The sequence below is a fragment of the Schistocerca piceifrons genome, chromosome 5 (assembly GCF_021461385.2).
Source record: "Schistocerca piceifrons isolate TAMUIC-IGC-003096 chromosome 5, iqSchPice1.1, whole genome shotgun sequence".
Classification (NCBI taxonomy): Eukaryota; Metazoa; Arthropoda; class Insecta; order Orthoptera; family Acrididae; genus Schistocerca; species Schistocerca piceifrons.
In genome coordinates, this window is record NC_060142.1 from 536,701,292 (window position 1) to 536,773,380 (window position 72,089).

Sequence of the window (72,089 nt, forward strand, 5' to 3'; positions counted from 1 at the left end):
ATATTATTGAACCTTTCTGGTCTAGTTTGGAGAGAAGGTTGCGTGATCGGGATTCACCTCCATGATCGTTACCTGAACTTGCCGTTATTTTGCAGGAAGAATTGTATAATATTCGCTTTAAAACCATACAAAGCCTCTGTTTACCCAGTCCCATACTACATGAAGTTGGTTTGAGCGCCAAAGTGTTTTCCAGATCGTATTAGTTACGGCAATGTGTTGTTAGCATATTTTTGTCCACCTCCGGTACATAACATTAGATGTACCTGGCCATCAATAAATCTTTTTGGCTTGTCTTAAACTGAAATTTATTACTTGTTAAACTGTTTATGGCTGATGGTTAGTTATAGAAATGTGTGTTCCTGGCTAATGGACATCTCTCTGGGCCAAAGAAAGCGATTTTCAATCTTTGTGAAGAATATTCTTGTTTCTAATATCGATGCCATGAAAGGAGCTGTTATTCTGAAAAAAAGATACATTTTTAATGAAACATTCCGTTAAGGAATAAATATAGTTTCAACAGTATTTAATGCTTCCAGTAATAATTCATATTATACCTATCAGGACTCTGAAAAATTAAGTTTGGCATGATTAGTTGTAAGACATTGTGGTCTCCTGACCTTCATTGCTTACATATTCCGCCCTCATAATCATATTCCGCACATCAAGACGCTTTATTCGAACCCAAACTCGATAAGATAAAGTCAATGTTGTATGAATTCACGTAAACGATATGCAAATAACTAGTAAATCGCAAATGCGCACCGAGATTGAAATACTCGAGGCTGGCGTACACACACACATTCCAGACACGACGGTCACAGGAGCATTTAGTTCGGGAGAGGCAGACCGCACACTGGGAGGCTGGTCCCTTCAGAGGACGAGTCAACCTCGACTGCCCGCAGAGCAAACAGCGTTTGCCCGAGTGAAAGGCAGAACGAGCCTGTGTTTTGGTTAAAAGCAAATTGCACTACATTGTGTGGGAGCGCCCAGCCTATGCATTCTTTACAAACATAGCACGCAGTTTCAGAGGTTTTCACAGGGAGACAGCAAACGCCAAACGCTGATCCTACAGATTGGTCGCCTTAAACGAAACGTCATTCTCCCGTTTTAGAAGAGCAATGCTGATGCAGACGATATTCCTGACGCCTTGCGCTGAAGGAGTAATGGAAGAGACCGAAAGAACACCCCTTCTCGTCTGGCATGGAGAGTGGCCATTCCGTTGTCGCTCTTGGAGCGAGAACACGTAACGAGAGCGTGTGCGCTCGTGCGTGTACTCAAAGAGTGAGGAACAAGTCTCTCCTCAGTACTTCACTGGGAGAGCGCCTCTGTCGAGAGTGAATCGGAGTGCGACTCTATATTGAGTCCTTGCGATTAAGCATTGTTCACTGTGTTGGCTGCCACACTTATTGTTTGGTGTGAATGGACAGAGCTACAGTTAAACGCCTGCGAGCGAATTTTAGAGTGGCATCGTGGTGGACTGGTTATCTGACTGGTGTACGACGCCAATAGTTAGACTAGGGGCGAATAGGAGTCCTTGAATACACCAAGGCGTAGGGAGAGTTTGATTGGCGAAGGTCAATCCAGATAGAACGAGAGTTATCTTATTTGTCAGCAGTGAGCGGCGCAGACAGCAATCATCGCAGCTTACGGTATTGTGCGCTACAGCTCGTGCGAGTCCCAAATTTCCTCCACAACAGTACACTTCACTGCATTTCACATGCGATAGCCTTGACTGTACCTAGCAACATTCTAACCGATAATGTTCAAGTTGAGTAGGCGTGGCTCTCAGCCATTCTGCTAAGTCAATAACAACCTTAAACTTTGTATAGAAATTTCATTAGCGAATCCTATCCTTAAGAGGTAACTTCACATTCCGAAAAGAACCTGGAAATAACTTGTTCAGTTCATAACTAAAAGTGCCATTGTGATTTCTCAGAATTTTTGCGAAATAAATAATAATTTTCGTTAGTTTCACGGTTTTCTTACACTAACTAGCAATACTCCAGTACCCAAGTATCCCACTAGTTACGTAAGAAATTTTGTGAATTTTTGTGTCATTTCCTTACAGCGGACGACTACAGAAGATATTTATTGCTGAAAGTTTTTCAGGCATTTCTCTTTAGAACGTTAGGAGCGTCTGTCTGACTTCTGTAGTAGTGTGGGGGTGGAAATTGCATCTTGCAAGAGCCACAGGGTAAAGGGTACATCTCAGATTAATCCGTTGCGCAGAATGACAGAATAGCACCCACACGCTGACATAGTTACCCAAAAAATATTATCCTATGGGATTCTGCATAGGAACTAAGCATGGTACGCTAGCTTTCTTATCCTTTTATCATCAGTGTCTGACAACATTCGCATAGCAAATAGAGACTTGCTTAGACGCTTCGGAGGTGCTGTGGTATGTTACTCCCAGAATGAATTCATTATCAATCTGTAATCCAAAGAATTTAACACTATCCTCTTGTTATCTGTCGTCATATTTTAGGCATATACTGGCAGAAAACCGTTTACAAGCTCTAAACTGTTTTTAGTGTGTTTTGTCAAAGTTGAGAGACAAACAATTGACTAGAAACCAGCATTTAATGTCCATGAAAATTTAATAAGCCGTTCTTTCTACACCGAAGCTCCAAAGAAGCTGGTATAGGCATGCGTATACAAATACAGAGATATGAAAACCGGCAGAATATGGCGCCGCAATCGGCAACGCCTATATCAGACAACAATTGTGACGTAGTTGATAGATCGGTTATTGCAGCTACAGTGGGAGGTTATCAAGATGTAAGTGACTTTGAACGTGGTGTTATAGTCGGCGCACGAGCGATAGGACACAGCATCTCCAAGGTAGCAATGAAGTGGGAATTTTCCCGTACGACCATTTCACGAGTGTACCGTGAATATCAATAATCCGGTAAAACATCAAATCTCCGACTTCGCTGCGGCCGGAGAAAGATCGTGCAAAAACAGGGCCATCGACGACTGAAGAGAATCGTTCAACGTGACAAAAAAGCAACCCTTCCGCGAACAGCCACAGATTTCAATTCTGGGCCATCATCAAGTGTCAGCGTGCGAGCCATTCAACGAAATATCAATGATATGGGCTTTCGGAGCCGAGGGCGTAGTCGTGTGCCCTTGACGACTGCACAACGCAAAACTTTACGCCCCGTCCTGCGCCTGCAAACACCGACATTGGACTGTTAATGACTAAAAGCATGTTGCCTGGTCAGACGATTCTCGTTTGAAATTGTATCGAGCGAATGGGCGTGTACGGGTATGGAGACAACCTCATGAACCCATGCATGCCGGCAGAGAACTGCTCAAGCTGGTGGAGGTTCTGTAATGGTGTGGGGCCTGTGCACTTGGAGTGACATGGGTTCCCTGATACATCTAGATATGACCATGACAGGTAACACTTACGTAAGCATTCTGTCAGATCACGTGCATCCATTCATGTCGATTGTGTGTTACGGCGGACTTGGGCAATTAAAGCAGGGCAATATGACCCCACACGTCTAGTATTGCTACAAAGTGGCTTCGGAAACACACTACTGAGTTTAAACACTTCCACTGGCCACCAGAATCCCCAGACACTATTGAACATATCTGGTATTCCTTGCAACATGCTGTTCAGAAGAGATCTCCACCCCGTCGTACTGTTACGGATTTATGGGCAGCCCTGCAGGATTTGTGGTGTCAGTTCCCTCCAACTCTACTTCAGACATTAGTTGAGTCCATGCCACGTCTCGCTGTGGCACTTCTAAGTGCTCGCGGGGCCCTACACGATATTAGGGAAGTGTACCAGTTTCTTTGACTCTTCAGTGTAAGACTATATTTGGCTTGCTATTGTTGGCAATGTTTGTGTTACCTGCATAGGACGCAGTCTTCGGATGTGGTAGTGTATAAGCCGAAAGGTCACCGATATATATGCATAGTTGTGTCGGTGGTTTGAAGAAGAGAACGAATCTAAAACTCCTTTTTAAGGTGAATTACAAGAAACTTTCTGTCTTATTTTTACGTTTGTTATAATGTAACATTTATCTGCGGTTATTTACATTTACCTCTTATTTCAGTGAGTTGGAAAGATGCATTTAATATTCCTGAAGGATACATCACAATATTAAAACGTAAGATTTGTTCCCTTCTTCAAAGTTATTGCGAATGAAGGTTTAAAACGCCTATTACAACATTATAAATAGCTACATATTCCCAAAACATTCATAACCAAACACATGCAGGAAATATCCCTGTATTACTAACATATTTTAAAAGCAGTATCTATGGAAATATGTCTGAAATCTTACGGGACTTAACTGCTATGGTCATCAGTCCCTAAACTTACACACTACTTAACCTAAAACCTCCACCCGGATCAGCCGCACAGTCTAGGACTGAGTATCTATGAAATTTACTTTTAAAATCATTACTGTCCACATTTATCGTCCTCTGCAGAAACTGTTCTTCGTCTCATCAGCACTACTTTATAAGGTCGTATGTACCCATGTGGAACCTACGTAACTATCTTGCGTACATCCTTCATCTTTTTGCTTTGTAGTCGAATTTTCCTATTGTATGTCATTTTAGTGAGCATGTGGGGCACTCTTCTTCTTTTGCAGCCAGAAGGCGTTTCTCACCACATAATCAGTGAACTCAGACGCGGTTAAATAACCTTCTGGTAAGAAGAATTGTAGCTGCGTGTTCTTGAAAATCGAAACTGAGAACATTTTCAGGAACTTCGTTGCTGTCGTTGGCGCAAAGCTAACATGCTTTTAAACAATTTGGAATAGTTACTATAGGAATAACTATTATTCATTTGCCTTTAGTAAAGACTATCTAAACTCAGACGTTAGACATTGAACACGAAACAGTGCGCTAATGGCCTGCTGACACGAGACCTTAGGCAGCTGAATAGCTGATACGAAAATCAGCCGTTAGAGTGACCAGAGCATTGTGGGTGGACATACTCGAAACTTGGGTACGTACCCTTCTCCGAATTAATGAATATTTGCAAGCCTGATTAAGCCTGCTCATGAAAGGTTTCCGTTCCATTTTTATAGCTCAAAATATACATACGCATGCTAACACAGGTTTGGTGAAATAAAACGGCGATGTTTTGGCACTTGTTCCTTTCTTCATACTACATCACCGAGCGAGTGGTTGACACACTGGACTCGCATTCGGGAGGACGACGGTTCAATCCCGCGTCCGGCCATCCTGAATTAGGTTTTCTGTGATTACCCTAAATCGCCACAGGCAAATTCCGGGATGGTTCCTTTGAAAGGGCACGGCCGACTCCCTTCCCCAACCTTTCCGAATCCGATGAGTCCGATGACACCGCAGTTTTCCGAAACTCCTTCACCAAAGAAGACGAAGTAAATATTCCTGAATTCCAGTCAAGAACAACTGCCAAGATGAGAAACATAGAAGTAGATATCCTCGGGGTAACGAAGCTGCTTAAATCACTTAATAAAGGCAAGGCCTCCGGTCCATATTGTATACCAGTCAGGTTCTTCTCAGAGTATGCTGATAAAATAGCTCCATATTTAGCGGTTATATACAACCACTCGCTCACAGAAAGATCCGTACCTAAAGACTGGAAAATTGCTCAAGTCACATCAATACCCAAAAAGGTAAGTAGGAGTAATCCGCTGAATTACAGGCCTATATCACTAACGTCGATTCGCAGTGTTGTTTTGGAACATATACTGTATTCGAACATTATGAAGTACATCGAAAAAAACGACTTATTGGCACATAGTCAGAAAATATCGTTCTTGTGAAACACAACTAGCTCTTTATACTCATGAAGTAATAAGTGCTATCGACAGGGTATGCCAAATTGATTCCATACTTTTAGATTTCCAGAAGGCTTCTGACACCTTTCCTCACAAGCGTCTCCTAACAAAACAGCGTGCTTATGGAATATCGCCTCAGTTGTGCGACTGGATACGTGATTTTCTATCAAAAAGTTCACAGTTCGTAGTAGTAGACGAAAGTCCTCGAGTGAAACAGAAGTAATATCCAGCGTACCCCAAGGAAGTGTTATAGGCCCTCTATTGCTCCTGATCTATATTAACAACATGGGAGACAATCTGAATAGCCGTCTTAGATTGTTTGCAGATGATGCTGTCATTTACCGTCTTGTAAAGTCATCAGATGATCAAAACGACTTGCAAAACGATTTAGAGAATATATGTGTATGACGTGAAAAGTGACAATTGACCCTGAATAAAGAAAAGTGTGAAGTTATTCACTTGAGTACTAAAAGAAATCAGCTAAATTTCGATTACGCAATAAGTCACACAAATCTGAAGGCTGTAAATTGAACTAAATACTTAGGGATTACAATTACAAATAAATTGGAACGATCACGAAGATAGTATTGTGGGTAGAGCAAAGCAAAGACTGCGATTCATTGGCAGTTGTGCTAAAGAGACTGCTTACACTACACTACGCTTGTCCGCCCTATTCTAGAGTATTGCTTTGCGATGTGGGATCCGCGTCAGGTGGGACCGACGGATGACATCGAAAAAGTACAAAGAAGGGCAGCTCGTTTTGTATTATCGCGAACTAGGGGAGATGGTGTCACAGACATGATACGTGAATTGGAGTGGTAATCATTAAAACAAAAGCGTCTTTCGCTGCGACGGGATCTTCTCATGAAACTTCAATCACCAGTTTTCTCCTCGTACGCGAAAACATTCTGTTGGCACCTACCTACGTAGGGAGAAATGATCATAACAATAAAATAAGAGAAATCAGGGCTCGCACAGAAATATTTAAGTGCTCGTTTTTCCCGCGTGCTGTTCGAGACTGGAACGGTAGAGAGACAGCTTGTAGGTGGTTCTTTGAAGCCTTGGCCAGGAACTTTATTGTGAATAGCAGAATAATCATGTAGATGTAGATGTCTCCTCCCCAAATCTACCCAACCCAACCATACTACCGATTCAATTCATATACACAGACAATAAGACGGATCTGGTTAACATTTATTTTCCCCGGTGTTGTTATTATAATAGCCTGCAGTTTATACGACAGAAGTTGTAGATTTAGGTATCTACCAAAGGGGGTTCAGGAAATACAGTTGTGCGTCAGCCCGGTGGCAGGTAAATTTTAAATGTGACTTGCGGTGACCGAACACTTGTCGCTTGACGCAGGATAAAGAGTCTGGTACTCTAAGACCGCCGTGTGTGCGGTTGCGGAGGGCTGTCCGTTGCTCGGCGCAGCGCCAGACAGAATTAGGAGAAGGCTGGGGAGTTCCAGCGCTGGAGATTCGGCCGGCGGCGGCCACGCGGGCCACAGCTCCGGCGGTAATCCGGGGCGCACCCCCTGGCGCACCGTGCAGCGACGTAGCAGGCGAGCCGGATAAACGCGATTAGAGGCCTGTTTTCTCCTCACAGAGCCCCTAACGAGATTTGGCATTAGAGCGAGCGAGCGACCGTGCCCCAGCGACGCGGCATATATGACGTCTTGCGTGCTGCGCCGCCATATTGCTTTCTGCAGCGACTCTCAGACATACCTCGTCATAAGATTGATGCCGGTGACGGTTCGCTGCGCCTGGTTCGTTAAAGCTCAATGTAGCGGAAACGAAAACACCGTTGTGAGTGGGACGCAAGACGTCGCGGATCGCCTCGATAGCAGACCTCGTCTGCTACTTGATGGAGATCGGAAACCGAGCGTTTACGAATCTAATATCGAGAGCTGCATACATTGGAAATGATTGTAATACTGGCTTCCTTTTTTCCTGCTGTGGTTCCACTACTATGAGGAGTTTCAGAACAGTGGCACTGCGGTCGCTTCCTGCTCGTCGAGTCGTTTCCTCCTGATAAAGGGTGCAGTAGTTTAAAGCCGCCACGTAGCACGAAAGTCGAGCACACAATCTTGCTATTGTAGTGATGGCCGAATCTCAGGATCAGCTGGCCTCCAACGAGGCTGTATTTTGTGACACTATGGAGTGTGTAAGATGAAAATTAAGTAATTCAGACTATACAATTGCAAATTTTCTCCAGAAGAGCAAGAGTGATGTCCAGGAAAAGTTCGATCCTATAGTCCACACGTCTGGTGGAAAGCATATGAAATTCATCCTGTGTAAACAGTATGGTTGTGTTATTCTCCAATACATTTACAGCAATCTTCGAAATTTTATATGTATATAGACAGCCACACTCACACACACACACACACGCACACACGCACACACACACACACACACACACACACACACACACACACACACACACGCATACACATACACACACATACACAAACACACATACACACATAGTCACACAACTACACACACACACACACACACACACACACACACATATATATATATATATATACACTCCTGGAAATGGAAAAAAGAACACATTGACACCGGTGTGTCAGACCCACCATACTTGCTCCGGACACTGCGAGAGGGCTGTACAAGCAATGATCACACGCACGGCACAGCGGACACACCAGGAACCGCGGTGTTGGCCGTCGAATGGCGCTAGCTGCGCAGCATTTGTGCATCGCCGCCGTCAGTGTCAGCCAGTTTGCCGTGGCATACGGAGCTCCATCGCAGTCTTTAACACTGGTAGCATGCCGCGACAGCGTGGACGTGAACCGTATGTGCAGTTGACGGACTTTGAGCGAGGGCGTATAGTGGGCATGCGGGAGGCCGGGTGGACGTACCGCCGAATTGCTCAACACGTGGGGCGTGAGGTCTCCACAGTACATCGATGTTGTCGCCAGTGGTCGGCGGAAGGTGCACGTGCCCGTCGACCAGGGACCGGACCGCAGCGATGCACGGATGCACGCCAAGACCGTAGGATCCTACGCAGTGCCGTAGGGGACCGCACCGCCACTTCCCAGCAAATTAGGGACACTGTTGCTCCTGGGGTATCGGCGAGGACCATTCGCAACCGTCTCCATGAAGCTGGGCTACGGTCCCGCACACCGTTAGGCCGTCTTCCGCTCACGCCCCAACATCGTGCAGCCCGCCTCCAGTGGTGTCGCGACAGGCATGAATGGAGGGACGAATGGAGACATGTCGTCTTCAGCGATGAGACTCGCTTCTGCCTTGGTGCCAATGATGGTCGTATGCGTGTTTGACGCCGTGCAGGTGAGCGCCACAATCAGGACTGCATACGACCGAGGCACACAGGGCCAACACCCGGCATCATGGTGTGGGGAGCGATCTCCTACACTGGCCGTACACCACTGGTGATCGTCGAGGGGACACTGAATAGTGCACGGTACATCCAAACCGTCATCGAACCCATCGTTCTACCATTCCTAGACCGGCAAGGGAACTTGCTGTTCCAACAGGACAATGCACGTCCGCATGTATCCCGTGCCACCCAACGTGCTCTAGAAGGTGTAAGTCAACTACCCTGGCCAGCAAGATCTCCGGATCTGTCCCCCATTGAGCATGTTTGGGACTGGATGAAGCGTCGTCTCACGCGGTCTGCACGTCCAGCACGAATGCTGGTCCAACTGAGGCGCCAGGTGGAAATGGCATGGCAAGCCATTCCACAGGACTACATCCAGCATCTCTACGATCGTCTCCATGGGAGAATAGCAGCCTGCATTGCTGCGAAAGGTGGATATACACTGTACTAGTGCCGACATTGTGCATGCTCTGTTGCCTGTGTCTATGTGCCTTTGGTTCTGTCAGTGTGATCATGTGATGTATCTGACCCCAGGAATGTGTCAATAATGTTTCCCCTTCCTGGGACAATGAATTCACGGTGTTCTTATTTTAATTTCCAGGAGTATATATATATATATATATATATATATATATATATACCAAAACAAGTACCTTAACAGACACCAAATGTATCACATATTTCAATCCATTTTTCAGAGTCTGTGTGATCATGGGTCCTTCCAGACAGAGGAATGTGCAGGGAGCTGACGAACTATGCGTACACCAGATTTAGAGGTCCGGGCTGTACACGATACTGGGACGAACCATAGCACAAGTTCACAACATGGTGTAAGCCAAAATATGATTGTGTGTATCCTACATGACAGCCGCTGGTATTCCTATCACCTGCAATCTCATTGAGGCCACACTGAACACCTGTTGTGACGTGGATGCAATGCAATTCTCTTTTGTGTTGCCGGAAGATTTTTTTTGTCGTTGCACACACACCGTCCATTTCTGGACACATGTTCATACGACCTTTTTTCCTCACTTTCCAGTCAGGAATTCGTCTGTGCTGTTTGTCAGTTTTATTCATTTTCACCCATACAATGAACGTGACAGAACGGCAGAAAGGAGCTTCAATAAGATTACAACACTTAAGCCCAAGATAGAGACAATTATTACTGCAAGAAAACTATTATTTGTCCCCATAACTCTGAAGACATATATACTGACAAATATTTAAACAACAGCGTAATATTTAAACACAAAATTAATCCAAGGTAATTACAAGTTGCTTCCACATATCCACACCTCGGATAGCATTAAGATGACTGATCATTCAAGAATTTCACTAGATACAAATACTGCACCTTGACAATGCGGAGAATTAACCAACAGTCCACTGCATCCGCTTCATGAAAGCCGTCTCCCTGTGCGGCTAGGGCTAACGGACACCCCACTGAATGGCCAATGTAATTCTAAGACACAATAAAAAAAAAAAAAAAAGAGTTTAACAGCTCGGCTTAATAATTGCCCTATCTGTCCCAGTGGGACTCCTATTAGTTGGACTCCACAGATTCACCGGAAAACAATCCCAAAATCAACACAAACAGTACTAAAACCAGTCACTGTGCATCAACAGGGATGAATCGCAAGTAATCAGTGGCACACAGAAGCCAGATGCGGCCGAAAGACCCTATACCCGTCGTCCGTTGAGACGAACGACCGCACCACCAACAGTCGTTCCCGATAAAGTCACACGTAAGGGAAAGAGTTGCGAGTGAATCGCTAACTGGCAGCTTGTTACCAAGACGTCATTTCGACAGATGGCAACACAATGGGTGGGCCGGCAGGCGTGCCCGAGCGGTTCTAGGCGCTACAGTCTGGAACCGCGCGACCGCTACAGCCGCAGGTTCGAATCCTGCCTCGGGCATGGATGTGTGTGACGTCCTTAGGTTAGTTAGATTTAAGTAGTTTTATGTTCTAGGGCACTGATGACCTCAGCAGTTAAGTCCCATAGTGCTCAGAGCCATTTTTTGAACATAATAGGTGGCGGCGGCAACATACTCTTCTTGTAAAACCAATAGCCATCAGCCTCTCGCGGAACGGAGCCTCTGGTCACTTCCCGCACCATCGGCCAACCGGCATCCCGACCGCTACAGCTCGGATCCCCAACTTCCTCCCAGCGCTGTCCTAACGAGACTCGCACGTCGCGAAAATCCGACCCACCGGCCACGTCGCGGAGGCAGCGCCAATGGACGACCAGAGGAGAAACCAAGCAGAGGAAGTCGCCCGGAATCTCTTCCAGGCGACTTCCTCTGCTCGGTTTCTCATCTGGACACAGCCCACCCATGACCTCACCATGAATGAAGCTGCCCAATTTGTATCAACGGAGACTGTGCGATATTAATTTAATGGTGTACCATTCGTAACCACTTAACATGGTTCAAGAACAGTAGACTTAAGAAGCTCTTAACCGATAGGAATCGGAGACTCGTGTCAAGGCTTGTTAACGACAGTCGGTTTCAAATCTGATAGCAGTTGCTTACTTTTAGCGAATATCGGTAAGCATCAAACAGCTTCAGAAAGAACATTGCCAAGGGAATCACGTGAAATGGATTTTCGGACGAGGGTATCTTGCAAAAGCACTTTGCACACAGCGACGCATAATGCTTTGTTTTCAACACCCAAACTGGACAGTAAGTGACTGGAAAGCATATTGAATAGTCTGGCTAGTAGTCCTATCGGCTCTTTTCAGATGATTGCCCTGAAGGCCGCTCAATGACCCCATTAACCCGCAGTAGTGGAAGGTGCGTTTCAACCCAGAGATAGTTCTCTGACGTTTTGGGGGCGTCATTCGTTTCATGACTTGTGTCCATTACCGTGAACTGGACACGGAATTTATGCACAGAAGGAAAAAAAAAATAGTACACCTGTAAACACACGTCGTTTCTGATTGACGACGGCAAAAGCCACCTGGTCGATAGTAAATGTACTGATAATGATTTCAACGTCGTCCGCCAACAGACAGTGTATCGGCATAGGTACAAGGCCGCCATCTGAGTCTATCCTTTCATTGCGAATGCTCACAGCCAGAAGGATCAATGTGGTGCAAACCTGTGAAAGAGATTACTGTGCCACAGAGACACACTTGTGCTTCCTACAGTCAACTTAGCGAGTTTAAAAGGGGTCAGATTTTGGCCTTTCGAATGGCGGCATTATCCTTTCAGAGAAATACCACACAAGTTGGAGGTACTTCAACAGTTGCGCACTATGCTGCTATCAGTGGTCACGTAAAAATTGTCACACACCTAGGCGAGGTCGTGGACGTCCACGTAGGATAGACACCCGAGAGGATCGTCATACTGTAAGGGCAGCAGTGGCAGATCCACAACAGAGATAAGAGAGCTTGTGAGCCAAGACGTATCAACACGGACTATGGCTAAATGAATATTAGCGGTGGGACTACGGGTACGCACCCCTCTCGACGGTCTTCCACTCACGTCACAACACCGACATGCACGGCTCCACAGGTTCCGTCAGACCATAGCTTGGAAGATGGAATGGCGCGCCGTAGTCTTCAGCGATGAAAGTAGATACTGTCCACACGCAAGTGATGGTCGTTTGCGCGTACGACATAGACTTGCTGAGAGATCTTTGGTAGAGTGAAAGAAATACTGGTCTTATTGCCTGTAGTGCAACAGACTACAACTCTCGTTCACCGTTGGTGTTCCTGGAGGAGATGCTAACCAGTGCTTGGTAGGTGCAGAATGTTATTAGACCTGTTCTTTTGCCGTTCTCTCAACAGGAAGGTGATGTATTGTTCCAACAGGATTACGGTGGGCCACACACTTCCTGTGCAACGCAACGTGCTCTGTAAAACGTTCAGCAATTTTCTGACCAGCACGGTGTCCGGACTTGTCTCCAATCTAGCACATGTGGGATATTATGGAACGAGAAGTGACTCATGTCATCCGTCAGCCAACACAACTTACAGAACTACATGAACGGGTAGAGAGGCATGGCATAACGTATCCCAAGGCATTATTCGCCGCCTGTACGACTGACTGAACGCCGGAGTCAGCACCTGCATTGCTGTCTACACTACATACTAATACGTGTGTTTCAGCCTAGGTCGATAATTGCTATCTCACAACCGCTTGTGCTATAAAAAAAATGGTTCAAATGGCTCTGAGCACTATCGGACTTAACTGCTGTGGTCATCAGTCACCTAGAACTTAGAACTATTTAAACCTAACTAACCTAAGAACATCACACACATCCATGCCCGAAGGAGGATTCGAACCTGCGACCGTAGCGGTCACGCGGTTCCAGACTGTAGCGTCTAGAACCGCACGGCCAATCCGGCCGGCGCTTGTGCTATAGATCTGTATGTATAATCATTTCATGTGATCCATATGCACCGTTGAAACAATAAACCGCAAGTAAATTGGAAACTTCTGAAAAAGTGTCCTCTTTTTTTTCCGGCAATGTATTTCAGCATTCACGGTGACAATGTGTTACTTCTACTTGATGATATGTTTGCTGTGAACAGTCTTGTGTTTCAAGGTGACCAAAATTGTGTTCGCGGGACTGCACACACACTCTGTTAATTTGATGAACATTCAGCCACCCTATCGCTGCACGACTGACCCTATAAATTACTCAATTTTAATCCCACAGAAAAATCTGAGGTTATCTGTAACTGCAGTTGAAACGTTACAATTAACATTATTGCTGTTTGGTTGCTCTACAGGATTTGGTCATCAAACAGTGGCTGCAGTTGGGTACGACACAGCTGAAGAAATCTGTGTAGTTTGGTAGTTTCACTCTAACCAAAGACGTGGAAGATACATTGCCTGAGTGGACAAGGCACTTATGCAATAACGTAGGAGGGGCGCTCAATACGTAATGCTACATACGGTTTTCTCGGCAAATTTTCTATGGGACATCCTGATATATTACCGCTTCAGACCTCATGGTTTCATAAATTTACAATACATGCCGGCGCTACACATAGCCTTAAAAATTATGTGAGTAATGGAGGTGCGTTGCAAGTACCTCTTTCCCATGAATTCTTGATTCTGACTGAGTCGCCCGTACAGTTCGACTATCTGACTACCCATTCTCTCGGATCACTATTCGTAGATATTCTTCGGCGAAGCTTTGGTTGCATGACAGAGTTCGAGCTGTATGGACGAGATATTTAGCACCGAATGTAATCATGAAACGAAATACGACGAGACCAGCAACGTGTTGCAAATGCCGAGTTTCTAGGACAGCGTAATTAAGGAGTCTGTATAATTAAAGACGTCAGAAAACTTCATAAATAGGAACGGAGGTTTCAATTTTTAGAACGCTTGGTGTCTGGCACTCAGTTTATTAAAACCTCGCCAGCCATCACATAAATCAGAGAATTAGACCGCCTGGTGAAGTGGCGTTTCACGGAATGCCAGTGGTGGCTCTGAAAAGCGAAACAGGACCGAAAGCCGTAGTGAGCGTCGGGAGTCGAACATCTACATCTACATCTATGTGATTGCTCTGCTATTCACATTAATGTGCCTGTCAGAGGGTTCAATGGACCACTTTGAAGCTGTCTTTCTACCTTTCCACTTTCGAACGGCGCGCGGAAAAAACGAGCACTTAAATTTTTCTTTGTGAGCCCTGAGTTTTATTGTGATGATCATTTCTCCCTACGTAAGTTGGTACCAACAGAATGTTTTCGTTATAGGAGGAGAAAACTGGCAAATGAAATTTCGCGAGAAAATCCCGTCGCACGAAAAACGCCTAAGTTTTAATCATTGTCACTTCAATTCACGTATCATGTATGTAGCACTATCTCCCCTATTTCGCGATAGTACGGAACGAGCCGCCCTTCTTTGAACTTTTTCGATCTCATCCGTCAGTCCCATCTGATGCGGATCCCAAACCGCACAGCATTACTCCAGAACACGGCGGACAATCGTGGTGTAAGCAGTCTCTTTTGCAGACCTTTTGCACCTTCTAAGTGTTCTGCCAGTGAATCGCAGTCTTTGGTTTCCTCTACCCATAACATTATCTATGTCATCGTTCCAATTTAGGTTTTTTTTATTGTAATCCTTAAGTATTTAGTTGAATTTACAGCCCTAAGATTCGTGTGACTTACCGCGTAATCAAAATTTGGCGGATGTCTTTTAGTACTCCTGTGAATAACTTCCCACTTTCCTATATTCACGGTCAATTGGCACTTTTCGCACCATACAGATATATCATACAGACCATTTTGCAATTCGTTTTGGTCATCTGATGGCTTTACAAGACATTAAATGACAGCATCATCTGCAAACAACCTAATAGTGCTACTCAGATTGTCTCCTATGTCGTTAATACAGTTCAGGAACAATAGGGGACCAATAACATTTCCTTGGGGAACGCCGGATATTACTTCTGTTTTACTTGATGACTTTCCGTCTATTACTACGAACTGTGACCTTTGTGACAGGAAATCACAAATCGGCGCACAGCTGAGGCGATATTCCATAGGCACGCAGTTTGGTCAGAAGACGCTTGTGGGGAACGGTGTCGAAAGACTTCTGGAAATCTAAAAATATGGAATCGATTTGACATCCCCTGTCGATAGCACTATTATTTCATGAGTATAAAGAGCTAGTTGTGTTTCACAAGAACGATGTTTTCTGAATCCGTGCTGACCATGTGTCGATAAATCGTTTTCTTCGAGGTACTTCATAATGTTAGAATACAGTGTGTTCCAATATCCTACTGCAAATCGACTTTAGTGATATGCGCATGTAATTCACTGAATTACTCCTATTCCCTGTAAACAGCGGGGCGAGAACAACAATAAATATCCTCTATCTATTCTAGAAAAGGTATGAGGAATAATACAGGAAATTATAGAGGAATAAGTTTACTAAATGTAGGATACAATATTTACAGGAAAATCCTTAATCAAAGACTGCAAACGACTGCTGACGCAATAATGTGAATAGAAAAGTCTTGCTTCAGAAAGGACGTTCTTGTAATAACAATAACAGATTTATAATAAGATACATTACTGAAAAACGTCAGGCATTTGCTTTAGAAACTCATATAGCATTTACTGATTACGAGATAGATTTTGTTAAAGTAGAAAGACCACTCTTACGAAAATTATTATAAATAAAAAATTTTCGTAAACACCTTACTGTTAACTTAGCGAGTCTATATGTACATACGAAAATAGTGTTAGAGTCAAGTTCGAAAATGTTGGATGAAATTTTTAGAAACCAAAGTACTTGACGAGCATGTACCCTGTCACACACTTTATTTAACATATTGACAACCTGATTGGGAAGTATACAAGCTAAATAAAATTAGAAATTAAATAAGGGCTTAGCATACCAGTACTCTAATGTATTAGTATACAGCAAACAGAGGATTATTTCCAAAGACCAGCATGTATATAACCCTGCCACTACTATTGTGATTCAGTATACTTTTAGATAAATAACAGAAAACCCTGTCTCTATGTTGCCAAGTATAACTTTCTTACTAAATTTAGGTTAGTTTCCAAATAAGATACACCCTGGGAGGATTGTCCTGCTAATAGGAAAAACTAATCAATAAAGTTACCCATTTTGCTGGATTTGACTGTGTGTTGTGTCTAATAGATATGTAAATCAGACTATTCAATTCTTTTCTTAAGATCATACCCAGCGGTTAGAAAGAAATGCAATATGAATAGTATTATATTGAGGTTAGGACAACTTATTTTCAAGTTGATTTAGTGGTTTAAAATATGCACTAACGGTTGCCAGCCTATCGAGGCAACGAAACAATGAAGTATTGGAAAAGCAGAAGCATGAATTGTGCCTACTTTCTTGCTATTGTTTAAGTTGCTTCTTAAAATAAATATTACTCCACGTATACAATGTTGGACTACGATCTTATATATTACGTTTTTAAAAGAAAGAGTAAAAGACCCGTAGATAACTTAAAGGGAGTAAAAAAATTTTGACCCCGGCGGGGGGGGGGGGGGGGGGGGGGGGGATCTTTAGAAAAGCACTTTCCAAAATCAACAAACTTAAATACTAAATTCGTTTGATACTAAAGCACACACTTTTTATACCGAGCATATCACTTCAAGAAAACATTTTACTTAATAAAAGTTACTTTAAAAAGCTATTACTCTTTGAACTAAATCTGTATGGTGACTTAGCAGATTCTAATACCTTGGCTTCACTCTGACTGAATTTTACGTCAGCAAATTTTTACTATAATACTTTTCCAATAGTTAAGAAAACTTTCTCATTTTTTATACAATAACAATGTTAATGGTGCCTCTTTATATTAACTTGGCACTTCATAAGTCTGTAAAACAGGATACTCGGATTAATGAAACACCAGGAAGGAACCTCATATGGCTGTACGATTAGGATCAAATAACAGGGTGAACCAGTTTCTTTACAGTTTAAGAATGATTATTAAAACCCAGTTTGAATTAGTGGTTCACGCTGTACAAAAGTAAAATACAAAAACTATTATCTGGTGTCTGTAGGCTTGGGTGTGTCGAACATATATGACGGCTACACTACTCACAATAAGGTCTGCAAGTATCTTGCTGTATGGGCACAATTTCTCCTCTTGACGTCGTTCAGTTTTACATACAGTAGCCCAACAACCCGCAGTTATGCCGTAAGCTGTTTGCAGTCTGCGTTCGAGGCTTTTTTGTGCAAATTTGCAGGTAAAGCTTTTCCTGCTCCACAGAGATGTTGCCTCAATCACTGCTGCCTACAGACTGTGTGACTTACTTTCCGCGCTTGCTCTAGGTACTGCGCCATTTCTCCCTTGCCACCTTTTCCACTTCCCAGAGCCACTTTCGTTTTAAAAAAAAGCACACTGGCTTTTACATAACACCTACTTCATACATTGTTCCTAAGCGTGACCATTTCTTACAGTTGTCAAATCAGCATGAACAGTTTATACACGCAAATATTTTTGAATACAAAATGTAATTAGAAAACTATTTAACGTACTGAACAATTTACATAGTTTTTCACAGACATTACTCATATACAATGCAAAGAACTTCAACTTCCATTACAGCACATTTTACTTTACATTTACAGACAATATAGTACCAATATGCGAAATTATTTTAAAACAAAATAATTTAAAAATTTAGATGAACCATAAACAAATAGTGTTATATTTAGAATGAGTAAAATGCAGCATACCACAGTTTAACTACACATGCAATTAAGACAAAGGTAATGGATTTTAAAGGAAAGAACCAAGTAAGATGGAAAATAATGATTAATGAGAAAATTTTAGAAAAATTATCGTACGTCAGTTACCTAGATCGTGTTATTAGTCTTAACGTGACAATTCCAATTGGAAGAAGGTAAATAAATTTCAAGGTATCTGCGGAACAACTGGAAGAACTTCGGGAAGAGAGACAAGAAAGGAAACATGAATGATATCGTATAAACTTTTAGCACTGATACATTGTGCTACACACGCACAGAACACGTGGAGGCAAACCAGTATCCATTCCAGTCCTCTGACAAAGGGAGTGTCCTAATAAAATTTAATGAATACTTTTTGCAACAGATTTAGCATCGTCTTTAGATTACGAGTCGACTGATATAAATCATGGGCTGATCCACTTTGTAGTTTACAAGTAGAGTTCATTAATAGTCGATTAAACCATATCGAATGAATTTCCCGTGGCAGTTAGGGTCCTAACAACAAGACACTTGGCTTGTGAACAGGTTGTAATTTTCTGACTCCTGGTATGATTAATATAGAACTGGTACAATGTAGCGTATTACTAGAAGGCTAAAGTAGCTTTCATTTCGAATCGTAGTTGTTCTTTGCCGGTGGCGGGGGGACACGCTCTGCCCGCCGATTTTGCGGCAGACCCACTATTCCAGATGTCCCAACGGCGAGGGAGCTGACACTGCTTTCACGGGCCGGAACTAATGCTAGAGAGGCGCACCTGTTATGTTGGTCACGGATCTACGCTTCCTGGCCGCGAAGGTAGACAGTGTCGATTTTCATTCGGACACAAAAATGATGGGAGACAATCCCGACATCCCGGTCGAAGTCAGTTCTTAGCAGGTGCAAGTCCGTGACCACCGCCGCGCGGTCTCAGACGCCTTGTCGCGGTCGGCGCAGCTCCCCCCGGCGGGGGTTCGAGTCCTCCCTCAGGCATGGGTGTGTGTGTTGTCCTTAGCGTAATTTGGTTTAAGTTAGATTAAGTAGTGTATAAGCTTAGGGACCGATGACCTCAGCAGTTTGGTCCCATAAGACTTTACCAGAAATTTCCAAATTTCCGTGACCGTCGACCGCAAGTGAGTTGCTACCATTAAGCACAGATGTACATGCTGATCAGATCGGTAGCGACAACTGAGCGCGCGACAGCAAGGGAGAACCAGTCCTGACAAAACTCTACCATCTGGTGAGCAAAATGAATGAGACAGGCGAAATACCCTCAGACTTCAAGAAGACTATAATAATTCCAATCCCGAAGAAAGCAGGCGTTGACAGATGTGAAAATTACTGAACTATCAGTTTAATAAGTCACGCCTGCAAAATACTAACTCGAATTCTTTACAGAAGAATGGAAAAACTGGTAGAAGCCGACCTCGGGGAAGATCAGTTTGGATTCCATAGAAATATGGGAACACGTGAGGCAATACCGACCCTACGACTTATTTTAGAAGCTAGATTAAAAAAAGGCAAACCTACATTTCTAGCATTTGTAGACTTAGAGAAAGCTTTTGACAATGTTGACTGGAATACTCTCTTTCAAATTCTGAAGGTGGCAGGAGTAAAATACAGGGAACGATAGGCTATTTACAATTTGTACAGAAACCAGATGGCAGTTATAAGAGTCGAGGGACATGAAAGGGAAGCAGTGGTTGGGAAGGGAGTGAGACAGAGTTGTAGCCTCTTCCCGATGTTGTTCAATCTGTATATTGAGCAAGCAGTAAAGGAAACAAAAGAAAAATTCGGAGTAGGTATTAAAATCCAATGAGAAGAAATAAAAACTGTAAGGTTCGCCGATGACATTGTAATTCTGTCAGAGACAGCAAAGGACTTGGAAGAGCAGTTGAACGGAATGGACAGTGTCTTAAAAGGAGGGTATAAGGTGAACATCAACAAAAGCAAAACAAGGATAATGGAATGTTGTCGAATTAAGTCGGGTGATGCTGAGGGAATTAGATTAGGAAATGAGACAATTAAAGTAGTAAAGGAGTTTTGCTATCTGGGGAACAAAATAACAGATGATGGTCGAAGTAGAGAGGATATAAAATGTAGATTGGCAATGGCAAGGAAAGCGTTTCTGAAGAAGAGAAATTTGTTGACATCGAGTATAGATTTAAATGTCAGGAAGTCGTTTCTGAAAGTATTTGTATGGAGTGTAACCATGTATGGAAGAGAAACGGGGACGATAAATAGTATAGACAAGAAGAGAATAGAAGCTTTCGAAATGTGGTGCTACAGAAGAATGCTGAAGATTAGATGGGTAGATCACATAACTAATGAGGAGGTATTGAATAGAATTGGGGAGAAGAGGAGCTTGTGGCACAACTTGACTAAAAGAAGGGATCGGTTGGTAGGACATGTGTTGAGGCATCAAGGAATCACAAATTTAGTATTGGAGGGCAGCGTGGAGGGTAAAAATCGTAGAGGGAGACCAAGACATGAATACACTAAGCAGATTCAGAAGGATGTAGGCTGCAGTACATACTGGGTGATGAAGAAGTTTGCACAGGATAGAGTAGCGTGGAGAGCTGCATCAAACCAGTCTCAGGACTGAAGACCACAACAACAACAACAACAACACAATTGGTAATGATTTCTCCGCGACGCGATAATGGGTACACCAGACGATTAGTGCGGGAATCGTATTATGATTCAGAAAAAGCAATCCCAGCCGCCCCTGCCTGGGCTGGTCTCGTCAATTCTCATGCCTTTAAGTATTTCAGCTATCTCTCAGCTCATTCCCTCTTAATTCAGGAATTGGACCATTTAATATTTTGTTCGTGGATTGTCGCACTTGATTATTATTGTGTTTTGACGCGCAGCGAAATGAATCACGACAGTTTCTTGACTTTGTTCGAGCTGTACTCGTTATTCACGGGTAATAGGCACTCTCTCATTTAACGTGTTGTCTTGACACAATAGATGCAGTATGATACCAGAACTGTATGTTTATTTTATTGATCTGTGGTTTACTCCTTTTGTTTCTATCTTTAACATTTAATAACGGAAACCCAGCTAGACGTGGGGGAGCCTGACGCTGATCACGGTCGGGACAGCAGAAGAGCCACACTTAAAAGTAATATCGCCATTTCTTAGGGGAGCAGGCCGGTGTGGCCTAGCGGTTCTAGGCGCTGCAGTCCGGAACCAAGCGGCTGCTACTGTCGCAGGTTCGAATCCTGCTTCGGGCATGGTTGTGTGTGATGTCCTTAGGTTAGTTATGTTTAAGTAGTTCTAAGTTCTAGGGGACTGATGAACTCAGATGTTAAGTCCCATAGTGCTTAGAGCTATTTGAACCATTTTTTTCTTAGGGGAACAAGAAAACCGGACAGCCAAATAAATTATTCAGTCGTTCTCTGTTCAGCCTGGTAAGGCTCCACCAACCGCCTAAACTTATAAATGTACCTACTTTTATATATGGTTCCGAATCATACATAATAACAAAAAAAGAGAAATCACATATATTGACAGAAAAGATGAAGTTCGTGAAACATGTAGGAGGCTATAATAAGGTGGAACATAAGGAATGAAATAATAACATCATATTGTAAAATCTTTTTACTTAATCACAAAACGTAAGAGTATAGAATGAAATTAAAGGTCATGTTCATATACACTGAAGCGCCGAAGAAAATGGCATAGGCATGCATATTTAAATACAGAGATATACAAACAGGCGGAATACGGCGCTGCAGTCAGTAACGCCTATGTAAGACAACAAGTGTCTGGTGCTGTTGTTAGATCGGTTACTGCTGCTACAATGGCAGGTTATCAAGATTTAAGTGAGTAGTCAGCGCACGAGCGATGGAACACAGCATCTCCGAGGTAGCGACAAGTGTACCGTGAATATAAGAAATCCGCTAAAACATCAAAATCTCCGACTTCGCTGCGGCCGGAAAAACATCCTGCAAGAATGGGACCAACGACGTCCGAAGAGAATCGTTCAACGTGACAGAAGTGCGAACCTCCAACAAATTGCAGCAGATTTCAACGCTGGGCCATCAACAAGTGTCAACGTGCGAATAATTCGACGAAACAACATTGATATGGGCTTGCGGAGCCCAAGACCCACTAGTGTGCCGTTGGTGACTGCACGACACAAAGCTTTATGCCCGCCTGGGCCCGTCAATACCCACAATGGACTGTTGATGACTGCAAACAAATTTCGTGGTCGGACGAGTCTCGTTTCAAATTGTATCGAGCGGATGGACGTGTACGAGTATGGAGATAACCTCATGAACCCATGGACCCTGCGTATCAGCAGGGGACTGTTCAACCTGGTGGTTACTCTCTAATGTTGTGGGACGTGTGCAATGGGGCGATATGTGACCCCCGATACGTCTAGATACGACTCTGACATGTGACATCACCCGCATATGTTCATGTCCATTGTTTATTCCGACGGACTTGGGCAACTCCAGCAGGACAATGCGACACCCCACACGTCCAAAATTGCTACAGAGTGGCTCCAGGAATAGACTTGTGAGTTTAAACACTTCAGATGGCCACCAAACTCCCTAGACATGAAGATTATTGAGCATATCTGTGATGCCTTGCAACGTGCTGTTCAGGAGAGAGGCCTACCCTCTTGCACTCTTACTAATTCATGGAAAGCCCTGCAGGTGTTGGTTCCCTCTAGCACTACTTCAGACATTGTTTGAGCCCATGGCACGTCGTGTTGCGGTAGTTCTACATGCTCGCAGGGTCCCTAAGTGATATTAGGCAGGTGTAGGGCATACCTGCCTACACTCTCCACCTCCTCCCTGCGCACTACCCAGGAGCACTACACTGTCCGTCACCCCTACCCTACTATCCCCCTCCTCCACGCTCCAGCATGTGCATGTGCATTTTTGACGAAGACCTTATGAGTCAAAAGCTTTATTTGTGAGTCTTTTAGTTGTGCCTATGTGTGACTCAGCACGTCTGCTATATGGTAATTGCAGTCTCATTACTTGAAGTTTTCAAATACGGTTAATGAATTTTTTAAACAGTTTTAACAGCTTTTAATTCATTGTTACATTTCCTGCTGGATTTTACATTGTTTAATTCATATCTTTCACATATGGAACACTGCATTAAGTCATTACAGCTGGTTCTCTACATTGTAATTTACCTCATGTCAAACTAATATTTTACTGTAATTGTTATCCACTGACTTTTATTTTGTAATACAAAGTTTGTTTAAACTACTGGTTATACATATATTATGGAAAGGGAAAGCTGGCCAAGAGACAGCTGTGCCACCCAGCTACTGAACATGCTGCCCAACACAACGTGCTTCACTTCAATCACTGCTTCACAGCTATCGCCATCTGGATCCTTCCTACCAACACCAGATTTTCTTAACTGTGCAGGTGGGAACTCACACTCAAATATATCCTACATGTTCTACTCCATCGTTCACTTAAATGGTTCAAATGGCTCTGAGCACTATGGGACTCAACATCTGAGGTCATCAGTCCCCTAGAACTTAGAACTACGTAAACCTAACTAACCTAAGGACGTCACACACATCCATGCCCGAGGCAGGATTCGATCCTGCGACCGCTTGGCCACAGCGGCCGGCCCGCAATACCTCGTTCACTTACTTTATCCCCTTCCCTGCTCTCATTCTAGCATTACACAGCCTTCAATTCACCAAAGTGCCCATTAGTCTGCCCCAGCCTACTCCTTAGTACACCACCCGCCCACAGTTTTCTTTCCCTACAGCAGTCTTTTTGTTGTGCTGTTTGGTACTCAGTGTCTCGTGTATATGGCGGGCAGCAATCTGTCCTCTCTATAATATCATTCTATCCGGGATTTTCCATTGTTACACGCGTCAGTGGATAGAGGGTTTGATCATCCTGTTACGTGCATTGTGGCTGGTTGTATAGGTGAGAGGAAAACCAGCCTCAGTTTGAATTAAGCTATGTACATGCTATTCATAAAACAAATGAGGTTATAAGCCTTTTGATTCTGTGAGACTCACTTCAAGTGGTGTGTTACAGACTATGAAGTCTCCAGTTGTGATAAATGTTTTAAGCAATTCAGTGTCTAATTCCCTAGTATTTCTTATATGTTTAGCCTTGTTGATAGCTATTACATACTATGAAGCCTCCACTTGTGATAAATGTTTTGAGCAATTCAATGTCTAATTCCCTAGTATTTCTTATACGTTTAGCCTCATTGATAGCTATTCTGTAACTGGAATCTACACCTGACTGAATGCTGACTTGCTTCCTTTCCTGGATATCATCTTGTATGCCACAGAAATAACTCATGCTGCCAGAAAATTCTTTACTTTGAGCAGTTTATCATCAGGAATTTAACAAATTTAGTTAAGATGTGTAAGTGGTCTTCCATTTTCAACAGTTAAGAAGTGAATTCAAACATTTCAGTACTTCCCTTGAACAAATTCCACTAGAAGGATGTATCAAAACTTTAATAACTTTTCAGTTTATTACTAGAAAAGAAGTAGACAAAAAAACTATGTTCTGTCGGCCGACTGGAAGGAGAGAACTTGAAAGACCTCGTAAAAGGTGGATGTATGAGAGAGACCAGGTGACTATAACACTCATTGCTTGGTAGGAGACGAAGCTGATGGGACCAAACACAATCTGGTTGGAGCCGAATCAGCGAGTACACATAATAGGAATCGAGGCGACACCTCAAGAAGAGAGCTGGGTCCGTTGGCGAAATATTGCGCTTAAGCTAGAAAGAGCAAGTCCACAGAAAACAGAAAGCACGCAATTATGTGTCTGGAATCTGTATGTCCTGAAGTTTTCGCGGAGCCGTCTTGTGAAGTACTGGTCGCACTTACGGATGAGCCTATGGTTGTGGCGCAGTAGCACGCAGCTGTGCAGTGCTGACGCGCCTTCCTCGTGTCTAATGGCACGGGAGGGCGCCGGGCGCCACACCGGTCGGGGGCGCGGCCGCAGCGTCAGCGGAAACCGAGTGCTGCTGGAGCGCTGTCCGGCGTGGCCGCGCCGCCCGGGAGCGCCAATTTCCGTCACTTCCGGCGCCGCCTCTGTCATTAATTGACCGCCGCCACTGGCGGTGCCTGCTGTGGCGGCAATTCGCCAGATCTTACCGCCGCACGTGGAACACAGCTACTTTCGGGGACAATTCACACGTCCCTCACTACGTGCAATAGAGCGTGTGCTAAAATGCTAAGGGGAAATACGCGTTTGGTAGACGTATCACAAGGCGCGCGTCAGTATTTCACGCATATTGCGTGGCGTGTACTGTGAAATGGAAATTAACAATAACTCATATTTCGTTACGTGCAGTACTTGTCGATAGAATTAAGGAAACGGATTATACGATACACTGCATACATTCCCTAAACAATACAGACAAGAGAAAATTTATTTAAAAATTGACGTATTGTTGTACAGAAGTATTGAATTGTTTGTACAATAGTTTATTATGTCAAAAGTATCTGAAGAGCTAAAGAAAATGGTGCAACTGCCTATTATCGTGTAGGGCCTCCACGAGCACGCAGAACTGCCGCAACATGACGTCGCATGGACTAAACTAATGTCTGAAGTAGTGCTGGAGAGAACTGATACCATGAATCCTGCAGGGCTGTCCCAGTTGAAATATGCTATCTATTTTTTATTTACTTAAATTTGGCATATTTCGTGACAGTACCTTTTCCGTGAAATGTTTACAAGGCGATATTTGTCTTGGCTTCAGTTGTCTACTGAAGTATGATTCCTCAATGCAGTTTCGTCGACTGCAGAAATGACCTGGTTCAATGAGTTTGCCTCATTTTTGGTGCTTCAAATACCATTTCTTCGAATGTGGTTTCTTCTTAAAGTTTATATAAAAAAAGTAGTAACATAATTCATTTTTCCTGTTCACTAGCAAATGACGGCGACCTGCACATTGTTCTACCGTCAACACACACCACGTGTTCACTGCCGACTCTGTTCGAAAGATCACCCACTTGGGTATTGACTGCTTGGACTTGCAACAAAATGTTATCAATTTTTTCATCCCAGTAAGTCTTATTGTCGTCAACTGATTGTTTAATTTCTTTCATGAGATTTACAAGAAAACTTTTTAAATCAAATTGATCGTTTGTTTCTGTTTCATTTGACCTGTACTTATTTTCGAAGTCTATTAAATTACTATTTTCTACTTTAGGCACAATACTCTCGAAAATCTCATAAGTCATTGTGAAGAAAAAAAATTATACAAAACAATACAAAACAAGATAAAAAATATTGTTTTAACAAAATACGAGGGTTTCGTGACTTATCTGGAACACTCTTCTACTGTTGCAAATCCACGTTTTCCATCCATGTGATTGTTGACCAAAATTCTTGAAATTTTTTCTTCTATCGAAAATTATATTTTTTTCCGAAACATTTCTTCTCCAAAACTTTTACTTCCCGATGAACACAAATACCGTAACACATATTCTGAAAAACTGGTATTAACACACAAAAATTTTCTTCTTCGTAGCACTGTTAAAGATCACGTGAACACAATATCCCGGCTGATCCCCCAGTTGAAATATGGTATCCCGGACGAGCCCTCAGTGCGAGGTAGTTATCACTTCTGAATAGCACGTTGCAAGGCATTACAGATATACCCAATTATGTTCATAGCTGGGGAGTTTGGTGGCCAGCGGAAGTTTTTAAACCCAGAAGAGTGTTCCTGGTGCCACTCCGTAGCGATTCTGGACGTGTGGGATATCGCAGTGAGATGCTGGATTTGCCAAAGTTCGTCGAAGTGCACAATGGACATGAATGGATACAGGTGATCAGACAGCATTCTTAAGTACGTTCACCTATCACAGTGGTATTTAGACGTGTCAGGGGTCCCATACCTCTCAAGCTGCACACGTCCCACACCATTACAGAAACTCTACCAGCCTGAATAGTCTACTGCTGACGTGCAGGGTCCATAGATTCTTGAGGTTGTCTCCATACTCGTACACGTCCATCTGCTCGACACAATTCGAAACGAGATTCGTCCGTCCAGGCAACATGTTTCCAGTCATCAACCATCCAATGTCTGTGTTGACTGGCCCAGGCAAGGTGTAAAGCTATGTGTCGTTCAGTCATCAGGGATACACAGGTGGACCTTCGGCTCCGAAAGCCCATATCGCTTATGTTTCGTTGACTGGTTCGCATGTTGAATCTTATTGATGATCCAGCACTGAGATCTGAGGCAATTTGCGGAAGGGTTGAACGATTCTCTTCAGTCGTCGTTGGTCCCATTCTTGCAGGATGTTTTTCCGGCCGCAGCGATGTCGCAGATTTGATATTTTACCGGATTCCTGATAGTCGCAGTACACTCGTGAAATGGCCGTACGGGAAAATCCACACTTCATCGCTGCCTCGGAGATGCTGTGTCACCTGGCTCGTCCGCCGACTGTAACACCACGTTCAATATCTCTTAAATCTTTATAATCTTGCTTTGCAACAGCATTAACCTTCTAACAACTGCACCAGACACTTGTTCTCTTATATAGGCGTTGCCGACTGCATCGCCGTATTCTGCCTGTTTACATATTTCTTTATTTGAATACGCATGCCTATAGCGGTTTCTTTGGCGCTTCATATATCACTCAAATGGTTAGTCTCTGGACGATTTTCAGTGTAAGCTAAATGACGAAAACTTCACAAACCAATATCAATACGAAAAAAATTTCTAAAATCACCGGCTTCAAGAAAGCTAACCATAAGATCCCACGATGATATCATAGCTCTGTCGAAACTGGTCTTCCAATAAAATGCTTTTTCAACGATCTTGGCGTGTGAAGTTTTCTTCACTTACCAAAGATCCTTTAGACGTATAAAAAGTATTCGCATTACCGTTTCCGGCAAGATGTGTCATCTTCAGATACGCTTAATCCATAAGAATCTTCGTGCACATGAGCAAATACGCTTAGCAGTTTGAAAATCATAATGTTATCTCCTATTTCAATGGATGTACATCATATCATCACATGACCTCGTGAAGAGAGTTGTGCCAAAAGTAAGCATTATATGGGACTAATGGTTATTGTCAAGGAATATCAATATTTAAAAAGAAATATAGTGTAAGCCAAACATTTTTCGAAGGGGGTTAGAACTTTCTAATTAAATAGAGATGTGAGGATAGAAAATTTGTTCATACATTTAAAAAATTGTGTACTTCACGTTAAACGAACATTTCCGCACACAAATTTGCAAATTAAAGTGTACATGTATCTCTCAGGGCCATTACCAATTTATTAAATTCGTACTTCACATAAAGTTCACCTGAAAGTTGTAGTGAGTAGATCGGTGCATAAACAGAAACGTTTTTAAAAAAGGAAGCATTTTGGAGAGACTATTTGAGGCACACCACATTATGTCTAACACGCACTGCTGATGCAATAACTTCTCTCATGCGTTGTGTGTGTGTGTGTGTGTGTGTGTGTGTGTGTGTGTTGTGGGTCATGGTGGAGTGGAGCAGCAGTAAACTTAGACTTTCGTTGCAGATTGCTAAATCCAGTGTCGGATAGCTAAGGAACGTAGCTACGAATTTGCGGACTAGATGACGTGAGAAAAAAGATTTGTTCACAACTGGATCAAATACTAAGTAGATGGAGACAAAAGAAAACTACTGTTTATGAACAATGTGAGGGCCGATCTTCTGTATATCGCCAAAAAATTGGAAGAAATCTGACATATACTGTTGTTTAATTAATTGGAGAGTGTCATGTTCATACTGGAATAGTTGAAGTGGCAGATGAGCTACCCCATGAAAGCCTACTCATGAAAACTTACGTACCAGCTTCAAGTGAGAAATTTAGTAGTATACTACAACCACGTTGTGATCTGATGACACTACAATTTCAGGTTCTTTGATTGCTCTGGTAGATGGCCGATCGGAGCTACAACACGCGGAACATTAGTTCACTTTATTACAAGAATGACAAAAAGAATATTTACAGCTGTCTCTGAATAGCAAAGCATGACTCGATGCACACGATTACAACTCTTCTCTTGAAGTACAAGTTCCAAAATTACAAAAGTACAGTTCCATCTGAGACTTGAATAGCACTGGTTTTCCAACTAGATGCTGATGACTGCTTCGTCGGAGGTCACGAACAGGGATAGAGGAAGTGCATGATCAACTCTATATTGACCTCCGTACGATAGCCCTGCAGTGCTGAGAGAGAGGGTGCGTCTTCAGGAGCGCTTGCCATTCGTCGTGGTGGATTGCTACCAGACATTGCTAATATATGTGGTATCGATGCGTGTTGCCATCTTTGGTGTGCCACCGAGATAATTGGAAGATACCGCAAAACGCTTATGTGTCGCACCTATAGGGACCACGAAGACGACATTTGACTTACTATAGCAGGTACAGAACCACTTAAGCTACCATTTCTCCACGTTCCATGTGTGACTGGGACGGAAAGTATCTGTAGTAAGGTGGTACAGTGGGAAGCGCCGTGTGTCACGGTCTTCACGGTGGTTTGTTGAATATCTGTGTAGATACAGATGTTCCACAAATTACATAACATTCAGTTATTTCATTTCTGAAACGGAATGTAATGTTTTCAGGGGGGTAGGACGTCAAACGGGCCGACTTGGAGCAGGAGAGGCACCACAGGACTTTTAATTTCCACTGTCTATACTTTTACAAATAAATTCATAAAACTTTGAAAGCATGATCAAGAAGGATTCAGGATTCATACTCATAGTAATGGAAGCTCAAAAACGTAATAAAATACATTTTTTTACATGTGAAATTTCATCATTTTTTCACTTACTACTGGCTGCATTTGTTGCTATAGGTGCACTTTTCTTCATAAGTAAGAGAGATGGTTCGATAAATTTTGCACAGCATACAAACTATAGTTACATGTGTATGAAACTCTAGAGTTTATTTAATTTATGAAAAAATGAATGAACTGTTACAATTTAAACTTCTTGTTTAGAAAAAACTCAAATTTTATAGTTAATTATCTCAATTTTTACCAAAGTTTTTAATAGATTTGGAAAATTCTAGAGTTTTATACACCTGTAAGCACTGTTTGTATGCTATGAAAATTTCATCGAAGAATCTCTCGTACTTAGGAAGAAAAGTGTACCTACAGAAACAAATGCAGTCACTAGTAAGTGAAAAAATGATGAAATTTCACATGTAAAAAAAGGTATTTTGCTACTTTTTTGAACTTCCACTGCTATGAGTGTGAGTCGTCAATCCCTCCTGGTCATGCTGACAAAGTTTTATGAATTTATTTGTAAAAGTATAGACAGTAGAAATTAAAATGTCCTGTGGTGCCTCTCCTGCACCAAGTCGGCCCGTTTGACGTCCTACCTCCCTTAAAACTCAAGAACGTCACGCGTCTTGAAGGTTATCAGATAAAACAAGTTTCGCTGAGGGATCTAAACGGTTGACTGTGCCCGTTTCATTCAGTGATCGTAACAGAGAAGAGAGAAGAAGCAGTTTGCATCAAATGCCACAGGCTAATTGCTGATCGTCGGTTTGTGACGCAGCGTTTTGAAAATGGATGGTAGGCGGTTAAGCGGACGAATGGGGCGGACAAACGCGAAGCGCGCTGTCACTCTGCTAGGGATCGGCGACGGCGCCAATTCTCGCCCGGAGTCACGCCTTGTCGGCGGCGCTTAATGGCCCGACGGCTGACCGCGGGTGCGCGCGTCCGGTAACACAACAATTTAGACTCATGCAAATCGGCTTCATGCGTTATTCATCGGATGAATAAGTAAAACTCCCGTTGTGGTGTTTCGCAGTGACACTTGTCTGGCCGATGGCTTGTTTAGCGGGAGGCCGTGCTCTGACGCGGCAGGGGCCCACTAACCATGGCGGTGTTGGCAGCAGCGTCGCGTATATCGCCTTATTTCTTCATAGGCTTTTGTTTTGGCTTGCTGCCCATGGTAGTGTCCCACATCAACATCAAATGTTATCAGCGTCGTGCTGAAAGAGAAACTTTGAAGTGTGCCGGCTATGGGAATTAAACGTTGACTATAATATCACTGTGTACGAAGAACAACGAATATGACAAGGTCAGGAGCTGGACCACACTACATGATTAATATGATTATGCTATTGCTTATGATTGCTTTTAAGTAGAGTTCGAGAGGAATATGCTGCCAGTGTTTAAGAAACCAAATTTGCGTACGTTTCTCTTTGGAACAAATTAAGTTGTTAACACTCTCAGTTTTTTAAACGTAACATATCCATTTCTGAAGCACAACTGTAAAAATGACGTGCGGAAGAGCCAAAGATATTACTTTATTAAAACTAAGTAATTTTGTACATTCAGTATTTGTAGGTCCAAACACCCATCGAAATCGCTGCCATGGTTGTGGTGCAGTAGATGCAGAAAGTTATAACTAAACAGATCACAAACATGCATGTAGCTATGACAAATAGTTTTTCACATACAGGAACATTAACCTGCAAAAAATCGAGGTTAAAGCTGAAAATGATGATAATTCGAATTTTTAAAAGAAGGGTCAAAAGCGCAAAGCAGAATAATCAGTTTGCTATTCCTTATCGCCACTCTTTCGCTAAAATAATCTTCCTTCGGGCTGAATTTGACTCTTTAGCGCAGAATGTTTTTCCAACTCTTAATTTATCTAATTGTGGCAGTCGCTTCACAATATGACAGCCAGAGCTTCAGAGCATACGTTTCTACAAAGATGGTAATCGCTTAACTTGCGTCTCTTTAAGAGACTGTCATTTCTAGGCATGATTATATTCTTTGAGATTGCACCAAAGCACTTCCAAAGACACATTTCCACGCGAAAGTCAACTATTTACATACGAATCAAAGCCAGATGGCAGACATACTGTAAATAGCAGGGTAGCCAACATTAAGAGCTGTGTAATTCCCAGCGATGGGTGAAAACCACAGCCTTGTATATGGAGTAGTTTCAGAGACATCCATATACCAAGTGTTTCTGCTTACCATATGGGTGCCAAACTTTATAAGAATGATGTTCAGACTGCGTGGTGCAGGATTTGCATTGTTGTAGTGCTAATGTGATGACATGCCGTTAGGCATCGGTACTGGTACAGTGACATAAGATTGAAACAGAAGCATCAGTGCGCCTTACAGTTACAGTCTACACAGGTGTGGACAGGGTGAGCAGGGATTTACTCGCGAAGCTGTTCTATCAAAATAACAGCAATAGTCCTGCAGCTCTTCAGGAATATCAAAGCATTAAAGAAACATGGAGAGGTCCTCTCCATAGCACATTTAGAAAAAAGTGATCTACTGGTTGACAGTTCCAAACTGCATTGCCACCAAGGTCATTAGAATTGAACTCATTTGATTTCCGGCTATACGGTTAGCTGGTGAACAGGGTTTATCAGCGGGACACTACCAAACGTTGGAGGTTGAACATGAGCACAGCGAGGGAAGTACCCAAAATCCTACACGAGATGTTTCGGGCAGCAGTAGAGCAACCTCTAGTGCATTTCCAAACTGTTATGGATGCAGCTGGTCGACACACTGAGCAAAGTTTTAACCTCAAACGTAAACATGGTACGCAATTCACAAATGTTACCCTCATATGAGGAAATTAAAATGTGTTCTTTCGATGGTTTGTTCGTTGTATCTCTTCCGCATGTCCTTATAGGTGCTTCCACAAAGTTTCAGTTTCCTACGATCACTGGATTTGCAGGGGAGGACCTCTTCAGTAACAGAAGTTTAACGATAACTGGAGACTGGATTATATGCATTTTCATGTTGCATATGCATTTGCATATTTGTCTCCTTTTCACAAGTTATTGCATATTTTAACTAAAAACTAGTGACGATGCATATTTTGGCACTATATTTACAATATACTAAAAATTTAGACTGGCTGTCTCTACCTTAGTCTAGTTTTGATGTCTCAAAGATTGATCGCGTCATAGAACTGCGTGCAATTACTAACCGAGAAACCACTGCCTAGCGACATTATTGCAGCGGAGGAACAGGAGCAGGCAGACAGAGTCAATGCTCCTGCGCCCGCGGCCACGGTTAATCCCCTCCGCTGTCATACCGTACGCAATCTTTTAGTCGCACGTCCATTGTTTCAGTTAGCTTTCTACACTCCTGGAAAAGGAAAAAAGAACACATTGACACCGGTGTGTCAGACCCACCATACTTGCTCCGGACACTGCGAGAGGGCTGTACAAGCAATGATCACACGCACGGCACAGCGGACACACCAGGAACCGCGGTGTTGGCCGTCGAATGGCGCTAGCTGCGCAGCATTTGTGCACCGCCGCCGTCAGTGTCAGCCAGTTTGCCGTGGCATACGGAGCTCCATCGCAGTCTTTAACACTGGTAGCATGCCGCGACAGCGTGGACGTGAACCGTATGTGCAGTTGACGGACTTTGAGCGAGGGCGTATAGTGGGCATGCGGGAGGCCGGGTGGACGTACCGCCGAATTGCTCAACACGTGGGGCGTGAGGTCTCCACAGTACATCGATGTTGTCGCCAGTGGTCGGCGGAAGGTGCACGTGCCCGTCGACCTGGGACCGGACCGCAGCGACGCACGGATGCACGCCAAGACCGTAGGATCCTACGCAGTGCCATAGGGGACCGCACCGCCACTTCCCAGCAAATTGGGGATACTGTTGCTCCTGGGGTATCGGCGAGGACCATTCGCAACCGTCTCCATGAAGCTGGGCTACGGTCCCGCACACCGTTAGGCCGTCTTCTGCTCACGCCCCAACATCGTGCAGCCCGCCTCCAGTGGTGTCGCGACAGGCGTGATTGGAGGGACGAATGGAGACGTGTCGTCTTCAGCGATGAGAGTCGCTTCTGCCTTGGTGCCAATGATTGTCGTATGCGTGTTTGGCGCCGTGCAGGTGAGCGCCACAATCAGGACTGCATACGACCGAGGCACACAGGGCCAACACCCGGCATCATGGTGTGGGGAACGATCTGCTACACTGGCCGTACACCACTGGTGATCGTCGAGGGGACACTGAATAGTGCACGGTACATCCAAACCGTCATCGAACCCATCGTTCTACCATTCCTAGACCGGCAAGGGAACTTGCTGTTCCAACAGGACAATGCACGTCCGCATGTATCTCGTGCCACCCAACGTGCTCTAGAAGGTGTAAGTCAACTACCCTGGCTAGCAAGATCTCCGGATCTGTCCCCCATTGAGCATGTTTGGGACTGGATGAAGCGTCGTCTCACGCGGTCTGCACGTCCAGCACGAACGCTGGTCCAACTGAGGCGCCAGGAGGAAATGGCATGGCAAGCCGTTCCACACTACTACATCCAGCATCTCTACGATCGTCTCCATGGGAGAATAGCAGCCTGCATTGCTGCGAAAGGTGGATATACTCTGTACTAGTGCCGACATTGTGCATGCTATGTTGCCTGTGTCTATGTGCCTGTTGTTCTGTCAGTGTGATCATGTGATGTATCTGACCCCAGGAATGTGTCAATAAAGTTTCCCCTTCCTGGGACAATGAATTCACGGTGTTCTTATTTCAATTTCCAGGAGTGTATTTGCTTGTAAATAGTTGAACGTGTTTACGACGTGTTGTGCGTAACGTGTTGTGCGCCATGCCGCCCGGAAAACGGAACGTCGTTTCGTGGATAGCTGACCATTCTGGAACATTTACATATGACGGAATTGTTTTATATTGTCGAGTTTGGGAGAAAAACTTTTCTTGCAAAAAAAAAGTTTCAAATAGACCAGAATGTCAAGACAAGTCTTCATATCGCAGGAATGCAAAAGAAAGGACCACGGCAACAACTTCTGACAACAGCAAGTTGCAATAGCAGAGATTTGTCCAAAGGTAGCCAAAAATGTCGGTTTAACATGGATCTATATGACGCATTGATAGCAAGCAATATTTCTCTTCACAAACTTACAAACACTATCCTCAAAGGCTTCTTGCGCAAATATTGATTAAATAAAAATAAGCCAGATGAATTAAAATTCCGTAAAAATTACACACCGACAATTTACGTAAATGTTCTGGAAGAAATACGCAATGAACCCAAGGACAGCTTACTTGGATTTCAGCTGACGAAACTACAGAGACTTATGGCTGTTACACTGCTAATTTAATTGTTAGTGCTTTAAAAGAAGAGCCTTATTCTTCCTATTTTGCGAACTGCAAAGAACTTGAAAAAGTAAGTCATTCTACGATCGCCAGATTTGTGAATGAAAGCATTAGAAAAATGTTTCTAGAAACTTCAGCAGATGAAAGGGTGTTTGTGTTTATTTCAGATGCTCCTCCCTATGTGACCAATGCAGGAAAAACCCTCCGAGTATATCCCAATATGATTCATGTGACGCCTTGCTGAAAAAGTACGTTCCACTTTTGTGAATGTAAATAAATTGATTTCATCCACAAAGAAAGTGTTCCTAAGGGCTCGTGCTCGCATCAAGACCTACAACGAAAAACTACCATATGTGCCTTTACCTCCCGAATCAATGGTAACTCGATGGGGTACGTGGGTCGAGGCTGTGTTGTTTGACAATAAACATTTCGAGGCCTTTAGGAAAGTAGTAAACGAATTAGATAGTGCACAGGCTTTGGCAGTTTGCCAGTACAAGGAAGCGTTTTATGATTCCGGTATTAAAAAAGACATTTCTGCGATTAGCACTCATTTTTCCCATAGACCTGCAAGTATTAAAACTCAAGGCTTGGCGTTCAGTGAATCTATTCAGTTAATTAATAAAATTATTCTAGTAAACTCCTCATTGCTGGAGGTTTCCCACGAGAACTTAGAGAAAAATCTGTAAACATCTTAGACAATAAACCAAGCTTTGAACCCTTGTGCCTAACTGACAGTTTTATTAATGGGGCGGGTGAACTTTTAAGAGAAACAATAAGTGCCGAACATGTCACCCAAATTCAAATACTGTCCATTGCTTCAGTTGATGTAGAACGGTCCTTTTATGCTTATAAACGTGTTTTGAGTGATCGAAGACACAAATCTTACTACCGAACATTTAGAACAGTACTTGGCCACTTATGTTTACGATAGTAAAAGAATGCAAAATAAATTGTACATGCTGCTTTGGTCCAATAGTATTAATTAAGAGTTAATTCTGTTCAAAAAAATGTATGATTGTGTGTTGCTTTTTATATAAAATATTAAGGAGTTTTTGAGCGTGCCCCTCTGCGTGCGATGTATCCCGATGCTGGTCCTGTACGTAGCGATTCGTTCGCTGCAGCTCACTCACATCGCATCCGCTTATTACCGACAACAATAGCAAAGAAGGAACAATTCTTGAAATACGGTATGCGTCCCCATTTTGCAAATTTTTAAAAAATAGTGCCAGAAAGGCCTCCTTCCTAATCCCTACCACAAGGTATTCAGAAAAAGATATCAGCATTCAAAATATACAGGTTTTTCACGTGGACGGCGCTCTTGCTCGTAGTTGATATGCACAGGTTCGACTCTGAGATATATTGCACGCAGTAACTACCATGTTATTTTTATTATTTGATCTTGCATATTTCGACACTTTTCATTAATTTTTTAAGCATTTTTCATGCATATTTTCAGGTTTTTCTGATGCATATAATCCAGTCTCTAATGATAATCACGCTGTAGAGTACGGTGACTTGGAGATACAGCAGGTGCGAGTAACAATTAGGCATAACACCGCGCCGCGTTGGCAGCATAGCCCGACGTCGCGGCGAGCTTGCGAGACAGTGTAGAGAGTAGGAGGGGCGCACTGTCCCAGCGAGGCGGCCGCCGCGGCCTCAAAGACGCTGCGAGCGCAGCCTAGCGGGCGCGCCGCGAACCCATTGTGAGCCCCGGCGAGCCCTCTTATTTCAATGGCGTTTGAAAACACGGCGGGCCGACGCGGGTTCCGCCGCTGCCCTAAGAGGATCAGCAGGCACAATGCCCCAGCGGCGTTTACCTTGCCTCGCGGGTGCCTTCCTCCACCCTTCCTTCTGCCCGCCCTTTCCTCCTGTTCTCCCTCTTACTGCCGTCTCCTCCGCGCTACACGCTCCCTCCGCTGGTTGCTTCCACGGCCTGGGGACGGTAGCATCTTACAGCCCGGCTTCCGCCTTCGTTACGTCTTTTACAGATTCCTCTCCCTGTACTTCTTTCCTTTTATCTTTCTCTGCTGGCGCGTTTCAGACAGACAGACAGACAGCTGGGGCGGTCTGCCCCGCCGTATCTGAGAAGACAGAGAGCTTAGTTAGCATTCATGTATGTGGTCCCCGGGGATAAACTACCGTTCCACTCGATCCGTTTTCTGCGCAGACACGAAGCTCGCGATGGAGGCTATGATACGGCATTCCGTCTTTTTCTTACTTTGTAGTTTTCAGAATATAGGAGGAAAATTCATACCGTGTTATGAATACGAATTACTGTGACTACATACATAAATCCCTCATACAAGTTAATTTGCGAGGTCATTCAGGTGCTAGGCCAAACCCCCCAAATCAGATGTATCTTAGTCTGTAAATTTGCCAGGAAAGAATACTACAGGTTGTCCTGTACCGATTTCTTGCTGTTGTGGTCTTGAGTGCGAAGACTGGGTTGATGCATCTTTCCATGATACTCTATCTTGTGTAAGCAACTTCATCTATAAATAACAGCTGCACCCTACATATTTCTGAATCTGTTAGCTATATTCATCTCTTGGTCTCCCTCTACGACTTTTACCTCCCCCCTCCCACCCACACTATGCCCCAAAATAGTAAACAGGTGACTCCCTGATGGCTCAGAAAGTGTCCTATCAACTGGTCCCTTCGTTTAGTCTAGTTGTACTACAAATTTGTTGTCTCCCCAATTCTGTTCAGTACCTCATCAATACTTACGTGATCTACCCATCTGATATTCAACATTCTTCTCTAGTACCACATTTCAAAAGGTTATATTCTCTTCTTGTCAAACTGTTTATCGTCCATGTTTCACTTCAATACGTGGCTGCACTCCCGATAAATACCTTCAGAAAAGACGTCCTAATCTCAAGTCTATATTCGATGTTAACAGATTTCTCTTCTTCAGAAATGTTTTTCTCTACATTTTACATCCTCCCTCCTTCGGACATCATGAGTTACTTTGCTGCTTAAATTTCAAAACTCATCTGCTATCTTAAGTGTCTCGTTTCCCAATCTAACTACCTCAGCATCACCAGCTACAATTCGATTATATTCCATTAGTTGTTTTACTTTTGTTGATTTTCATCTTATACCCTCGCTTCAAGACACTGTCCATTTCATTCAACTGCTGTTCCAAGTGCTTTGATGTCTCTGGACAGAATAACAATGTCATTGGCAAACCTCAAAGATTTTATATCTTTTCCCTGAACTTCAATTCTTATTCCAAATTTTTCTTTGGTTTGCGTTACTGCTGGATCAGTGTACAGATTGAATACCTTCGGAATTTGCTACAGCTCTGTCTCACTCCCTTCTCAAGCACGGCTTCCCTTTATGCCCCTTGACCCTCGACTCTTACAACTGCCGTCCGGTTCTCGTATAAGTTGTAAATACCCTTTCGCTCCCCGTATTTAAGCCTGGCATTTCCAGAATTTCGAAGAGAGTATTCCAGTCAACATTACCAAATTGTTGCTCTGATACTACGAATGCTATAAAAGTAGGTTTGTTTTTCCTTAATCTATCTTCTGAGGCAAGTCGGAGGGTCAGTATTGCCTCGCATGTTCCTTCATTTCTCCGAAATCCAAACTGATCTTCCCAAAGACCGGTTCCTACTATTTCCTCCAGTCTTTTGTAAACAATTCGTTTTCGTATTTTGCAACCACGATTTATTACACAGGTAGTTCGGTAATTCAGACACCTGTCAACACTTGCCTTATTTGGAATTGGAATTATTCCGTTCTTCTGGACGTCTGAGGATATTTCGCCTGTCTCAAACATCCTGAAGACTAGATGGAAGAGTTTTGTCATGGCTGGCTCTCCCAAGGCTATCATTATTTCTGACAAAATGTCGCCTAGTATTAAGGCCTCGTTTGGGATTAGGTCTTTCAGTGCTCTGTGAAGTTTTTCTCGCAGTATCATATCTCCCATCTCATCTTCATATATGTTCTCTTCCATTTCTATAATGGTGCTTACAAATTCATCTCCCTTGTATAAACCCCCTATATGTTCCTTCCACCTTTGAGATTGCCTTTCTGTGCTTAGAACCGATATTTCACCTGAGCTCTTGATATTCTGCTTCTCTTTCCATCAAATGTCTCTTTAATTTTCCAGTAGGCGGTATATATTTTTCCCCTAGTGAAGTATGCTTTAAATTCTTCCGCTTGTCTAGGCACTTCTGTTTAGCCATTCTGCACTTCCTGTCTTTCTCATTTTTTAGACGTTTGTATTCGCATTTGCATGGGTTCATTTGCTGTATTTTTGTATTTTATCCTTTCATCATGGTAAAGTGTACATGGACAAAGAAATTTTTTTTTCACAAATGTTCGTAACTTCGTAAAAAAATTTCTGCAAGTAATAGTGGTGCGTCTATGCAATTCACTGTTACGAATTACTAGTCAAACCACTTAAAAGAGAACACTGGTCCCCTTGGAGTACACTGTAGATGGCGTTGAAGTGATAGCAGGACGTTATGAGATCCTCCACAATAGACATCTGTCTTAGAGGTGAAGGCTCTAGTGAACCATCACTGTATCATGAGGCGATCTTGATGACATGACAGAACAGTGGAAGACAAGTCCCGTGTTTGCATGAGCCCATAACCACATGGTGAATGAAGTTGCCTGATTCACTAGTGTATTAAAGCGGATTATCCAACGGGTCTACAGGGAAATGATGTACCTTTCGCAGTCATATAACAGCCGTTAGAACACTTGTTGCAAGAATATCCTGACCGACAGGGAGCGAAGTCCACTGTGCTGATAACAGACAAAAAGTTTACGACTTGTTTGCCAATTTAATAAATTAATCACATTTTTTATTGTCAGCAGAAAACTGGCACTCCTTATTGCGATTCATGGTCTTCGGCGTTCCGTCAATAGCGCTAGTTCACTGTTGAAATGCTTCACTTACAATATCCCATTTTTCTTTGACCAAAGCTCATCGTTCAACCGTTTCTGCTCGTGTTCATTTTTCAAACAGTTAGGAACATACTATGCGGGATTCTTTTTTTTTCTCTTGTTTAAACCATTTGTCACAACAGCTAATGTCGGCATTGGTGTACTGCCTCCGGTTCAGCAAGTTCTTCAAGAGATGTGTCGCAAGTGCTGTAATTAGTTCATGTATTGATGTTTTCACCATTCTTTTTCTTGAATTGTCCTTTACGATCACATAATCACCAAGATAACGATTAGAATGTCCAGAAACTGTAAAACAGTCTATTGTCAGCCTACATGTCCGAAAGAACAGACACTACGTATTCATGTAATTGATATGGCTAGCTGGGCAACACATCCGCTTTTTCAGTGTACAAAAACGTCCGGCCTTCAGTGGGAATCTCATAATAGCGGACGGTGAGTAGGATGGACGGTGACTGCGGTTTGGTGGCGTTCGGTGGAAGTGTGGATCGGCCGTGAGGTGTGCTGAGTAGTACACGCAGTTGAGATAACACTGTGCCTCGGATAGCGCAGTGGCTGACGTATGACGTACGTTTTCGCTCGTCGCTCCTAATTCAGTGAAGCTGACAGCAACGAGACCCCTCACTTTACCACACACTGAAGCGCCAAAGAAACTGGTTTAGGCATGCGTATTAAAATATAGAGGTACGTAAACAGCTAGAATACGGCGCAGCGGTCGGCAACGCCCATATAAGGCAACAAAAGTCTGCAGCAGTTGTTAGATCGGTTACTGCTGTTACATTGGCAGGTTATCAAGGTTTAAGTGAGTTTGAACGTGGTGTTATAGTCGGCGCAAGAGCGATGAGACACAGGATTTCTGAGGTAGCGATGAAGTGAGGATTTTCCCGTACGACCAATTCAAGAGTGTACGGTGAATATTAGGAATCTGGCAAAACATCAAATCCCCGACAAAGCTGGAAAAAGATCCTGCAAAAAGGGACAAACGACGACCGAAGAGAATCGTTGAACGTGATAGAAGTGCAACCCTTCCGCGCACTGCTGCAAATTTCAATGCTGGGCCATGAACAAGTGTCACCTTGCGAACCATTCAACCAAGCGTCATCGACATGGGTTTTCAGAACCGAAGGCCCACTCGTGTACCCTTGATGACTGAACGACAGAAAGCTTTACACCTCGCTTGGGCCCGTCAACACCGACATTATACTGTTGATGACTGGGAACATGTTGCGTAGTCGGATGAATCTCGTTTCAAATTGTATCGAGCAGATGGACTTGTACGGCTATGGAGACAGCGTCATGAATCCATGGATCCTGCATGTCAGGAGGGGACTGTTCAGGCTGGTGAAGGCTCTGTAATAGTGTCGGGTGAATGGCGTTGGAGTGATATGGGAGTACTGATACGTCTAGGTACGACTGTGACAGGTGGCACGTACGTACGCATTCTGTATGATCAGTTACATCCATGCATGTCTACTGTGAATTCCGACGGACTTGGGCAATTCCAGCAACACAATGCGACGCTCCACACGTCCAGAATTGCTTCAGAGTGGCCCCAAGAATACTCCTCTGAATTTAAACTTTTCCGCTGGCCACCAAACTCCTTAGACATTTATTGAGAATATATGAGATGCCTTGCAAAGTGCTGTTCAGAAAAGATCTCCACCCCATCGTACACCTTACGGGCTTATGGACAGCCCTGCGGGATTGATGTTGTCAGTTCCCTCCAGCAATACTTCAGACATTAGTCGAGTCCATGCCACGTCGTGTTGTGGCACTTCTGCATGGTCGCCGGGGTCCTACATGATATTATGCACGTGTACCAGTTTCTTTGGCTCTTCAGTGTACATATAATGTTTCACTGCTACGGATTCCGCTTGGTGTGTGGTCTTTTGGGCGTGTCCGAAAGAGCGGACAACACAACCTAGAAAGATAGTTGGAAAGACCTCTCATTTTGGAAGTACACGGTACGTAACTGCGAGAAATGCAAGCTATCCTTTTGACGATGTCCGTATTAAAACTAGTTTCAGTGAGCATTAGGTAGTTATAGAAATAGTTATTACCATAGTACAAAGGGAGATTAATAGACATTAAAAATTTATACGTCCAGCAAAATAAGTGAGGTGGTAGTAGTATCATATCTCAACGAGGATCTTAAAAACATTTAGCTCTAGACAGTAGCATGCAGAAAAACTGTAGCTAAAGTTTAAGAGAATTGTTTCCGTGCATTGTATATGTATGTATCTAGTAGAACAGGACGCGCCGTGGTATACATTCACTCTAAATAAGCAAAGACTATTCCACAACAGGTGTGAAACAAGCATAGGAATATAAATAGAGAGGTTCTGAATGAAGGGCGTTTTTCTGTTATGAGGAAATGGGTGAGCCTTTCCAAGACTATCAGAACAGTACATTATTACAACATCTGTCACAAAACCCGAAGAAATCGTGGCCATATGCAACGGCTGTTAGTGACAACAAGGTTAGTCTCCAGTCGCTCGTGGATGAGACACGGACTGAAAATTAGAGAAGCAAATGAAAAGCTTGAAACGCTGAACTGTATTTTAAAATATACCTTTGTAGAGGAAAATTCATGAGTATCTCCGTAATTTAAGTCTTGTATCATTTGAAAGGTGAGTAAAATAGACGTGTGCGTCAGCGGCATTGACAAACAGCTGAAATTGTTAAAGCTGAACAAAACACTAGAACCTGATGATATTCCTATCACTTCCTATTCCGTATTTGCAGCTGGGTTAGCCTATCTTGTAGCGTTAGGAAACCGAAGGTCCCTCGAACAAACAACTGTGATGCTTGGTTGGAAAAGAGCACAGCTAACACCCATCTACAAGAAAGGTAGTAGGAATGATCCACAACTCTACCGTAAAATATATTTGACATCCACTTGTTATAAATCGCAAACCGCATCGAGCTCATATGAAATGAGGTATCTCAAACAGAATTACCTGCTGCCCGCATCTCGTGGTCGTGCGGTAGCGTTCTCGCTTCCCACGCCCGGGTTCCCGGGTTCGATTCCCGGCGGGGTCAGGGATTTTCTCTGCCTCGTGATGGCTGGGTGTTGTGTGCTGTCCTTAGGTTAGTTAGGTTTAAGTAGTTCTAAGTTCTAGGGGACTGATGACCATAGATGTTAAGTCCCATAGTGCTCAGAGCCAATTACCTGCTCCTTGCCAACCAACACAGATTCCGAAACAACTGATCATGTCAGACCCAACTATTACGTTTCTCGCATGACATTCTGAGTGCCATGCATAAAGTCAGCCAGGTGGATGTAGCAGTTTTCATCTTCAGAAAAGAATTTGACTCATTACCACACTTTTGCGTATTATAGAAGGTGAGATTGTATGTGATATCATGGAAATCGATAATTGTGTTGAGGATTTCTTCGTAGAGACGACGTAACATGTTATTTCAGATGGAGAGTCATCGACAGATACTGAAGGAATTTAGATGCGCCCAAGGGAAGTGTACTGGAACGTTTAACGTTCACGATGTGTGTTAAAACCTCGCAGAAAACATCAAGAGTAGTGCCAAAAATTTCGCAGATAATGCAGTTACGTATAATGAAGTACTTTCTGAAAACAGCTGCACAGGTATTCCATCAAATCTTGAAAAGATATTAAAATAGTGTAAAGACTGGCGTCCTACAAAGGATATTGCTTACAAATGACTCGTGGGGCTTGTTCTAGAGTATAGCTCAAGTGTGTGAGACCCATACCAATTAGGACTAACAGACGATATTGAAAGTGTACAGAGGAAGACAGCACGAATGATCATAAGTTTGTTTGATACATGGGAGAGTGTCAGAGAGATAATGAAGAAAATGAACTGGCAGTCTCTTGAAGATAGACGTAAATTATCCCGAGAAAATCTATTAACAAAGTTTCAAGAACCGGCTTTAAATGATGACTCTATAATATACTACAACCCCCTACGTATCTATCACATAGGGATCGTGAGTATAAGGCAAGAATAACTGCAAGACGCTCAGAGGCGTTCAGACAATCATTGTTCCTGTGTTCCGTACGTGAATGGAACGGGAAGGAACCCCAATAACTGGTACAATAGGACCTTTCCTCCACCATGCACTTCACAATGGTTGCAGAGTATAGATGTAGATATAGACTACATTATCAATTAGTCAACTGGACTCGGCCAATTCATACACAAATACCTGAATGTAACAACACGTAGGGATATGAATTGGAACGATCATGTAGGCTCAGTTGTAGGTAGAGCAGGTGACAGACTTCGATTGACTGGCAAAATGCAATGGGAACGCAATTATTCTGCATAGAAGATTGCTTACAAAATATTATTGTGAACCATCGTAGAATATTGCTAATATATGTAGGACTCGCGCCAAATAGAACTAAAAGGGGATACTGTAAGTTTACAAAGAAAGGCAGCACGAATGATTCTAGATTTGTTTGATCCATGGGAGAGTGTTAAGGATATGCTGAAGAAACTGAACTGGCAGGATTGCCTACAAAACACACTTGCGAACCATCCCAGAATATTACTGAAGTGTGTGGGACTCATATACAATAGGACTAAAAGGAAATATTGTAAGTACACAAAGAAGGTCAGCACAAATGGTTGCAGTTTGTTTGACCCTTGAGAGAGTGTTACGAATACGCTGAAGAAACTGAACTCGCAGGCACTTGAAGATAGATGCAGCCTATGCCGTGAAAGCCTACTCAGAGAATTTCAGGAAGCTTCAAGCAATGAATCTACGGAACATACTACAAGTGCAAACGTCCCATTGGTCTTGTGAAGATAAGATTACACGCAGAGAGATGTCTGTACAATAATTCTTCCACCAGTCCATACTAGGGGTGTTGATAAAATATTTATATCGATATTTTTTTCCAAAAAATATAAATATATATCGGCGATACATCTCCCCCATATATAGATTTACCAATATCTCAATGACAATATCGCATGACGAAATTTTTATTTTATATTATATTTTTTCAAAATTTTAGATAAATATTTGAAGTTCTTCTTGTCAAATTGTAACAGAATATCATTTTACTTTCACTGTGTGAAGGAGTCTTACTACTTTTTGAAATTTCATCACGTCCAGTCTTTCTCTTTGCCACTAGTACATGTGGCGCTAAAAGGAGGAATCCGATTGCGCTGGAGGATGGCGGTGTGAATGGAAAAAAGATTTCCGATGTGAAGAAATAGCACGCCAGTTATGTTAAAAAACAATTTTGAACGCAACTAGTGTGCTATTTCACCACATTGGCAGTCTTCAAAACCAGTTGCTGAAAATGATGAACAAAAATGTAAATGATAGGCTTGGTCTTGATGATGGGCGGAGACGTGTGAGGGGAAATGCTACCAACAGAAACTGCAACGTTTAATTTCTCCATGCAATGTAGACACTATCTTATGATAGGTCGGCGGCGTTGGCAGAAATGAAAAAAAACGGCAAGGTCGACATGAAGTGTTCTGGATAAAGCCGATATGTGACGAAACCGAACGATGGGCCCATCGGACACATTTTATTGTGCCACTTACTTGCAGCTACTATTGTTAACAAAGTGGACGTCGCTGAGAGTGTAGGTTCCTCGTTTTCCTTTCAGTTTTTGCTCTAAGGAGGATAGGTAGGCTGCTAGCTTGTTGATTTACAGAATATCTAATACTAAATAACTACTAAAAACATACAGCTCTAAGACCGCTAACATATTTACAACGTGCAGCAAATATTTTTAATGGCAGGTGCGTCGATACTTTTCCGTCGATATAACGATACTCCATTGGCACATATCTAGAGCGTATAATGATACTGTTTTAAATGTCGATGTATTGGATTTTCTGTATTTTTAAAAATGTCAACAGTGAAAGACTATATGTGAATAAACGAAAATTGACCTAATAACTGGCACAAAGGAAGTGCCACCCGGCATGTCCTTATCTGTGAATAGAAGACTATGGATGTAGATGTATAAGTGAAACGAAAATTTACGTAACTGGTAAAAGTACGAGTGTGTGAAGCTCCCATACCTCGCACTGGCACATACCGCTGAACGTAACCAGCACCGCGCTGAACACTTGTCTATGATCGACGGCGTCCGACGGTTTCGAAATAAAGGGCCCTTCGCCCGAGACCGACAACGAGCGCCACTCAAACCGAGTTAGGCGGCGGAGTAGGGGCGGAGGTGTGGGGAAGTGTGTGAGGGCAGGGCCGTGAATCATTAATTCCGGCGCAGACGGTAAGTGAGCCGTGCGGGCGCCGAATGCGGAATGAGTGCCGCGTTGGGGTCACAGGCAACCGCCGGTGGGAGGGGGGGGGGGGGGGGGGGGAGGCAGCGTGTGCCCGAGTGCGTGTGCGAAGGCTCGGGCGTAGTCGGGCGCTCTTAATCGCCCTCCACAGGTATGCCGGAGGGCGCAGCAGCTTTACGGCGGCGTTCCTGATGGCACTACAGCGGAAACGCGGATGCTCGAAGTACGCGTCGGCTTTGCGCGCTAAGAGTCTGACATTAGCCCGTTACACCGCTCGGCCAGAGTGCCAAATTTAGGCCGGTTTCCTCATTAATCTGCAAGTGCACCCACACGATTCCGAAATTACACTCTGGGCAAATGTTATAGACCGACGCAATCAATATACACCGTCCGATCAAAAGCATCCGTCCAGGCTATGTAATGCGAAATTCGTCACTGTATGTCATGAGAAGCGTCCGCCACTACATAGGAAAGCAGGGACTGTTGTATTGTCAGCAGAGAAGCACTGACAGCTGAATGGATCGATCAAAGTTGGAACTAGGAGGCGGAGGAGGGGGAGATTAGTATGTAACTTCCATCGGCAACGAGGTCATTAGAGACGGAGCAGAAGTTCAGATAAGGGGAGGGTGGGGAAGGAAATCGGTCGTGTCCGTTGAAAACAACCATCCCGGTATTTGCTTGAATCGATTTAGGGAAATAGCAGAAAATCTATACATCGATGGCCGGACACGTGAACATGGACTAAGAATCGTATGTTACCCATTAGGGAGATTTCACCTGTTCTAAAGACCCCCAACTCGACTCTTGGCGATGTGATTGTGAAGTGGGAACGCGAAGGAACAACCGCAGGTAAGCCAAGAGCAGTTAGACCTCACGTACTGACGGACAGTGGCCGTCGATCATTGGGGAGAGTGACTGTAAAAAATCTAATGAAATCAGGGGAAGGAATCACTCGAGAACTACAAAGTGCTACCAACGGTGAATCTACGGAGTTGGGGTACAATGGTCGAGCAGCCACACACCTCTGTAGTCAATGCTAAGTGGTGCATGGGGTGGCATGAGGAGCGACGCATCTGGGAACGACTGCTAACGGGTAGTTTAGATCGGTGAATCGCGCTATACTTTGTGGAAAACCGATGGAGTGATTTGGTTTTGGCGGATGCCTGGAGAACGTTACATGTCATCATGTGTAACGCCTACAGTGAAGAGAAGTAGGTCTTAGGGTACTGGCTTTTTTTTTGTCCCATTTTACAGTGTACACAGTAAAGGAGGAGCACTCTTTGTATGAGTCTGACAATCCAACTCATCATAAAGTTGCTTCTGTCATGCTATGGTTTTTGGACAATAACATTCTTTAAATGGACAGTCCTGTCCACAGTTCCGACGTGAGAAAACATTTAGGGTGAGCTACATCATCGAATCAGCTGCAAACCCTAGAGCCTAACGCCACTACCATCTCTGGTTACGGCTCTCGAGGAAGAATGGCCTGTGACTCCTCCACGGATATTCAGATACCTCACTGAAAGTGCTCTCAGCAGAGTTTAAACCGTCACCAAGGCGAAGCATGGAAAAGACTTCACATTAATGTCCGCTAATTGAATACACATTGAGTGCGTCTGAATTCCTTAGGGGTCCAACTACAGAGGTCATCCGTCCCTAGATTTACACACTAATTACACTAACTTAAACCAACTTATACTAAGGACAACACACACATTCTTCCCCGAACAAGCACTCAAGCCTCCGGCGGGGGGATTACACATTTATGAAGTCAAAGTATCTGATAATTTTGATGACAAGACAATGCTATAGTGATGTACTCTGAAGCGTCAAAGAAACTGGTAGGGGCATGCGGGCATGCTTATTCAAATACAGAGATATATAAACAGGCAGAGTACGGTGCTGCGGTCAGCAACACACGTATAAGACAGGTGTCTGGTGCAGTTATTAGATCGGTTGCTGCTGCCACATTGGCAGGTTATCAAGATTTAAGTGGTGTTATAGACGGTGCACGAGCGATGGGACACAGCATCTCCAAGGTAGCCACGACATTGGGATTCTCCCGTACGACCATTTCACGAGTGTACCGTGAACATCAGGAATACAGTATAATATCAAATCTCTGACATCGCTGCAGCCGGAAAAAGATCCTGCAGGAACGGGACCAACGTCGACTGAAGAGAATCGTTCAACATGACACAAGTGCAACCCTTCCGCAAATTGCTTCACGTTTCAATGCTGGACCATCAATAATGTCAGCCTGCAAACCAATCAACGAAACATTATCGATATGGGCTTTCGGAGCGGAAGGCTCGCTCCTGCTCCTGTATCCTTGATGACTGCACTACACAAGGCTTTACGCCTCGCCTGGGCCCGTCAACACCGATACTGGACTGCTGATGATTGGAGACTTGTTGCCTGGTCGGACGTTTGTCGTTTCAAATTGTATCGAGTTGATGGACGTGCACGGGTATGGAGACAACCTCATGAAGCCATGGACACTGAATGTCAGCAGGGGACTGTTCAAGCTAGTGAAGGCTCTGTAATGGTCTGGGACGTGTGCAGTTCGATCGATATGGGACACCTGATACGTCTAGATACGACTCTGAGAGGTGGCACACACTTAAGCATCCTGTCTGACCACCTGCTCCCATTCATGTCCATTGTGCATTCCGAGGGATTTGGGCAGTTCCAGCAGGCCAATGCGACACCCCACACGTCCAAAATTGCTGCACAGAGGCTCCAGAAATACCCTTCTGGCCAACAGACTCCCCAGAAATGAACATTATTGATCATATCTGAGATGCTTTGCAACGTGCTGTTCAGAAGAGATCTCCACCCTGTCATACTGTTACGGATTTATGTACAGCCCTGCAGAATTCATAGTGTCAGTTCCCTCCAACGCTACTTCAGACATTATTCGAGTCCATGCCACATGGTGTTGCGGCATTTTGCGTGCTCGAGGGGCTCTACACGAAATTAGGCAGGGGTACCTGTTCCTTTGGCTTTTCAGTTTACACATAATGTTTCACAGCTACGGATTCCGCCTGGTGTCTGTTCTTTCGGTCGTGTCCGGGCGTGACCGACTACAACTACTTTAATATGATGGTTCAAATGGCCCTGAGCACTATGGGACTTAACATGTGAGGTCATCAGTCCCCAAGACTTACAACTACTTAAACCTAACTAGCCTAAGGACATAACACACATCTATGCCCGAGGCTGGATTCGAACCTGCGATCGTAGCAGCAGCGCGGTTCGGGACGGAAGCGCCTATAACCGCTCGGCCACAGCGGCTGGCTACTTTAATGTCAGCATGATATGACGGGGCTGCTGATAACTGTCTATATGGATTGGAATGTGTGAAGTAGAATACTGTAAGAGCTCAAGCATAAGCAAGAGAGCTCGATGCCGTAAAAGGGCCAGTTTTGAAGTGTGGATGCAAACGAGTAGTCCAGACTGACATGTGTAGTCCACTTAGTGGCTTAGTGCCGCAGTTACGACCGTGCAGAAAAGATCAGGCAGTTAATTACGTGACGCGTTTGTGAGAAAATATAAGATACAGAGGAAAAAAATCCAACACACTGATGTGAGTACATATTTTTATAAGAAATCCAACAAGTTAGAAAGGAAAAAGAAAACGCCACAGATCTTTCTGCAATGTAAATTTACACAGACCATTATTAGCCGCTCTACATACTGGCAACGTCAAGATTTGACTAATCCAGACGTTAAAGATACATATTCTGAGAAATTGGAGAAGGGTTGGCTAATGAGGCAATTATATACATTTTGGAATATTTTAGAGTTTACGGTTTTATCGTTGACTCCCATCAGCAAACTGTTAAAGATTTTGCACCAGGGTATGAAATTTCATTTTCAACCCTAGAGATGAATGGATAGGCTGTACAAAAGTTGTTTTTACTTGTAGTACTGAGCTTACAAAGTGCACCATTCGTCCTGAGTACACGCTTCTTATTTTATCCTAAATGCCATAAGGGGCTATATGCAGTGGCACGTAACCGTAAGTCCGCAGCTCGTGGTCTAGTGGCTAAATTTGCTGCGTCTGGATCACGGGGTCCCGGGTTCGATTCCCGGCCGGGTTGGAGATTTTCTCTGCCCGGGGACTGGGTGTTTCTGTTATCATCATCATTCCATCGTCATCATCATTCCTGACAGTGACTAGATTGGATTGTGAAAAAAATTCGACTGTGTGAAAATTGATACTTTGTATGGGTGCTGATGACCGCGCAATTGAGCGTCCCACAGACATCATCATCAAACGTAAGCACAAAATTTCCTAGGCCCCTAAGAGACTTGTGCAAGAAGCTCAGTTGCCAGCTTTGCACAATTTGTTTATTTTGCACTTCTGTAGAATAAGTATTTTTTTTCGCCTTAGTTGCAGAGCTACACAAAATTGTGTCACAATAGTATTGGGTAAAAGTGTGCTACAGGTCAACATGACGAGAGAAATTGGCAATGTAAGGAAAGTGCTATCAGTTGCACGCCACCTAGTTGCTATTACTTCACAATGAAATTTGACCCCAATTTACGAATCTGGAATTAAAAGAATGTTAAACTGAATCGTATCACCTCCGGTTAATATAATCGACATTTGTCGCTGCATTTGCGTGATGTTGTCTCTTCTAGGAGTGTTTACCAGCTCACATGATGAAAATGATGTGCTCTAAAATAAAGTAACGGCTTTTGCCGGTGTATCGAATGTTCCAATACCTTATAGCTTTTCGACCTGGTAACATCAACTGTCGATACATAAACAGGTGAACGCCCTATAGTTAGGGAGGCACTAATGAAACAAGAGATTGTCTTACACGTAAATTTATGCCTCGGTGGGTGGGGCGCTACCGTAACGGATCCAAGGGATGTTGTATGAAGAAGGCTCATCTCCTGCGACTGTGGAACGTCACCATTCTATCAGACCACTAGAACCGTGAAGAACTTTTGTTCGCGTCACACACCCTTACAGAAATCGGACAGATTTGTAGTATTCGGTGGTCCCAGTCTTCTTATTGAAGGTAGATAATAGCATGGAGATTCTGGCCTGCATTATCTGTTACTGGGGCAGTATTTTTAAGGAAGTTTTTTATGTAACCTAACAAATGACCTTTGATTGTGTGGTGGTAGTAATTGATAGCGATGTGTGGTGTCTTTCTGCTTAAACCTTCATTTGGTACCCGCGACTGTGACTGCGCAGCCCCACTCAAAATAAAGTTTTCTATTGCCGTACAGAGCCGTCTCGTGTTGCATTTGTACCTTGGAAGTGACCTGCCGAAAAATAGGCAGTTGTCGAGGAAGTTATCCTATTGCATTCAAGTTTTTTTGAACATTTAATTATCTGTTTGAGAAAACTAGCTCACCCCATCCCATCCTTACCTATTCTAATAAGGCATGTACTTCCTCTCCTAAGTCTCATCGTTCTCTTGATATCCACAGACATCGTGCTCTCCGCATCATTTTCAATATACGGCTACCTCGTCCCACTCGTATGCTGTACCAGCTCATTAAGTTGTAATACCTACGGTGCAGTATCTAGATTGGCGGGGCATTTGGATGTGACAGTGGCCTCATGTTGAACCACATGAGGACGTAAAAGCAGGAAAACCCGTCGTCAGGGTTCCAGTTGACCACGTCTGACTGCCGCAATGGAGGGTCACCATATCGAGCACCCCTTCACATCTTCTTCTGAGAACAAGTAATGGTCTCATCGCAACATTCTGTGCCGTCAATCACAGTTGGTCAGAGACCAGTACCAGCCGAACTAGGAAATTACTGTAACTCTTCAGGCTTTCCCGGCGAGATCTTGACATGTGGAATAATCGGGTCTACTGCCCGATGTTTGTGTCGCTCTGGCACAATATTTCGGCCGCGTAACTCGTTGCCTTCTTCAGGTGCTACCTGAGACTCTGGTAGCACTTCTTAGGTAGCACCAGAAGAAGGCAACGAGTTACGTGGCGGAAATATTGTGCCAGAGCGACACAAACATCCGGCAGTAGACCCGATTATTCCACATGTAGGAATTACTGTCTGACGCGTAGGCTTCCGTTAACATAATTCAGTCGGCTGCTTTTGGAGCGGTGTTGTGACTAGCAAGCGTGGTCTGCTGGTGACTGGAGTCACATTGTGTTCAGAGAAGATCTTCGGGCCTTCAGTTCACCGGGTGGCTACTGCCGGCAAATATGACAGCAACCTGAGGAGATGTTCCATTCTTTCAATGTTCTAGAGAGGCACAGCGGTGTATAACTTAAGGCCACAGTTGGTAGTGACGAAGGGAACTCTTTCGGCGCAACGTTGCCTCACAGACACCTTACGCTCTCATGTGTTTCCTCTCATGCGACAATATAGTTGTGGCAATTTTCAAGAGGACAATTCTGGTCCACACATGACACGTGTCTCCATGAACTCTCTGCGTAATGTTATGGTAGTCCTGTGATCAGCAAGATGACGAGGTCCATCATTGATAGAAGATGTGTAAGACCAGCCTGGATGTCGACTTCGAGCCAGTGCCAGTACCCTGGACATCAAGGATCAGTAACATCAAACATCAGCTGCGGGCCAGCTCACATCAGGAGAGGATACAACGCCTCTATGACACCCTTCCCAGCCAAATCAACGCATGCATCCAGGCCGGAGTGTGTGCAACATCACGTTGGTGAGAGGGCTGAAACTGCTAAGTCAATGTAAATTTGACTTAATGTTATAATCAATCAAATGATATTATATACTCTTCTTTTTATGTTGCAATGTATATGATACCTATAATCCTAATGATCTCAGAAATCAAAAAGCGACTCTCTTCAGTCACAACGTCATTAGTGTAAAGTTCAATATCAAAAGAACTTTGCAGCCAGTAAGTGACACTTCCATAATGCTCACCTTCCATATTTACATTCATTTATTTTTCAATAAAATATCCAGCGTGATAATACCCCGGGACCCTACTCACCATAGTCTGCATCTCAGCTACACTTGTTGTGGTGGTCCTTAGTCCAAAGACGAGACTGATGCAATTCTCCGTGCTGCTCTGTGCTGTGTGAACCTCTTCCTCACTGAGTACTGCCACCTACATCCTTCTGGGTCCACTTAATATATTCATCTCTTCGTGTCCTTTTACGGTTTTTACGCCTCACGCTACCCACGCCCCCCTCCCCATGTACTAAACTGGTGATACCTTCATGACTGAATATGTCTCATTAACCGATCCCTTCTTCTAGTCAGGTTGTGCCACAAATTTCGTTTGTCCCAGCTTCTTCAGTATCTCCTCGTTAGTTACGTATTGTGTATTGTGTATTTAAACCTCGGACCTAGAAACGACGGAGAGGCCACGTCCTGCCGTAGCCCTCAGTGGTTCACAACCCCACAACAGGCCACAGCAGCCCACCCATCCCACCGCCGCCCCACACCGAACCCAGGGTTATTGTGCGGTTCGGCCCCCAATGGACCCGCTGGGAACGTCTCATACCAGATGAGTTTATCCCCAAATGTTTGCGCAATTATGATATTCGCGAATGTGGAGACACTGTTCATGCAGCAATCGCCGACATAGTGTAACTGAGGCTGAATAAGGCAAACCAGCCCGCATTCGCCGAGAGGGAAAACCGCCTTAGAAACCATCCACAGGCTGGCCGGCACACCAGTTCTCGACACTAATCTGCTAAGGAGACTCGTGCCGGAGACCGGCACGGCTTCCCGCTCGGGAAGAAGCGGGGTAGACCGCACGGCTAGCCGGGCGGGCGAATAGTTACTTGATATAACAATCTAATAGTCAGCATTCTTCTGTAGCACCACATTTTAGAAGCTTCTATCTTCTTCTTGTATAAACTGTTTGTTGTCCAAGTTTCGCTTCCATCCATGGCTACACTCCATAAAAATACTTTCAGAAAAGACTTTCTGACATGTAAATCTATACTCGGTGTTAGCAAATTTCTCTTCTTCAGAAGCGCTTTTCTTGTCATTTCCAGTCTACATTTTATGCCCTCTCTACTTCTTTTCTTCTCTACATAGACCATAAACAATTGTTTTGTTGCCAAAACAACAAAACTCATCTACTACTTTACGTGTCTCATTTCATAATCTTATTCCCTCAGCATCACCTGATTTAATTCGACTACAATCCATTACCTCCTTTCGCTTATGTTGATGTTTATCTTATATCCTCTTCTCAAGACACTTTCCATTCCATTCAACGGCTCTTCCAAGTCATTTGCTGTCTCTGACAGAGTTACAAAGTCATCGCAAACCGCAAGGTTTTTATTTCTTTACATTGGACTTTAATTCCTACTTTAAATTTTTCTTTTGTCTCCTTTACTGCTTCGTCGGTATACAGATTGAATAACATCGGGGATAGCTACAATAATGTCTCATTCCTTTCTCAACCACTGCTTCCCTTTCATGCCCTTCGACTATTATAACTGCTATCTGATTTCTGTGCAAATTGTAAATAGCCTTTCGCTCCCTGTATTTTACCCCTGCTACCTTTAGAATTTGTGAGACGGTATAGCTACAGTAGAAATTTTTAAGCACAGATTCTCTAATCATCTCCCCAAATTTCTGCTCCTACAGTTCTGTGAAAACTTCAAAAATCGGACTTACGGTTACGCCCATAAATAAAGGTTTCCGCTGTCTCACAGAGATTTCTCATATCTGCCGGCTTTGTATTTTGGCGAATCAAAGAATCTTTAGTGTCTAGAGAACAAACTCGCAAAAAAAGGCAGCGTTGTTACACGGGCTGTTTTTTATAAAGAATGGAAATCACACAGGGTTAAGCGGTTAGACCAAAGAGCTCCTATTCGGGAGCAGTTGACGCGTTATCGACTTAGTGCAGCCAATAGATTTTTGTGGTTGGTGACTAGTTAGAGTCGGCTAATGTATGCGTTAACGTAACTCGTTGTGTCATACTCTGTAAAACGAAAGAAGGAAGGAAGAAAGATTATTGTTTAACATCCCGTCAACAATTTGGTCATTAGAGACGGAACCCAATCTCCAGTTAGAGAAGGTTGGATAAGGTAACCGACCGCGCCCTTCCAAAAGTCATCCTAGCATTTGCGTGGCGCGATTTAGGATAACCACAGAAAACTAGGTCAGGATAACGGTCTGGGGTCTGAAGCGTCGTCCTCCCGAATGCGACTCCAGAGCGCCACCTAGCTCGATCCATTGTCTGTAGTCGAGGAGAGTTCATCCCAGACAACATTGGATTCCACGTCATGAGTCATGATAAGATCCTATCCCGCACCTCCAAGCCGCGTTGCGAAAGTGTTCCGCAACTGTTGATTTTTCCCGATCATACTAACCGTTTATGGAATCAGCGTTCCTCACATCTTGAGAGTGTAATAACATTTTACGCGACAACGAGAATCAGTTTGATAACCACCCTTTCCGTAAGACTTTTGGAAGAGATTTACTAGTTTCACGAGATCGGCTCCGAATTGTCTGAATGTGTACGTGTTATTGGGAGTTGCTAACAATGCCGTTCCTCCTATTAATTGCATCAGTCAGCATTCCTGGTAATGTTTGTGAACTGTAAATATTGTATTCTACAAAAGTAATTTTTATACGACCCTACGTATCCATAAAACATAGACCAATTAGTGGGATTTCTGTCTATACGTTTATTCTCTCTCTCTCTCTCTTTCTCTCTCTCTCTCTCTATCTATCTATCTATCTATCTCTCTCCCTCTATCTCTCTCCGTCACACACACACACACACACACACACACACACACACACATACACACACAAAGTCTGCAAACAGCGAGGTTCAAGCATTCACAATGCTCTGTGTCGTTTTGAACGTACGTTACATGTACGATGAAAGAATGACATCGAACGTAATCATTGTAATGAAATGAGTTCCTGCTAGACATACCGAACGTTGATAAAGAATATAGTTTATGAATCTACCGTGAGCTTTTGCGACTCTGTCAAAACTTGTTCTGATTTCATTGGAAATTTGTGGTAAATGCCTATGGGACCGAACTCCAGAGGTCATCGGTCCCTAGGCTTACACACAACTTAATCTAACTTACCCTAAGGACAACAAACACCCACCCATGCCCGAGGGAGGACTCGAACATCCGACAGGGGGAGCCGCGCGAATCGTGGAAAGGCACCTTAAGCCTCGCGGCTACACCGCACGGCGATTTTATAGCTTTTTGATTCTATATCGCTATTTATTTGAACGTGCGGTAGAATATGGAAAGAGAGGGAAATTCTTCCCAGTAATCACTACCTGAAGTTATAGTAATATTCAGCTGTTTTTTGTTCGTCGCCCATGTACTCAGCCAAAATCGACGAACTGGTTATTTCTGATATAACAATTATATTTTGTATTGAAAGTTTTATTAGTCATGCACCCTATGACTATTTTCAGATAATCAAAGTACGCAGTTTTCATCAACATTCGATTTATAGCTCACTCCGGTTTATTAGTCACCAAAATTCTGTTTTGGAAATGCATCTCAGGAAAATGTTATAAAATAAAAGATATTTTTTCCGACTTTTCACAGTTATCATAATTTGAAGCCTTTTTCAAGCCTATATAACCAGTTGGTTATAATTCAGACAGTTGTCACGACCGTAAAAATCTTCTTCGTAGACGCATCAGATAACGCACGTAATTGAATGAATATTACTTATCTTCGCAAACACAACAACCAGGTCTATTTGCATCAGAGATATACAAAGATATGCCACGTAATAAAAATCTAAACTCACTTTTTAAGTATTGAACTTGGATCTAGTGTGGGCAAGAAGAGATTGAATAGACAGCTTTAGAGATATTTATTGCAACGTTATTCATTGCAACGTTATTCATTGCAACGTTATTCATTCAAATACTTCGTCACAAGATCATAACTGGCTCATGAGATGCGGTACAAATTCAGACTCCGATTTGTGGTGGGTGGACAGATGGATGTTGAATCCGGCGAAGGAAATTTGAATATTTGTGGTAAGGTCTTATGGGACCAAACTGCTGAGCTCATCGGTCCCTAAGCTTACACACTACTTAATCTATCTTAAAGTAACTTACGCTAAGGACGACACACACACCCATGTCCGAGGGAGGATTCGAACCTCCAACGGGGAGGAGCCGAATCCGGCGAAGTGCTGCACTCGTGTTGCGCTAAGTATATCTTCCTGCGCTCACCATATCTTCGTAACGTACGTATAACAAGAAGAAAATCAGGGTAATCTGAAGTTTTCGTCTAACACAAATACTGATTATAATGAAATCATTAAATTAATTTTATACGGTGCTATACGTCGTACAGGGCCCTTAGATATCTGTGGTACTGCACAATTTGTATGTTATTACATCATAAATTTCATAAACTGCTGCTGGTAAAATCTGTAGAGGGCACACATGCCACACGTGAATTTCAGCGTTGATGACCCTGATACTGACGAAGGGAGGAATTATCAGTTTTACGGAAAACGCAGGCTGGTTAGACAATACTCTAGATTTTTTTAAACTGCATCTGTATTCAACAATCTCGTGTAGTATTGTTTATGGTCCTTAGAAGACACTGGTAGCATGGTAGCAAGCAATACACTTCGTTTTCACAGATGTTCATATTACTTACCTGTTACTGTATTTTATCTCAATTCGTTTCAGAACTTATAACTTAGTACTGCGGGCATAAAACTTTCTGTGAGTACACGAAAATTTTGTAAGTACAAGAATATTGTTCCGACAAAAAGTTATTTAAATATCCACTTGCAGTGGCTCTTTCTGAATTTTGTTAGCAATATTCATTGTATGAACAAATAATGTAGCAATTTGGAATTCATATTACGGAGCCAGGCTGCTGACGCTGTAGTTAGTATGTTCGACGGCTACACATATTTTGTCTGTAAGGTAAGGACACTACGTACTGAGAGTGCATAATGACGGAGCAGGTATCTTCACAAATAACGCTCGTGTTAATCAGGGCCCCCAAAGTTATTGTACTCCTTGCCAATAGCTGGGTGCGGAGCACTCGCAGTGCAGGATGATATTCGGTCCGGTGGCAATATTAAGCTCATATTCAGATTACGTTTATTTGAGGCCGTTTCTAGCTGCGTCGTATTCATTAAAAGTGTAAATTGCGTACTTAATTAATTTGTTTAACTGCAACGCGAAAATACCGGCCCTTTTCTTCGGTTTCTAAATAAAATTAATATTCGCCGAGGAAAGAGGAATTCCTTCACGGCACCTTTAATATAAAATGCCCCAGGGATTCGAGGGGACTTAAGGCAACGAAATTGTATATTGCTCCTGTAAGTCCTTACGGCTTCTTCAGTTTTCTTATTGTTCTCCTTTGAGGCGCTCATTAAGAAAGTCTGCTGTTTAACATTTTCTACTGTTTGCACTTGTATTTCAGTATTTGACGCTGGCACGACAGGGAAGGTAGGAAAAAATGTAAACGAAGACTGATAAAATTTTATTGAGTTTTTATGACATTTGCGTCCTTGGAACTTTTCTTGTTAGGAACTTATACTGACGAGCCAGAACAAAAATTGCAAATAAATTTCAGAAATTGTGGAAGGACAGTTGTTACAATACTAGATTGATGGAGCAAAGCTAGTACAAAATAAAATTTCGAATGAAGGGTAACCCCAGATATTTAAAAATTAACAACAATAAAGGTATGAAACCACTGGAAAATCATATCTGTAGATTATTGATATTAAATCATATGTTCGTTTTTTATCTGAAAAAACACATGTTATTTGACAAATCCGAAGATACACATTAAAATGTATTAGTCAATGACTGTTTTCATATTAAGATCTCAGGCTGCAGTTTCTTGATGCTTTGCCTCGCATCCTTTTTACTGACTTATGTATAACACTTTAGGCTATACATAACTTTTGAGGTAGATAAAGGTTGATGCCATTCTAAGAATTCTTGTCAAGAGCATCTTACTACATTGTTAGACTGATCTGAGAAAGCGTAACATATAATCCATTTGTTGTTCGGATACAACAAAAATTTCTGTAGACAATTCTCTCGTTTTTTACTATTTCTCACACAATTTAAATCCTTCCGTAAAGTTTTGAGAAGGTACCGTAATAAATGTCTGCTGCTCCAGAGTCTCTATCTGTGTGAAAGCTCCACCTTGCACTAGTCAGATCAGAAAATAGCAATACTTCATGAAATTACTCAGTGTTTAAAATCACGATATTTGCCGGAAAATGCTTTGCTCACTAGTTTGTCCCCTGTTCTTCGAACGTGTGCTTGCGAGGTTTGACGAGAAATAACGTAACTGTTTCTTGTATTATATCATTAGAAGACTGATAGCTGGAGTTACGATCGCGTTCCTTCTCTTTTTTTTACTCATAAAGTAACTTGCCTTTTTTTTTACGGAATATGTGTGCCTCTAACTGTGTTTCTTGTTTTATGTAATTGTCTTAGCTAATTTCCCCAGTAAATATTTTTTCATTAGTTCTGCAGTTATTATATTTATAAAGGACTTAACTCGCCTTTGTATTGCTGAAAGTGGAGTTACCATTCTCTTGTTCTTTCTGACACCAATGAAGATTGTATTAGACGTGTTTCTCGGCCCAAAATCCTTTGCTGAAACCGAGCATAGTTTTCCACTTCGATACCATTTTGTTTACTTGTGTACCAACAAGCAAGCATATGAGACAGGTAACTGATCGTGTCGTACGTCACATACACTACATAGCTAAAACATTGGGACCACCTGCTTAATAGCTCGTTTGTCTGTCTCTGGAACGAAATACATCACTAATTTTGAGTATCAGAGATCCGATGGCTTGTTGGTAGGTCTGGGGAGGCATGTGGCATTATATGTCTACGCAGAGATCACGTAATTCTCTCAAATTAAAGTGCCGCGGATTTACGTACGCAGTGATGACGCCCGATAGCGTCCCAGATGGGTTCCATAGGATTCACATCAGGCAAATATGGTTGCCGGGACATCAACGTGAGTTCACTATAATGCCTCTCAAACCACTGTGGCACGATACTGGTTTCGAGATAAGGACAAGTGTACTGCTGAAAGATGACATCGCCGTCGGGAAAGACATCAAGCATGAAGAGATGAAGGTGGTGCGCAGCTGTCTGTCTGTCTTCGATTACTACCACAGGTCCCATGCAACTGCAGGAGAATATCTCCCACAGCACAATACTGCTCCCATCAACCTGCGTTCTTGGCGTGCAGCACGTTTCGAACCCCACTTCACCTCCATGACGGTGTTTGCGCAGACGACCATCGACCTGACTCAGCGAACATAAATGTGATTCTCTCGAAGAGCAGACATGTTTCCATTGATCGAAGGCCGAACCCCAAAGGTCCCGTGACAACTGAAATAGTAATTGACAATGCCACTCTGTCGACATGTGATCACGTAGGTTCAAAATGGCTCTGAGCACTATGCGACTTAACTTCTGAAGTCATCAGTCGCCTAGAACTTAGAACTAATTAAACCTAACTAACCTAAGGACATCACACACATCCATGCCCGAGGCAGGATTCGAACCTGCGACCGTAGCGGTCACGCGGTTCCAGACTGAAGCGCCTAGAAACGCACGGCCACTCCGGCCGGCTGATCACGTAGGGGTGGTCTGCTGCGCAGCTCCGTGTTCAACAATGTACGATGGACGGAGTGTTCCGAAACACTTGTGCGTGTATCAACATTCTGCTCTTTAGGCAGAGATGCGACAGATCACCATCTATCCTTCTTTACAGAGCAGGCAAGCCACCGAACACCATGTCGAACCATTTAGCGTCTAGTGGTAGTTTTACTATCCTTATAACTCTTTCCGTAGATGCTCAAGAAAGTAGCATTTGAACATTCGACCAGCTTCGTCGTTTACGAGATACTCGTTCACAGGCTACGCATAATAACAATCTGCCCTTTGTCAAAGTCGCTTATCTCAATGAATTTCCCCATTTTCAGACCATATCTTCGCTAGAAGTGTCTCCCCTTCGTGTCTTCTCCGCTTACATACTTTTGTTGCCACGTCACTTGCCTGCAACGCCATCCGCCACCAGGCGGCACCCAACGTCGTCGCAGTGGGCAGTGGTCAAAATTTTTTTGCATATCAGTGTATATTTACTTCAAATACTCATTCGGGACTAATATGTCATCAAATTGTTAACAAATCACAAGCCTGCGTGCGCAGTACATAAATAGGTAATTGGCGGTTTGCTTGAGACTCGGTGCGTTCTTATTACTAAAATTGATAGCGAGAGACAAGTGGATATTAAATATATAAAAATTTTGGGATCTTTTAGTAATGTTGTTCTTAATTAACAGTCGGCAGTAAATATTTAACAACAGCAGTGCGTTCCAACAGTACACCAAATGAAACTGAACCAACGATAAATAATCTGTTGAAAGTAAATTTGTTGAAGAAAATTTTCAACAGGAAATTTGCTGCCCTCAGGGAAGCTTTATGAAGGAAAAATTCCTGGTTTTATCCCATTAATGACTTCATTAACTGCGTCGTACGTGCTCAGGTCTACAAAAACATGAAAACGTAGAGTTTCTCCTCGATTCGGAAAACTTTCATTGTTTTATTAGCTTTGGTGAGTTTCAGTCACAATCACTGAGTTTTAGATTCTGGAAAATTCACGAAATACTGAAAGATGTCCCATGAAGTTAGCTTAATTTTTAATGTTGTTTGTTACTAATTGATTATTATTATTTATTTAAATAACGTATTTTGTTCTCTTCTCTCACATATCACCAAACAGTTACAAATGTATTGCAAATTACAGCGTACAGTCTTCCACATGAGTCCATACTGTGATCTAAGGTTACTATTGATATTAATTAACTTTTATAATTTGTCATTATAGCTTTAGCAGGATGTTTAGACTTATTTTTTTATCCAGAAAGATGTGACAAAGGATCCACTCACCCCGTTACTTATCGTCCAATCAGGATAATTCAACAGAATGCTGGATCCACTTTCAATTTTAGCAGCTTACCTGAAACAGGTTGATTTTACAGTTGAACGTATTTTCGATGTTTACGTCTATGAACGCTATTTCGGTGATCCTAGCGTCAACTGTGACAGACAGAACGGACATGATGAACAACAAAAATAAAGAATAACTGCCCACTCTGATCGTACGCTTTCCGCATAATAGTGAAGATGCTAACGAGCTAGAAAAATTTCGGTAACGGTAGGTACTTCGATTAACATGGTCCTAGCCACCCAACTACAGAAGGAATTTCGTAATTTAACCAGTGCTGTCGGTAGTAAATTTTAGTTGCAGTGATGTCCATAATGAATATGGCATGTTATATAATGATAACAATGGTGTAAGAGTTGTTTGACATGTTAGAAACGAAATAGGAAACGCTTGGACACAATTAGTAACACGATCGAATGTGCTATCAATTTTACTGTTTATCTTTCTCTAACTATTGTAGATTGAGATTATTTGCGGTTTTCTTCCTAGCACATAAATAGTATAAGCACCCAGAAAAAATGTAAATACTTATCTCTTAACTCTTTTGGCTGGAGTTGGCATCGTACAGGGCAATAGGTGCAGCGTTCAGTACAGTTCAGGATTTCTTAAAGAGGTACATCGTAAGTATCACTAATGTTCTTCCCGAAAAAAAAGGAAAAAAAAAACAAATTATTGAACTTCAGTTTGCGGGTTGATTCTATATGGTAGTTATTCTTTTCGTAACTACTTGGCTTTTGAACGCTGTTTACTCTCTCGTATTTGCATGATTAGGTATGGATTAAACAAACAGATTAAATATGGCTGTTAACCAAAGTAGACCAAACGTTGCGCCTTAACACCGAGCACAGAAGAGTTGTCACTCTCTTACAAACCTCCAAAGAACTCGACAGCAAACCATTCAGCTATATCACAGCATCCACAAATTTTATTTTCCTGGAGACCTGGACAGTAAGTGAAGAAATTGAGAATTTGACTAGATCCCATCCTCATTCATGGCCTTTGGTTTCTATAATAACCAGCTTGTTATCTTATTAAACTGGTTTATACCTCTCGTCATTCGTATCCTTCAATGATTACACTTGGTCATCCAAGAAACATAGTTAGTCACCAGGTAAATATGAATACGCACACACTGAAAACAACACACTTTAACAACACAACTTCGCTTCTCTGCTCAGATGGGATGTAGGTCTCATCAGAAGACCCTTGGGCATAGGCAAAAGCGCCAACTCGTCTACCAGCGACCTTTCATTGGGTGTATATTACACTACATAACAGTACGGAAAACGTTAGCTCGAGAACCCTTCTACAGTTCTTCATTTACAGCTGAGTATGACAATATGTATCGCTAGTTTTTTAGTCGCGACAATATTTTCCGTACTCATCAAATACTTCCTCCTGATCGTGTCTCTAAACACCTTAGTGGTAGTAGAATTCAAGATTGAGCACTCTACTTGGTATTCTTTAAAACACAAATTTAAATCGTGTGAGATGCTTGATGTGCTACTATTTAGTGCTTGAAGGCCAAGAGAATAGCTACTTCTTAGGCAGATGACCCATCGCTGACCACGCTGCTAAATGCTTCAAGTTATTTCTCGTAAACATGAAACAAAGAGTGTCAGTAAGAGACACCACTGAATTAAGCTATAAGTCAACATCAGATTGGGAAGTCCCACAACGGTCCATCTTAGGGCCATTGTTTCTCCTGAATACATTAACGACACCTCATCAGTAGCTATCTCCGACGCAGAGTCAACACAATTACTGTAACAAATATTAAGTGGAGCATAGTTTTAGAAATGGTTGCTAATGGCATATTGCTGGAAATTGGTAAATGGTTTATAACCAACTCATTGCCGTTAAATTTTGAGAAGACTCATTAGATGCTGTTTAGAAATGGGAGATGTTTCCATACAGTATAAGCGCAGATAGAAGAGATTAACGGTTTTAAATTACTGGGGTTGCAACTTTATGATATATTCAGTTGGGAGGAGTATAACAGGGAACTGCTGTACCGTCTAAACAAATCCGTATTTGCAATACAATTTTTATGGGACGTAGGTGACTTAAAAACGAAGAATAACTGGCGTACTTTATTTACTTTCATTGTGTCTTGTTATATGGTGTCTTATTTTGTGATAAATCTTAAAGTCAAACAAAAGTTTTCAGACGCCAAAAAGTATGTAATACGCAATGTTTGTAGTGTGAGTTCACCAACACCCTGTAGATGATTCATCAAAGAACTTGACATACTAATTCAGGAACACGTAGTTTTAGTAACTTGCCAGCAATCATAACAAGTTTAGCTACAAATGTAATGAAGTGTAAGAGGAGCCTGGAAGACTTAATTGTGGTCAACTCTTTCTACCTCACTGCTCAATTTATAAGCAGAACCAGTAAATATACTGTATACAGAATAATAGTAGTATTATTATTATAGCTGCATTTTTCATTAATTCCAAGAAATGTACAAATAAATTTGAAATATTCTACATCGACGAAGAATTCATCTAATCTAATCTCATCTAATTGCTAAACGCGTGTTTTTGAATTAGCCGGCCGGAGTGGCCGTGCAGTTCTAGGAGCTACAGTCTGGAACCGAGCGATCACTACGGTCGCAGGTTCAAATCTTGCCTCGGGCATGGATGTGTGTGATGTCCTTAGGTTAGTTAAGTTTAATTAGTTCTAAGTTCTAGGCGACTGATGACCTCAGAAGTTAAGTCGCATAGTGCTCAGAGCCATTTGAACCTTTTCTTCTTTTCTTTTTTTAAATTAGAAAATGTTGTAAACTCACGTGAACAATCCATTTTACGTCACCACCTGTCGTTAGTCGACAGTCGCGTGTGATAACCATGCTATCGTCATTATTTATAGACGTAATACCGCCCGCGATGATTGTAAAGAAAATCTTTACAAAACTTTCCTTTCTACAACCAGCCACAAAGGCTCAATAATCGATGTAATGTGATAAGAAATCACATCATCTCTTACTCTTATTTCTTGAATACTTAACTTATTTCAAGGACATCGACTTAATTGGGATTCACAATGACATACTTTACTACTTATACTCGTGAAGAGATTTTTTTGTAGCTTTCTACACTTAAGCTTCATACCGACTGAACGTTCAAGAAATTTTGTATTGATAAGTACTCAAGTATAGATCTTTGTCTCTCTGATCTATCCTTCCTTTATAACGTTTTGCTTTCTTCTTTTCTCTTCAACTTTTGTGATTTAACCATTTCTTTTGCAGGCTAGAGCAGCGAAACATCGGATCATTTCGAGCAGTAAGTAGCCAAGGACGTGCTGAAAGGGAAATACGGGCCGTAAGGATTTCACGTATTGATCGTAAGTATTGATAGGTACACATTAAAGCAGTAGAAAGCCCACTGGTTGTTTGAGTGAACATCATAAACAATTTTACCAGTCGTATGAGCTTCAGAAATGCTATTTTCCACCACCTTTTTTCTTTTCTAATAACGAATAATTTCTGTAGCTAGGAGTCCTTAATAAGCATCGACAGCTACTCGCAGTACAAATTACAAATTACGTATCCAGCTATAATCTGTTAATTTATAGTTATGTACATGTTATGCTTCATCTGTTTGTGAATGGAGAGTGGGACAATTACTGTAGTTTCTAACGCTATATTCAGTCTTATAGTACATTATCGCTTGATGCCTTGCAGGATGCGGAACCTCAAATAGTCTTACCAGAGTCATGTTTCTAAAACACTCGAAGTCAGTATTTGAGAAGTCACACGTGTGTCTTCTGGCGTAGCACCCCCTGTCTTCTTCGTGAGGGTTGTGATTGCACTTTACTCACCGTAAAAACAGCATTTAGTGAGCAGCTGGCAGGGAGGGGGAAGGGGATGGGCGACTAACACAAAACGAGAGAACAGCCACATACTCCTCGTCGTCATGGTTGAACCGTTCCATCTTCACAAGTGGGCAGTATATATAATGAAGAGCCAAAGAAACTGGTACACCTGCCTAATATCTTGTATGGCCCCCGAGAGCACGCAGAAGTGACGCAACACGACGTGGGATGGGCCCAACTAAGGTCTGAAGTAGTGCAGGAGGAAATTAATACCATGAATCCTGCAGGGCTGTCCATAAATCGAAATAGTATTAGGGGTGGAGATCTCTTCTGAACAGCACCTTGCAAGGCATCCCAGATACGACCAATATGTTCATGTCTGGGGAGTTTGGTGGCCAGCGGAAGTGTTTAAACACAGAAGGGTGTTCCTGGAGCCACTCTGTAACATTTCTGGACTTGTCCTGCTGGAATTTCCCAAGTCCGTCGGAATGCACAATGGACATGAAAGTATGCAGGTGATCTGACAGGATGCTTACGTACTTGTCACCTGTCAGAGTCGTATCCATACAATCGCCTCACTCCATTACGTGCCTCCACCAACTTGAGCAGACCCTTGCTGACATGCAGGGTCCATGGATTCATGAGATTGTCTCCATACCCGTACACGTCCATCCGCTCGATAAAATCTGAAACGAGACTCTTCCGACCAGGCAACACGTTTCCATTCATCAACACCCCAATGTCAGCGTTGACGGGCCCAGATGCGGCGTAAATCTTTGTGTCGTCCAGTATTCAAGGGTATACGAGTGGTCTTTCGGCTCCGAAAGGCGATATAGATGATATTTCCTTCGATGGTTCACACGCTGACACTTGTTGATAGCTCAGCATTGAAATCTGCACAATTTGCGAAAGGGTTGCACTTCTGCGACACTGAACGATTGTCTTCAGTCGTCGTTGGTCCCGTTCTTGCAGGATGCTTTTGCGACCGCAGCGATGTCGGAGATTTGATGTTTTACCGGGTTCCTGACACGCATGGTGCATTTGTGTAATGGTCGCATGGGAAAATCCCCACTTCATCGCTACCTTGGAGATGCTGTGTCCCATTGCACGTGGGCCGGCTATAACACCAGCTTCAAATTCACTTAAATTTTGATAACCTGCCATCGTGACAGCAGTAACCGATCTAACAACTGCACCAGGCACTTGTCTTAGATAGGCGTTGCCGACCGCAGTGCCGCACTCTGGCTCTTTACATATCTGTGTATTTGAATACGCATGCTTATACCAGTTTCAAAATGGTTCAAATGGCGCTAAGCACTATGGGACTTAAAATCTGAGGTCATCAGTCCCCTCGACGTAGAACTACTTATACCTGACTAACCTAAGGACATCACACACATCGATGCCCGAGGCAGGATTCGAACCTGCGACCGTAGCAGCAGCGCGGTTCCGGACTGAAGCGCCTAGATCCGTTCGGCCACAGCGGCCGGCAATACCAGTTTCTTTGGCACTTGAGTGTACGTGTCACCTGACAGATACCACATATAAATGGGACGTTAAACTTTTATCATCGAAATCTCATTGATTTGACAGTAACGCAACATTACTCTCCACCCCCCGCATAATTTCCATCCACCTTTCGTCTATGACATTAGAAATGCGTTTCAAAGTACACGCGAAATGTCCCCAGCAGTTGTCATACAAAACAAAATCTTCAAACTAAATTACCATACGTAGTGAATGTTTACAGCACTGTGCGCTCAATTAAGGGCACTATGAAGACTAAACTATTCTCTCAATTATTGTCCACTTATCAGTGACAGTACCATTGTAAAGACACAACAGTTGTTTCGTCCCTTTCCACATCAAAGTGCGTATCTACATTTAATACCCGATTAAGAGACCACTGGCCAATAGGAAACAGGGCGTGGCAACCTCCTAACAGATCTTTCGGTACGGTTAACTCTAAACGATTTACAACATTTGAAAAAAATTAATACTAAAAATCTGTAAATATAATCAGTTACGCGATAAATTACGGCTAAGGCTTACGGATGTGGATGGGAACTGGATCTGACTCGCGCACAACACGTTTGATAGGATCCCAGCTGTGTTCAATACGAATAAGATCACGTGATTTTCCAGTTGTGCTGGGGAGTTGGTGCTCACAGAACCTCCTTTCCGTGGACTGCGCTCTAACTGGAAGTGAATGGTGTACTGATACACTATCATGGAGAGGGTACAGGTCGCCTACGGACGAATGAACAGATGCAAACAATTGTTAAGTAGATTACGGTGTCGATCACCGGTGGGAATTCTATGTTTCTCTCACGTCATGCGTGTAGTACTACATTCTGCTATTAAAAAGTTTTGCTAGCAGACTACGAAGCACAGACTACGAAGCACAGTTCCAGTTCATGCACTTTACACTGCCTGACGAAAATGTGGAGAACATGCAATGGGAAGAGGGAACGAAATTAAAAACTTCACTGTTTGAGACGTTCTACGATGATACTTCAGTGTTTGAATAAACTATCCAAATTTGCAGAATGAGATTTTCACTCTGCTGCGGATTGTGCGCTGATATGAAGCTTCCTGGCAAGTTAAAACTGTGTGCTGGACTGAGACTCGAGCACGGGACCTTTGCTTTTCATGGGCCACGAGCTGTACCATCTTATCTATCCCAGCACGACCCACGCCCATTTCTCCCAGCTTCACTTGTGCCAGTATCCAAATTTGTAGTAAACTTGGCAGTATGGGTCCTTTTATGAGTACAACGTTGCACCCAGTCTGGCTTCAACACATACACCGATTGGGTTGTGAAAGGTGGCCTAAGGCCGTTGTATCCTCTCATGAGGCAAGCTAGTCCAGAACTGTTGTTACTGGTCCTTGATATCCTGGAAACTTGCCACTGGAACTGAGCTGACGTCAGAGCTGCTATCACACACGTTGTAACATTACACAGGCAGTTAACAGAGACGTGTGGCAAGTTTGGACGAGCATTGTACTGTTGAAAAATGGCACCACGATACTTTCGAATCAGAGATAATAAATTAGGATGACGTACAGTTGTGCATTCAGACTTTCGTCAGTCACTGCCAACAGTGATCTGTACTTTTGCCTTGTGTCTCCCTACACTATGGTGCGTGGACGAACACAACTGTGGCCTCTTCAAAATATTGGAAGAACTTAATCTCTCCCCTGGTCGCCGCTGTACTCACTGACGATGGTTATCCTCTGTAGTGCAGAACCGCGATTCATCGATGAACACAGTGCGACGTCATTCATCGGCAGCCCTTACTTGCCGGTCACAGCGCCACTCCAAGCGCAGCCGCTTGTGTTGTGGTTATAACGGTAGCATAAGCACGGAAAAGAAAGTATATGTTGCCGGATGTCAGGCTGCAACAATGAAGGTGGATTCCATCCATACGTTCTGTTTTCTTCTCCAAAATTATTTTTGTGGAGATATCTTCAATAGTCCAATTGTTATGACTTTCGCGCAGTATCTAAAAACCTCAAATAATGACACAGGAATTTTCTAACGTAATTTAAATACGTATTGCATTCCTTTGGCTGTAACGAATTATTGAGCTAATAATTTACAACAAAACTATGATATTTAAAAACACAAGTAATTTCAGGACTTTCTTATCATGATTCATATGTAAACGTATACCTGAATGCTAACCTCCTGACTGGGTTGGTGGAAAAGTCATGTGAAGGACTATTAATTGTTGAAAGTATGTTGGCAACTTTTTCACTCATTTAGATTCAGAGTACATAGCTTCCTCAGTGAAAACACTTTTAGTGATACTGGATCATATATTTAGGCCAACTAGCTAGTGTCATTTAACAGAAATTACTGTTGAATCTAAAAGTCCTAGTTAAAACAAATATCTCTCCACCATCCAATTAATCAGGAATATAAATCTTTAGTTGTGATTTTTGGAAAGGCAGCGAATAACAGTAGCTAACTTAAGTTTCAATTATTGAAAAATTATAAAAGTTAGGCTGCTGGAAGCCATATCAGCAAATCTGCTATGAGTCTGAAGGAATCAAGACCTATGTCCACCGATACGGGCATACGTACCGTAAGGTGTCGAACTTAAGTCGATGTTGATTAACTGTAGGAAGTTACAAGACGACTTATACAAAATTTCCAGTTGGTATCATGAATAGCAACTAGCTCTAAGCACGGATGAGTGGGAAGAACAAACCTGTAATTTTCGGATGCAGTATTACTAGTGTCCTACTTGACACAGTCAAATCGTTTAAATATCTGGTCGTAACTTTGCAAAGCGATATGAAATGGAACGAACGTATGAGAACTATGGTAGGGAAGGCGAGCGGTCGACATCGCTTTATTGGGAGAATTTTAGGAAAGAGTGATTCACCTGTAAAGGAGACGCTGGTGCGAACTATTCTTGAGTACTGCTAGTGTGTGTGTGATTAAAGGAAGACATAGTAGCAGTTCAGAGGCGGGCTGCTAGATTTGTTACCGGTAGGTCTGAACAACACCAAGTGTTACGGAAACGCTCCAGAAACTCAAACCGGAATCCCTGGAGGAAAAGCGAGGTTGTTTTTGAGAAAAGTTTTTGAGAAAATTTAGAGCCGGCATTTGAAGTTCACTGCCACACGATTCTACTGCCGACAACATTCATTGCACGTAAGGGCCAAGAAGATAAAATACAACAAATTAGTCCTCATAAGGAAGCATAAAGACTGTCGTTTTTTCTTCGCTCTATTTGGGAGTGGAACAGGAAAGGAAATGACTAATAGTGGTACCGAGTACCCTCCACCAAGCTCCGTACGGTGGCTTGCAGAGTATCTCTGTAGACGTAGACAATGTAGTACAAATTACAAGTGGGAAAATGTACTGCCTTTTTATGTGAGTTCTATGTCCGGGAATTTATTCTAAAATACAGTGACCGTCTGAAATGATTGACTGTGAACTGGTAATTAATTTAATGGACTGCGTTACTCATCTACATTCATTGTGACAAAAGAATCAGATTACAAATAGTATTACTTCCAAGAGTTACCTAATGTACAATTTTCGTACTGATTTGACTGTTAAAACTGAAGGACAGTATTTTAAGAGTAAAATTCTGTGACTGTATTAAATATTGGTTTGTAACACGTAAATTTTAGTGGAAATCCAGGGTTAGATTACTGCACTCGAATTATCAGATTGTGGGAAGTCAGTCCAGTGTAGTATGTGGCTAGCTGTTTATGTGTGCATAAATTTTAAAAAATGAAACTCAATCTGACCATAAACAGTAGTTCATTCAGCAATCAAAGTGCAACTAAAGTGTTTGAACTGCATATCCTATGAGGGCCACATTATTCATAGTATATCGGCTCCACATTTAACTTTTCAGCCAGATTGGACGGAGGTGCTGCTGCCGAGGGCATATTTGTACAGGCAGATACAGTTACTCTTCAATGCTCAGTTGTGAGTGGATTATAACATGCATGGCACACTATATGGCAATGCTGCCTTATGGTGGTCATACGTGGTCGACCGGAACCTTGATGACGAGTCTGCCTGCCCTCATGTTGCCATGCACTAAATAGCTCATGAATCTGGATACTGCACTATTCAATCAGCGAGCCAAATAGATGACCAGAATTAGATCCCTTTCAAACTCAGTTAGGCGCTGCTGGTGACGTTGTCTGACTTGAGCACGTGAGATCTCTGCGTTTTCGTACTTGTGCAGGTGTGCATATATGTG